The sequence below is a fragment of the Glycine soja genome, chromosome 19 (assembly GCF_004193775.1).
Source record: "Glycine soja cultivar W05 chromosome 19, ASM419377v2, whole genome shotgun sequence".
Taxonomy (NCBI): Eukaryota; Viridiplantae; Streptophyta; class Magnoliopsida; order Fabales; family Fabaceae; genus Glycine; species Glycine soja.
The window spans coordinates 27,343,419-27,415,507 of record NC_041020.1 but is presented as its reverse complement, the minus strand read 5'-3'; the positions used below and the strand labels follow the sequence as shown (position 1 = coordinate 27,415,507).

The window sequence follows — 72,089 nt, the reverse complement described above, 5'->3', positions numbered from 1 at the left end:
AGAAAAATCACATTTCTGTGAAGTGCTTTTGTTCATCTTTTTTGCATTTTTGCTTATTCTTGTTCATAAAAGAAACTCATTTTTCCTTGTGAGAAAATATGATCTTGGCACAACATTACACACAAAAAACATGCAAGTAATCGATTAAAATTACATAGTAATCAATTAAGTTGGCCCTTGTTTTCACCTAAAACCAAAAGTTGATATAAGTAATTGATTAAAATGTAGGTGTAATCGACTAAATATGCCAGAAAAACTCACTCTGAGGCCTTCGTAAGGGAATTGCTTGGGGCACCTAACATTTTTTCTAGTACACCTAGTAGTTTTCCAAAATATCGAAAATGCCCTTATGGATATTTTTGGTTATAAATAGCAGGTTAGGTTTTTCATTTCTGCGACGCCTTTTTTTTGTAAAACCGCACTCCCTTAGTGTAACTTGCTTCCGTTAGCGTCCTTTTCTGAGCGTTTGTTGTCTCTGGTGATGTACGTGCGTTGTTTAGGAATATACGGTAAAGTGCAGTGATTTTTCATCGCCGGAGAAGAAGAGGTGCATAATTTTTTTTCAAAAATCCGTATGGTTCATACAGATTGTCAATTTGTATGAACCATACGGATTGCCAATCTGTGTAATTTATTTACAAAATTTGATAATTAAACAAATTTGATATTTAACTGAATGTTGTATTTACATGTTTATTACAGTCATTAATAGTTAAACAAATTTGGTATTTAATTGAATAATGTATTTAGATGTTTATTACAGTGATTGAAAATTAAACAAATATGATATTGAATTCAATGATGTATTTAGATATTTATTATAGTAAATGATAATTAAACAAATTTGATATTTAATAGAATGATGTATTTATTAGAATTTATATGATATTTATTAGTCATTTGTTTAATTATAATATTATTTTTATATTTTATAATTGAATATATTAATAAAAATATGTAGTGAAAATGTATTCTGTGGCTATATGGTGTATAATACATTTTTTTTTAATTTTTTATAGAGTTATATTTGTGTCGATAACAAATGAAATGATTGTATAATTTTTTTAGTCGTTTTTTGTTTATCATTGAATTTGTTAAATGTTTTATTAAGATGGACGAAGAACATTGGAGGTATGATACTACCATTTTTGAAGAAGTTGATATGAATGTTGAAAATGAGGAAGACACTAGCGTGGAAGTAGAACACGCTGATTGCTCTGATGCCTTTAATACTTCTCAAGTATTTGTCTAATTTGTTGTTGGTACAATAATTATATTAAATAAATGTTCATTGATCTCAGACCTTCTTTGAATTGTGTTATAGTTGTTTGGTACCCGTGATGAAGTTTTACATTGGGCTCGATCGGTGGCTCATGAAATTTGATTTGTTGTCATGATAATGAGGTAAGACACAAATATTGGTGTTAGAGGAAGGGCCTCATTTTTGTTAATAACTTGTGAAAGGAGTGGTGAGTATAGGCCTTAGAAGAAGGATTTGGTTAGAACATGCACTGACATTAGAAAATGTGGATGTCTGTTTAAGTTGTGTGTGAAGCTAATTTTGGGAGGAGAAGGATGGATGATGAAGTTAATTTGTGGGACTAACAATCGTGAGATGGCAAAGTCATTTGTTAGGCATCCATATGCGGGTCGACTGATTAAAGATGAGAAGATTGTTGTTGCTGATATGATGTAATCTATGGTGAAGCCAAGAAATATTCTTTTGACGTTAAAGGAGCACAATGTCAATAGTTATACAACAATCAAAAAAATTTACAATGCCTAAAATGCTTATCGTTCTTCCATAAGAGGGAGTAACATCGACATGCAACAACTCATGATGCTACTTGACCGAGATCAATATATTCATTGGCATAGGATGAATGATGAAAATGTTGTATATGACTTGTTTTGGAGTCATCCTGATGCAATCAAACTAACCAATTCTTGTAATTTGTTTTTTTATTGGCAATACCTACAAAACAAATAGGTAGAAACTGTCGTTGCTTGACATTGTTGGTGTTACACCTACAGGAATGACATTCTCCACTACTTTTGCTTACTTGGAAGCAGAACGTCTTAATAATGTTGTTTGGGCTCTACAACGATTTTGAGGTCTTTTCATGAAACTTGATGCACTCCTTGGGGTTATTGTTATCGATAGAGATTTCACTTTGATGAATGCAGTGAAAAGTGTATTCCCGTATGCTACAAACTTGTTGTGTCGATTTCACATTAACAAGAATGTGAAGACAAAGTGCAAAACCATGGCGGGTCAAAAAAAATGCATGGGATTATGTGATGGAGGCTTGGGGGAGTTTGGTTGATTGTCCATGTGAGAGTTATTTTGATGAGTACCTTAAGAACTTTGAAATGGCTTGCTCTCCGTGACCTATGTTTGTCGACTATGTGTGCCAAATATGGGTGATTCCGAACAAATAAAAATTTGTTAAAGCATGGACTAACAAAGTTATGCATCTAGGAAACATAACTACTAACAGGTATGAATATTAATTTTTATTTGTGTTGATTTGTTTAAGTGTTGACTTAATTGAAAATGTTGCGGTTGTTTATACGTTGTTGTATATTTCATTTGTAGGGTTGAGAGTGCTCATTGATCATTAAAGAGACTTCTACAAAACAGCCTTGGTGACATATGCAGTGTTTGGGAAGAAATGAACAACATGATGACACTTCAATACACCCAAATTAAAGCATCTTTTGAGATAAGTATGCACGTCATTGGGCATGTGTTTGAAGTTACCTTGTAGAAAAAAACTACTTGGCATGGTATCAAGGTATGCTTTAAATGAAATTACTGCTGAGTATGAGGGTGCAGCTTATGCAGGCAAAAACCCTTCACGTTGTGGATGTGTCATGAGAACCACCCACGGTTTTCCACATGCATGTAAGTTGTCCAAATATGTTGTTGGCTCCATACCACTAGAGACAATCCATATTTTTTGGTGTAGACTCAGTTTTTCAAATCAAGGGTTATGTGAGGCTGAGGTGACCATAACTGAGGAGATGAAAACCATATCGAAATGATTTGAGTAGCTTAATGTTTATGGAAAAGTACATTTGAAGATAAAGCTTTGGGAAATTACTTATCCTGATGTGAACTCTATATGTCCTCCTCTAGAAAAGGTGAAGACCAAAGGTGCTCCAAAAAATACCGTTGACCAAACAACAAAAGTCAACAAAACGTGATCCATCTTATTAGGAGTATGATGATGCGTTACACTCTGTGCAAAATAGTAATTCTTCAGTGAAACGTATCTGAGCAACCAATACAGAGACTAAATATTTCAATGTGGGATCAATTTCATACGTGCATCCAGGATTCTATTGAAAATATTATTGATGTCAAAGCGGATGGTAATTGTGGTTATTGTGCAATAGCTGCCTTATTGGGTATGGGTGAAGATTCATGGTCATTGGTGCATAACCATCTACATAAAGAACTCACAAGCTGGTCGGAAGAGTATATTAACCTACTTGGTGCCATAGAGAGATTTGAGGAATTAAAGTGTTCTCTACTTGTTGATGGATTATCTATGGTGCGTAAGTTTATTGTTATGTGACTTTTTCTTAAAATAACATTTAAGTAACTGCTATTTGTTGTCTGTTACATGTAGGTTACCATAGAAAAGTGGATGAATATTACAGATATGTGATATGTCATTGCTTCACGATATAAAGAATGAAATTTTTTTCCTCTTAGAAGTCAACCACCACCAGATTCTTCTATGCATCGCGTAATATGGATTGGTCATGTGTATGAGAATCATTTTGTTCAGGTAATTGCATAATTATTATGTTAGTATAAATGCTGACAATGTTGTTGGTTGTCTTACATTGAATCTGTTTGTGGTTATGTAACATGTTTTTTTATGAGACCATTGTCCTTTACCACCATTGGCATTGTTGTGGAATACACATTGCCATTATCAAGCAAAGTAGTGGGCCACCCCATACATAGGTAGAATGCAGCATTACACAAATTTGTCTAGGCTGAAAACCGAATTTGTTGATTTAGGTGAAGAATAAATATAAAATATGTTATTTCCACTGATGTTTCTGTAAATAATTATTTTGTTGACATTTTGTTACGCTATGCATGTTATTTCCACTAATTGTGTTGCTTTGTTAAGATAACTTTAAAAAGTTAGGACATAAATAAGTACTTTGAAAATAACAAACATACGGTTTTATTAGCTAATGGACACCAATTTAAGCATTACATTAACTTGCGAGATTTGAAACAAACAAAAAATGCATAAAAAACTATAATTAAATAATACTAATTTTGCATTGAATCATATTGCAACCGAGACATGTCATCTTCCATTTTGGTTACCGGTTAACTAAAAACAACTAAAATTTCTGTTGAGCCAAATCGTTTCCAGTAGTTAGACTATACTAAGACCTTCAGCATGTCATCTTCAATTTTTAACTCAATTATTTCAAATTTGATAACTTTTTCTGAATACTCAAAATGACCTGGCTGTCGAAAAAACAATCGTCTTACCGTTTGTGATTCATGAATACCATAAGGGGGAATCCCTTGAGGTGCAACTTGCTTGATCACATCCTTGAGTCCGTCGATGCTACATCCCGAAAGAATGTAAAATCTTTTTGGATTTTTTTTATGTGAACGAGTAACCCACAAAGTCGCCTTGGTGTGACATGTTCCACCTCCCGTTGTAATATAGGAGGGCATCATGAGTAGGAGTCATAGTGGCTTGAAGTAAGTTTAATATACCATCTAGTTTTTTACCAATGGTACATAATAACTCAATCGGACCAACACACGAGTATTGATCATTACACATTAACATTGTGTTAACATCATAATTATTTTTCAATTGCATAGATTGAAAGACAAATTGGTTACCTGCATCTGCGAATGATTGTCAGTAGTAAATTTCATCCAAATATTGATCGTTGGTTAGTTGAAGGGTATTGTGCATTCTGCTCTTTAGTGTTTCAAAACTACAATCATTAGGTACTCACATGGGTATCGGATGAGACTTTGGAAATAAAAAACATATTTGTTGTAAATAATTGATCCATTTGAAAAATAAAAACTAATATAGAGTTGACAATTATCTGACTGCTTGTTTCTCCCAAAAATTTCATACTTTCAAGACTACAATTTGGTTTCTAAAGGTAGATTGGGTGAGAATGTGTCATTGTTGAGAGTGTTTTTGTGGTATTTATAGATGTTGTTCAATTAGATTTAAATAACCGAGTAGGCAATTGAATGTCAGTTTTGTTGGTGTAGTATTTTTTTTTTAAATAGACGTGTGTCGCTTCCTATGTGTTGTCAAGTACAACAATGTTGTTTCGTGCTTTAATGTTGCATCAGACATGCGTTGTTACTATCAGAACTAAAATAACTGAGTAGTCATTTCTATGTTAGTATGTAGGTGTAGTATTGATTTTTTTAAACAGACGCATGCAATTCACAATGTGTTGTCAAGTTTGAAAATGATTAATGATGCTTAAATGTTGCAAAAAACATACATTTGTAATTTGTTAAGGACAAATTAATTTATTCCTCAAATCAACATTAACGGCTAATTAGTGATAAATGGATAACAAAAAATTGTATAAAAATAATTAACCGCATGTCCGTAAGTAACATACCAAATTTATAAATTAACCAAATGTAAATGTCAATAAATAAATGTACCAAATAAAAAAATTATCCAAAAAATAAAAAATAATATATACAAGGAAAAAAAACTTCAATGATCGTCATTATGCTGCCTACGCCTCGATCTGTGACCTCCAGTTGGTTGGCCAATGTAGCTTCTGGCGATGTTGAGACATTCTTCAGCAACAATATAGGCTTTTGTTCCTTCGGTCAAGATCCTCAGGTTCACTAGCCTCTCCAATTTATCAGCAATTGCTACATAACCATCCTAGTAAGTGAAAAAAAAAATAAACAAAAAATTGTTAGTAATAAAATAAAAAAAACAAAACAAACACTAAATATGAAAAAAAAAAAATATTATCACTTCATGTCGACGATGATGCACATCAATGTCTTGTTCATCAGGTGTTGTTGCCGCCACCGATTGCTAAGGCACATCTAGTTCAACAAATGTGTCATATTGCTGAATCGATAGAACTCTAGGAGGATCCTGTAACATCCCATTTTTTTTTCGTATATAAAATTTTAGAGAATAATGATGTTTTATAATTAAATAAATAAAGAAAAATAGTTATAATAAAATAATTGTTTGAGAGAAAATAAGAAGGGTATTTTATTATTCATTTGATGGAGAATAAAATAGAGTTTCTTTTTTTATAAAATAATAAAAATAAATAAATAAAGTAAATAATAGGTCGTGAATACCCCTAGTTATAAATAGCGACATGCTAGGTCAGTTTTCAGACTGACTTCTCAGCCTCCTCTACCTACCAATTTCGTTTTTTCTCTCTTCCTCTCCCAAAACCCTCTCTTTTTCCCGCAGGCCATCAAACCTATCTCAGAAAAATGACGATCTCGGACTCATTCACCGTTGGATCGTTGTGAAATTTAAACAGTATGTTCGCAACCCATTTCCGAGCATTCTCACCGTTGAGAATTTTAATATCACATCTTAGCTAAGAGAAATACCCCTCGCATTGTAGCATTTTTCTTTCCCGCAGAAACCCAGAGCTGTCTTGGTAAAACTACGATCCCGGTTTCGTTAGCCGTTGGATTGTCACAAAATTTGGACATGTTGTTCAAAATTCAGTTGCGCACTTTTTGACCGTTGGGATTTGCGAGATAATGTTCGTGGAGGGAGAAAAAGGGATGACATGAAGATAGTCCAAATGGAGGCTTTAATCCTTTCTCCGTTTTTCTGACATTTGGGAACTCTATCGGAGTAGTTGGAGGAAAAACTGGAGGAATCTTAGGGAACCGTTAGAGATGACGCTATCGCTGTGGGAAGACACGTGAGTCCGCTTAGAGGTAAGGGATAAATTATTCACAGTTGGAGATTAGTGAGAACATGTGTAGGGATCCTTAGAGGATTAAATTGGGGTTTTATTTTGGGATGTTTGTTAAATTGTAATTTTTCCTTTATGATTATAAATAAAATATTGATGTCCTAATGAAAATTGCTTGATAAATTGTGCTCTTGATATTTGTATATTTCGACCTATGATTTTGATATAATTGTGTAATATTATTTGAGGGGTTTTAGTCCTCATGTTGTGATAGTCTTTTATATAAATTGTTATATTGAGGATATAAATGATGATTCAAATTATGAGTATGTAATGAATTGTAGAATAACATGTTGCTTTGAGATTATAATATTGATATTGAGATTGAGTATAAGTGTAAAGTTGAACATGTGTTAATTTGTGTGATACGTGTAAACATGTGATGGTGGATTGTGACACTATGAGATGTGAAATTGTGAATGAGTTCTAGCTGTGGATAAGTGTGTAGTTAACACTTAATGTGAAATTACTTGTGTTGTAAGTTATGAATTGTACAATAACCCGACCAGCATTATCTTGAGAAAAGCGTTGATGCGTAGTGTTAAAGAGAAAATGTAGGTTTCCTATTTAGGAACCAGTATTAAATCGTAGCGCAATTGTGTTGAACGTGTTTAAAACACGAGTGTAAGGTCGTGGGTATTGTATAATTCATGAACAGTGTCTGCATGCAAAAATTATTTTAGGGGTTGGACCTGAATCAGGAGGGAGAGGCCCTGACGGACTCTTCGGAGTGTAGGCCTTGGGGGTCACCGGGTTTGAGTCCTCCTTTAAGCCTATGCTGATCCCATATGGTTGGAGTATTCTCGCAAAACATCGTGACCCTGACTGGTCTCCCTATGATCTTACTTAGTGAGAGTGACCTTACAAACCCATGGTGTGGTGTGTCTTGTTATGTACTCCTAAGCGTCCCAGGGCGATTTTTCACTGACATGGTACCACATTACATATAGGATTGAGTCTTAGCATAACTGTTACATATGCTTGCTAATTGATGTGTTATTATATCTTGATCGAAGTGTGGGATTCTTGTGTAATGTGATTGATGATTGAAAAGTGAATTTTGAATGACGAAGTGGTGAAGTTACGTGAGCTATGTTTAAGCAAGTGGTATCTCATTTATATAATATGTATATTTAATTGTCTTGTTTCTCTATTAGCTAGGAATATGATAACTCACTCCCTGTGTGTTGTTGTGTTTGGATCCTGTGATGATCTTGAACTTGTGTTCGGAGGAGCAGATGAATAGGTGGATGACTATGAAGAACCTCATGTTAGAGGACACGGGAACACAATGCTATGATAGGATGTGACATTAGGATATAGGTTCTATATTAATTGTATGAAGCTTAGACGACCTTGTTTGAGTCGAGAATACTTTATTATTTATTTGGACAAATTTGAATATGATGTAGAAGAAAATGAATGTGAGCCTTTTTCCCCTTTGAAAGACTTGTAAAAAAAATGTTTTAAAAATACTTTTAATTAATATTTGAATTTTTTTCCTTATTAGTATATATGTGAGGGGTAGAGGGTGTCACAGATCCCCTGACTGTGTCGGAGTCATAAACGGATGTGAAATCATGTAGAACCACTCCATGTAATCTGATGAACATTGGCCAGCCACTACACAAATTTTCCCTACATGTGCAATATAGTCACCGAACTGCATCCATCTAGCATCCATTTCTTCAACATAAGCTGAAGGCGCTGCAGGATGTGGCGAAATGGTCTGGATGTACCCAAACTATCATATAACCCTCTTCGGTCAGTGAATGACCGTCAAGGGACCCCATCTGAGATCGCGGAAAACCAAGAGATGACCTCAAATTCTCTAAATGAACAGTGGTCACCATATGGAATCTAGCACACAACATCAGAGGTCAGTCTGTCTAGACGCCTATGATACATCGACACAGATAATGCCTTGCCAGAGGTCTATTGGCATGCACACGGTCTCTGCTGATCATAATCCTTGGTAGCTATGGCGGAACCAACAGATGGGAAATGCTCGTAGATCTAATACTACAAATATTTTGCAAACATATTCATGAAAATAAGCGACAACATATAATAACCAACGCCAATGAAAAAATGTTTTATTAACATGTGAACTAACCTGTAATAGAGTGATCCTGCAAGCTGCCTCGTCATGCTCTTTGACGCCTCATTTAAATTATCATACATATGCACAAGTGCAGCAACGCCCCAAGCGTAAGTCCCACCCTGCGTCAAGTCATGCAGTGCATCCAAGAATACCACGTGCACGTATGTGGCACTCTTGTTAGCAAAGAGTGTGCATCCAAGCAGATGCAACAAATAGGCTTACGCTGCTATGATCTAGTGACATGCCTCGATTTTCGTCTGATACACGTCTCGCAGTCAGGATAGTCGAACATAAGAGTCATGACATTGAATCATTTCAGCTCCTGCCTCTACAGCGCTGAGCTCGAGTAATTCCACCAACATATCGACAACGTTGTCAACATGAAGCTGCTCGAAGCTATGAAATGCCCCTACGATCGACAAATGCAACAACGTGATTTTCAAAATCTCTCAAAACTAATGTGTCATGGGGTTCGCTTGGAAAATCGTTAATATTAATAACATCATCTTCAACAGGTGGTTGTTGTTGCTTTTCGTTTAATTCCATTGCGGCCGTAGAAGGATCCTCAATAGCACGCGCCTTTTGTCGCTGCTTACGAGAATATGTGATAGGCCTTCGCCGCTGGGGCACATCATTATCATCGTCACTAGCCTCTCTACTCCTTAGGGCTTTTCCTATTGCTCGGCCTAAAGTATGTTCGAGACCTTTAGTTCTAACCATTATCTGCATAATATTTTTTTGAAACTAACAATTTAATATCTTTTAAATTTTGGTTTCAATCATTTTTTAAAACTAACAAATGTATTATACAATTAAAATATTTGTTTCAATATTTTTTAAAACTAAAAAATTTAAATTATTTCCAATTTTGGTTTCAACAATTTTTTAAAACAAAATATTTAAATTATTTAAACTTTTTGGTTTCAATATTTTTTAAAACTAAAAAAATTAATCTCTTTTTAATATTAGTTTGAATATTTTTTTAAACTAAAAAATTTAAATTATTTTAAATTTTGGTTTCAATATTTTTTATAACTAACAAATTTAATATCTTTTTAATATTGGTTTGAATATTTTTTTTAAAATAACAAATTTAATATATTTTAAAATTCGATTTCAATCATTTTTTAAAACTAACAATTTTAACATATTTTAAATTTTGGTTTCAACAATTTTTTAAAACTAACTAACAATTTTTAAATGTTTTAAATTTTAGTTTCAATATTTTTTATAACTAACATATTTAAATTATTTTAAATTTTGGTTTCAATATTTTTTATAACTAATAAATTTAATATCTTTTAAATATTTGTTTCTATATTTTTTAAAAGTTAAACAAATTTAATATTAAAGTATTGTTATTTCCAAATTCGTTTATATATATTATAATTTTTTTACCAATCTAATTACTAAATTAATTTTTTATTGCTTTTATACCACTATAAAATAATATCACCAAATCAATACTTATAAAATTGTAACAAAAAAAATTACACTACAAAACAAATTAAAAAATAAATCAGAAAAATAAATTTAGAATTTAAAAAAAAAAGTCATACAGATTGCTAATCCCTGTGACTTTTTTTTCCTCGAAAAATGCCATTTTTACAATAGGAAATGGAAGCAAAACAATGATTCAAACAACCAGCAACCAACAGGGAATGGATTGAAAATAGTGATTCAAACAACCAACAACCAAAACAATGATTCAAACAAAAGAAGGAACGAAGAATAACTTACCTCGAAGGAGAACCTTGCTGAGCGAATGGAAGCAAGGAAGAACAGGGAACGAAGAAGAAGAACCAAGGAAGAAGAAGCAACAATGAGCTAGCACCAACAAAGGAAGAAGAAGCATGAATGAAGGAAGAAGTGACTTGTACAGACGAGTCACTTTTTTTTATAGAGAAAAGGTGAAGGGCATTTTAGCCCTTTCACCTTGATTGTTGGGTGTCCCAGCAAAAATGATGGATGCCCAAAGCAATTGCCCCTTTGTAATTGATTAAAACTTAAGGTAATCCATTAAAACAAAACACAAAGCCAAAATAAGCCATAAACCACAACATGTAATCGATTAAAATGAGGCAGTAATCAATTACAATAGAACACAATGCCAGAATAAGCTTTAAGCCAAACATGTAATTGATTAAAACGAAGTAGTAATCAATTACAACTGAGAACCTTAAACCATAATACCACAAAAGCAAGTATGGTAATTGATTAAATTATGGGGTAATCAGTTAAAATAAAAAGTTTCAAAAACTGATAACCACACAACAACACAGTGTAATCGATTAACACGAGAGAGTAATTGATTAAAACAGTGAACAACACAAAATGATAAAGTAAAACATGTATTTTCAAAAAAATATTCAACCACAAATCAACATATTAACATACTAAGATATTGAAGACATATAACGGACATAGAAAGCATATATAACAAGCTACATCTACTAAAACATAACATCATTCAATACTAGATCCATCCATGATACCTAGTTCATTCCTAATAAGGAAGAACCTATCTCTAGCAAGATGTTTAGTAAATATGTCAGCTAGTTGATGTTCACTATCAACAAACTCAATGCATAGAACTGGAAAATTCCTTACACAGTTTCATTAGTAACACAAAAAAGTATATTATCAACATAAATTTGTGAAATCAACAACTCATTCTTTAATCTCTTAATAAAAAATGTTTTGTCAACTGGACCTCTTACAAAAAGATTGTTCAATTAAGAGATCAATCTTTCATACCAAGATCTAGGTGCTTGTTTCAAACCATACATGGCCTTTTTCAGCTTGTAAACATGATTAGGATGTTCAAAGTCTACAAAACCTGGAGGTTGGTCTACATATATCTCTTCTTCAATGTATCCATTGAGAAAAACACTCTTCACATCCATTTGGTATAACCTAAAATCCATAATACATACAAAAGCAAGCAGCAGCCTAATGGCTTCCAACCTTGCAATAGGTACACAAGTTTCATCATAGTCAATGCCTTCCTCTTGGTTGTATCCTTTTGCAACCAATTTGGCCTTGTTCCTTACTATGATGCCTGATTCATCAAGTTTGTTTCGAAAAATCCATTTGGTTCCTATTGACTTGTGAGAGGTAGGTTTAGGAACTAAATCCCACACTTCATTCCTTTTTAACTGATTTAACTCTTCATGCATACCCAACAACCAATGCTCATCATACAAAGCTTCATTTTTGGTTTTCAAAAACAAAGTTCAAGTGAACCTTGAATAATCATATACAATTACTAAGCCATAGTAGTTGCCACCTAAACTCATAGTTCTTGAAGGTCCAAATAAATCTATATGAAGTAGTTCAAGGAATTTTGAAGTAGAAACAACGTTTTTACTTTGAAAAAAGATTTTAACTTGTTTCCCTTTTTGACATACTTCACACAATTTGTTTTTCTCAAACTTGAGTTTTGGAATACCAATCACTAAGTCCTTTTTAACTAGATGATTGAGATGATGCATGTTCATATGTGCAGCCATATGATGCCATAACCAAGAATCATCAATCTTACTTACCAAGCAACTAAGTTCATGGAATGATGCATGTTCAATATTCAACATGTAGATGTTACCTATTCTTTTACATATGTGAACAACCTCATTAGATATAGCTTCTCAAATGAGACAACAATTCTTGTTGAATTCAACTTTGAAGCCTTTGTCACATAGTTGATTTATGCTTAAGAGATTGTGTTTAAGTCCATTAACATATAGAACATTTTTTATTTGAGTATTGTGCCGATTTACAATGTTTCCTTTTCCCATAATTCTCCCTTTATAGTTGTCTCCAAAGTGACATATCCTCCTTCATTTGACACAAAGTCACTAAGTGTAAACTTGTCACCCGTCATGTGCCTAGAGCAGCCACTATCCAAGTACCATAGTGAGTCTCTTGCTTTTAGGCACACCTAAAAGACAAAATCAACTAGAGAGAGGTGGTACCCAATTGAGGTTGGGTCCAATGGGGTTAATTTCCACAGTTAAATCTTTAGGAATCCAAATACATTTACCTCTAGGAATGTCAAATCTCCTAACATAACATTTATAAGATGTGTGTCCTCTTTTCATGCAATAATGACAAGTCTTTGCTTTAGGCTAAGAATGCACTATGTATTTCTTTTTGTAGACTTTGTTTGGGTTCACCCTTTTGGAGGATGCAAACTTGGTTTTCTTAGAAAAGGTAGTTTTCTTGTTATACCCCAAACCAGCCTTATCAGTAGTATGCTTTTGCACATTGAGCAAGTGACTAAGATCACTTTTTCCTTTGTTCATTTTTCTAAAAAAATATTTAAGATAGGAAAGCTCAGTTTGCAACTTCATACGTTCTTCATAGTGATCCTTTTTGAACTTTTCAAACTCAATTTGCAAAGATTTGTAATCATCCATATTAAAAGAAGTAGAAGCATAAACACAACTAGTGGCTTTATAGCTTGAAACAAGTTTTCGTTTTCTTGTCTCAATTATCCAACTCACTTTATGTTGAAGCCAATTTAGTGATATGCAATTTTAGATCGCTTCTCAGCTTATTGTTCTAAACAACAAGTCTTTGCGCTTCTTCATGCATTTCATTAAATGCTTATAAAACTTCTTCAAATTCAAAATTTACCTCAGTTTCTTCAATGGTTGAGGAGTCATCCATTGAATCTGCCATCAGTCACACTTTTGCAACTTCTTCACCAGAAGAGTCGAAGGATGTGGATGCATTGTCTTCCCAAGCTATGTAGGCCTTTTTCTGTTTTCTATCCTTCTTTCCTTTCTTTTCAACAAGTTGTTTTCTAAGGTAGATAGGACATTCAGATTTGACGTGACCTTGCTTCCAACATTTGAAGCATATGAAGGTGTTGCTGTTACTTTCTATCTTCTTTGAAGGTTTAGAGAATTTTTTGTCTTTGGATCTTTTGAGAAATTTTCCAAACTTCTTCACCATCAAGCTTAAATTCTCATCATCTTTGTCTTCAGTAGAGCTTTCTTTACAATCTTCCTTTGAAGAACTAACTTTGAGTGCAATTCCTTTTCTTTTCTTTATATTTTTTCCTTTTGCATGAGATTGTTGAATCAACTCATGTTCATTTGCAAGCAATTTTTCGAAGAGAGTTTCCATCGACATTAATGCTAAGTCGTTGGATTCCTTGATTTCTGTGATCTTTGGTTCCTAAGTTCTTGTAAGACAATTGAGGATTTTGATGTTTAGTTCATCATCTTCAAAAGTTTTTCCAAGAGCAAGAAGGTGATTCAAAATATAGGTGAATCTTATTTGAAGTTCTGAAATGGTTTGTCCATTCTTCATTCAGAAAGTTTCATATTCGGATACAAAAGTGTGCTTTCATGCTCTTCTTACATCCACAGTGCATTCATGAGTGACTTCAATCATTTTACATATTTCCTTTGCACTCTTGCACCTTGCAGTACGACAAAGGTCATCCGAAGATAAACAAGAAGTTAAAATGTTTTTAACTTTTTGATCATCTTGCACTTTTCTTTTCTCATCATCTTTCATCTCATCTCATTCTTTAGGCAATTCACCATTCACTTCTTTAGTTGGTATAAAAGGTACTTTAACAATAACATTCCATGCATTGGGATCAATTGATTGAATAAAGATTTTCATTCTTTTTTGTCAAAACAAAAAATTTTCTTCTTCAAACAATGGAGGTCAGTTGAGAGATGCACCCCCTTTCAAAGTGATTTGTTAAAAGCCCATTTTAGAAAAATTGTGATCTTGAGAAAATTTCAAGATGTAGCTCTGATACCAATTGAAAAAAGATGGTGGAACTCACAAACCAAGAGGGGGGGGTGAATTGGTTATAAATCAAATCAAACAAAAAAAACAGTTTCAAAAAAATTTATTTTCCAATGATCGTATCACAAACTTTTGTTAAAACCAATATTTAATCAATCACCCTTAACACAAAATCCTTTTGTTAAATTTCTTATTCAAAAAGATATTTTCTTTAACCTTCAACAAATTGATCAAGAATACAATGAGGAAGAAAGATAAGATCAAGAGAAGATGTACACCGATTTTTATACTGGTTCACTCTTTATCTCTAGAGAAGCCACTTCAGTTATCCAATCCAGACCGAATTAGATTTTCACTATGCATATAGAATTCTTACAAGAAATCACAATCAATCTCAATTCCTTCCCCAGAAAAAGAGACTAAGATACCTAATCCTAGGGTCCTTTGTGAACAAGAACCTAAGAGAAACCTACCCTTAGCCCAAACTAGAAAAACCTATTCTAGCATGCCTTCAGAAATTCATTCATATACTAACGACATGTAAAAAATGCAAAAACTTGAGTCAAAGAGAGACACAACCTGATCAATCACACGCAAAAACCTTTGCTTGAGTGAATGAGTCTCTTCTTGATCTCACAAGTAATTCACAACTCACTTTTTACTATGAAAGCTTCAGAAAAAATGAAGTCTAGAAGTTGTGAGTCGCACACTTATTCTAAGCACTTTTTTTTCTCTTTTTCCTTCTTTTAAAAGTGAGAACACAAGGTGGTTATTTATAGAGAAAATAGTTATGACCGTCTGTAATCGATTAAATATCCAATGTAATCGATTATTTTGAAGAAGTAATCGATTATATTATCATTTCAATTGATTAAAGTGTTCTTCCCAACATCTGGAAAACTTTCAAGAATAACGTAATCAATTAGATTCTTGATGCAATTGATTAAAGTGTTATTGATCACTTCTAGGAACACCTTTAAGAACAAAGTAATCGATTATGATCACCTAGTAACCGATTAAAGCAGAGACTCATGAAAAACCAGACACAGTCTAAACTGAACTATCTAATCGATTATGGTTAACTGGTAATTGATTAAACTGAAACTAGAATCTCTCTGCAAGCTACAAACACTTGTGCAATTGATTACTATCAACTTTGCAATCGATTAAAACAAGGAGTTTTATGCATTGAAGAAGTTTCTAACTAGAAACAATCTTTCTGCCTATACATGATGATGCATGATGTACAAATGAAAAGATAGAGACTAAGATGCAACAATCAATACAAATGTCACTCAAAGAGTTGGGCATGTAAAAAGACAACTTCTTCAAGCTCCAAAGCTTAGTCTTCATGTTGCTCCCCCTATCTCTAACAACAACCAAACCTATAAAGGAATTTTTCAGGGACAAAAAATATTCCAAGAGTCAGCTAACAACATATTACAACAAAAGGTAGGAACAACATCAGACCAATGAATCCCAAAAGGAAAATCATAATCCTTTCTAGCTAGAGCATCAACAACTGAATTATCTTCATGAAAAGTATTAGCACGTCAACCCTTAGACAACCAATGTTTAATATACCTTACCATATGAGCATAGTGATTATTATAAATAGAAGGCCCAATAATGAAATTCACATTAATGATACTTTTTTGTCCATAAAAATTAAACACGATATCACGAGAGTTATAATGCTCACACACGTATGACTTTGATTAAGAGATGTAGAGTCCAAAATTTGTCCCCCACTCATTCAACCAAACATACCTTCACATTTTAAAGATCAAGTGCCACTTAATTTAAACCTGGAAGTTTTCCTAAAGTTGTGGCCTTGATGGGTTCTTCATTGATAGAAGGGTCAACAATTTTAAAAAAAAAACCCAGATAAGGCGTGTCTCAATCCTGCTTATGTATAAATTGAATCTTACTCGAATGTTTAAGCAGAGGTTATTTATTTTATTTTCTTGACTAAAAGTAAGGGTTATTTTTTTAATTAACAATTGAAATTTTAATAGAATTATTTATTTAAATTCAAATACAACTTGATTAATCAAGATTATTATTTAACATAATATATTAATTTTAACATTAAATATAATTAAAGTATAGAATTATCTTTTTTACAAAAAAATGTATATTTTATATGTTTTAAGAAAGAAATGCCAATATAAATATAAAATTATGTTATATGAAATATTATTTGTTCAGTTAAAAAATTCATTATTAATATATATAATTATTTAAAAATATTTTTTAAAAAAATATAAAATATTCATTCAGATGGAAACAAATCAAACAATCCAAAGTATAATTCAAACCTGTTTTCAAAATATACTAAATCTAATTTTAAAATCCATATCTATCAAAATTAATTTCAAATTGAGTCAAAGGAACAAAATGAATTGTTGCAAATCATGGAGGTTAGGAGTGAAAATGGGCAGGCTAGGTTCAACCTACCTAAGTTTGATTTGGTCTATTTTATATTTCTATTGTCAAAGATTGATCTTGTTACTCATCACAAGCCTATTGCTTAGGAATGAACCTGACCTTTTGTTATCTCTATTATGTAAAATTGTCTAAGTTATGGAACTTAGATAATTTTGACAGATGTTATTTCAATGGTGAAGAGAGAGTACGTCAAAGGGTGATCAAGACTTGAACTAATTGTCAAGAAGTTAAAATTGTTATCGAAATAATCTATTTAGATGAGAATGATATTGTTGATTAGTATATTAAAACACATGGAGTTTAAGAGCACTCGAAATCAAAATCTTTTTGAATTTCGAAGTAGCAGTTGACGAAAGAGGTGACACGAAGCCATTGACTAGTGTTAGATTTATGTATTAGGAAACTGTTGGACAATGTTGAAATCATATATTCCGATCGTTAGTATTAGCCGTCAATAAACGAAGACCTATGTTAGCCATTTTCATTGGATTGAATCATTATCACTTAATTTCTTAAACACCTATAACATCGCACATCGAAAAATGATTGCTGGTTTAAAGGTCATTGTATATGTATTCATCCCACTTTTGATAAATTTTTGTTTCTTTTATTTTACTGCATCTTTATAAATCATTTACTCTTTCCAATATTTATTTCTTCTCCAAACCTTACTTTTTCCAATCCCCATTTCTTCTCTAAACTTTGTTTATATCCAATCTTTTTTGCTTATCACATGAAATACATTAAATCTATCAAAGCATTATCATAGAAATTATCGAAGTAATTACTTGTATTGAAATAACTATTATTTAAAACACTTAGAAATTATCTTACCAACTGTGGAACAAAATAACTATTATTATCTATGGATGTCATTACTGGAACATAATTTGAAACAAAATCAATTTAAATATGGAAAAGGTACTCTAGGGGGGATTTTTTGTCTTTTCCTAGAGTCCGATTCCTATTCCTTCTTGTTTGTGTCGAAATAGAAATATTACTAAAAATATCAATAAAATAATCTTTTTTAACCTCTTCCTGAAAAATCCTATATCTTAGTTTCTATTTTTTTCCAACTTAGAATATTTCTGCCATATAATATTTTATTGCATATAATACATAGTGAACAAATAAAAAGAGATGGGGTTGGGGAATTTGATTAAACAAATTGAATTTCTTCAATTAACTTGTAAAAAAAAAAAGAATTACTATCACTATCTTTATAAAATGTTAGACAATTATCTTATAAGTTGAAAATTATATATTATTTGTTTTATTAAAAAGAACTTACAATAAAAAATGGATTATGTGTCTCATTCTTAAAGACTTATTTGTTAATAGAATCATTAGTGAAAATGATCATTTTTATAGATAAGAAATATCTTTGAAAACTAATTACAATTTTCACAGTTAACACATTTATATAAGTTTAGTTGGATCCATTAACCTATTCAAAGACATGTTTTATATTAAAAAGTGTATAAAATCTTGATATATATATATATAAAAGTAAAAGTGAGGACAACTATGTCTTAATATAATAATTACTGAAATTATATGTAGGAATCAATTTGATTATACATGCAAATAAACTTAATTTTTTTAACACCACGATCCATATGAAAATAATAATATTTTTAACATTAAATGAGAAATAAAATTTTGATTCCATTTTTATTTAATATATCTTATATGATAAAATTTTAAAAAAATATTAATCAAATTAAAATTTTTCCTCATAAACGTAATTGACAACATTTAAAATCTCAATCAGATTTTTTAAAATAATGACTTTGAATCTAATATTTACTTTTAATATTTTAGATTAATATTAATAATTGAACATATGAAATAAATTTTTATATGGTAATAACTGATTAACATTAAGATGAAGATAGAAAGCAAATATGATTTCACTTTTATTTAATATATCTCATAACAATCGTCAATATAAATATATATATATATATATATATATATATATATATATATATATATATATATATATATATCATAACATTATCAAAATATATTAATCAAAATATATTTTTTTTATCTTAATAGACACTTGGATATTTAAATTTAATGTATACAATTTTTTATATCAAAACATATTTTAATTTGAAAGTATAAAAAATACATGACAGGTATTTATAATAGGACAGGGTGATTTTTTTATATAATTATTGGTTTTTATTTTTATTTTAATAAATTCTTAGATATTTATATTTAAATTTAACTTATATAAATTTTATAAGAAAATATATTAATTATATTTCTTTTATATCAAAGCATTATTCATTTTTTTTTAATTTGAAAGTATACAAAATTATATTTTTTGAACTATTATAATTATATTTATGTTACGTTAAAAAAATTAATTTTGAAATAAGCGTCAAATCTCTTATGAGTTAAAATGGAAAAAAATTGTAATTAGCCTTAACCATTTTTTTTATAAATATACAATTAATATTTATTTCAGAGATATCAAAAAGTATATATTACTACATTTTTTCTTATATATAAGAAATAAATGAAGTATTTTTTTAATTACAAGAAACATATGATCACCTACAAATGTATTGATTTTTAATTTCCCTTAATACTCCTAATTTATTGTAATGTCTATTAAATGAATATCGTCATTTATTATGAAAGTGAATGGATTTTTCAAGGTATTATCAATATAACTTATTCATTAGTTGAAAAAAATTATTTTTTGAATTATGCGTATTGTCATTATATCTAACTACTAATTCAACCAATTATTTCTATGAATATTTTTTGAGTAAGATTTAAATTTTTAACAATATTAATTAAAGTGAGTTGATTTGACTATTTTTATTGGTCTTGGTGAATTGAGTATTTATTTCTTATATATAGGAACAATGGCATATTGATGATAATTTATACATATAATATTTAATTTAATTATTTTAATAATATTATTTATATTAGTTGTCATATTATTGGCAAAAATTATATGTATATTTTTATGATTGGACAAATCACATTAGATACAATAAAAATTTCAAATAAAAATATTCACTCACTTTGTTTACCAAGTGTTGTTATATTAGAGAGATTTTTTTTTTTTAGACAAACTCTTTGGCAAATTATTTTGTCTCTTATTTAGGATTGAAAAAAGTAAGTAGCAATTAGTTGGAAAAAAAAAGTGGAAAGAGAAAGATGATTAATTTTTTAAAAAAAACTTAAGGGTAATTTTGAAAGAATATTATAAATTATTCACAAATTAAATCAATTAATCTTCTTCAAGGATGTTAATTAGTTGAAATTGTTTTATAAAAAATGAATGAGGGAGTGATATTTTCATAGAGAAAATATTACAAATTTTACAACATACATAATATCATGATAAAAAAAATGTAAAATACTTGTATTTTTTTAAAGTATAGAAACTAATTAATTTGATCAATATGAAATTACAAATACTAAAATCAAGTTTGACTTGTACTACAAAGACTTGAAGCATATTTTATTATTTTAATTGTTTGATTTTTTTTCATTATCAATATTGTCAAAATTTAAAAAGATAAATGGTAAAATTAATATCAATTTATTCTCTCTTTTATCTTTTGCAGTTTTTTACATTCTTTTAAAAAAAATTCGTGGGGGCAAAAATAAAATATGTGGAGTATATTCAAGTAAAAAAAATATTGTGGGGCGAATCTCCTCCACACACTTGAACGTGGATCTATCCCTGTATGTTGTGGTTTTGCATATTTCAAACATATTCTTAGGAAATTTTATTTGATTGTTTATCTTCATTAAATAAAAACAATAACATTCAAAATAAAATTATGGTGTTAGTTGGATACAAAAAATAAAGTTCCTGAAAAATTGGTTACACTCTTTTATCAATTGTCTATGTTTATTTTCACACTTGGACAAGTTAAATACGATGCTTGATATATTAATCCTCTTTTAATTTTTCATATTTCAAACATATTCTTAGTAAAAGCTTCTTAATAGTTGATTTTCATTAAATAAAGATAATTATATTTAAGATAAAGTTGTGACATTAATTGAATGCAAAACACAAAATTTAAGTAAAGTTTATCACACTCTTTGTAGTAACATTTATATGTGGCATGGATTTATTTAAGTACGAAAACGTAATTAAAATATATGAAAAATATGTTGAAAAATTAAAATTTTATTTATTTTTCATTATAAATTATTTCACCTATGATGGACTTGGGTTTGAGGTATCTTTGGATTATTAATATTGGGGGTTGCTATTGATCCCAACACATTTTCTATTGGCTCCTATCACCATTATAAAATTCCAAAAACACCCTTTCCCATAATGCACAATAGAATTACAATTTCATTGCAATGCGGGGGTGCAAAAAACATTGTGCAACAGAATTAAGATTATGTTGTAAATTATAAAATGGTACCATAATTCCATTGAACACTTTTTTTGAACCCCTACTAGTGCAACAAAATTGTAATTTCATTATGAAAAAAGTGCACAACAGAACCATGATTTTGTTGTGCAAGTGAGGCCAATTAAGCATATACAATAGAAGCATGATTTTGTTGTACATTGTGCAAAAAAGTCATACTTTCATTGTGCATTTTTTCTATGCTAAACATGTACAACAAAATCTTACTTTCGTTGTACATTTTTATTTTTATTTTTTAAGAGTTTGGCAGATAGGTTTGACAGATGGAAATAACTTATCTATTAAATCAAATTTCATGGAAATGTCTACTACATATTGAGATACACGTCCATAAAATTAATTGGATACACATTCAATATTTTAAATTATTTTAATCCATAGAAATATCTACAACATATTGAGATTCTATAGCTAAATGAAATTGTATTGAGTTGAAAGTTTGCATGTGTTTCATGTAAGATTTTTTCCATGAACGAGCTTTGGGTGTGTAGTATATTCTCCATTGTGGTATAACAGGAGGCATGAGGCAATTATTCTTTAAAAAATTCTACATTATGATACAAAAGACAAAGTTAGTGAATAAAGGAATATTAGCTTACAAAAGTAAATTGTATCTTTAGGGGATAATATATACCTGCACAAAGTGATTTTCATTGACAAATCCAATTGAAATGAGACGGGATGTAGCTGGTGCATGACTCTTAAGTGGAAAGAAGGTCAAACATTGCAGCCTAATGAACCAATACTACATTATACCAACTAGCAATAAAATAAGTCATGTCAGGAATGGTCATTCACTTCATAGTAGGTATTGGGCCATGTTCAACATGTTGAATCCACATCCCTAATTTTAATTATGACAAACCATTAGCAATGAAAATTGAAAGGATGATGAAATTAAGTGAAGAAAAACATTCTGCTTAAGTTTTTCAATGTTTATTACTTTGAGAAGCAAAAATTTCTTTCTTTCTGAGGAACTCAAAATGATGCTAAAAAAGGTTTAGAGAATTGTTGTTAGAGTTGGGAACTCAAAAGAATTCTTGAAGTCCATTAGAATGATGAAGTCTGCTTCACTCTAAGTATTTAGTTCTTAGCAAAATACTGAACAACAAGGCCTTACATAGAAGATTCATCAAAGGCTACATGTAGAGTATCATGGTTTAGAATGAAGTTATGCAGAGTCATCATTAGAATCATCAAGACCAATACTCTAAGTTTCAAAACATCATAATAGTTTAGAAAGACTTAGAATGCATCACTTAAACAAAATAACAAGATTGAAGTCTGAATAGTTCTTTACTTTGCCACAATCAAGGTGGGCCTTCAGAAAGGAAGGTCTAACTGCATCAAAAGATGCACAACTATTGAAAGATAAAGTTGTCTATGAAAAGCACTAATGAGAAACATCATATTGAAGGACTGAAGCAAGCAACTCAGTCTAACCATAGACAATAACACTGACACACCAGTAACTAGCTTTTACAAAAATCTCTATAAATTTGTCTAACTTTAGATTGCATGAAGTTGTAAAGAAGTGTTAAGAAGAGATGAAGTCACACTATATCGGAATGGAACATCAATCTGATCTTCATCAAGAGAATTCAATAAAACTAGGGCTTAGTTTTAGCAAACATTAGAATGACTATTCTAATGATTCTTCAGAAAGGAACCTTACAATGGTTTTGATAGCTATCACATCATGACAAATGGAAAGTGAACCTACTTGCTCCAAAAGTATGCAAACTATGTTTAGCTCACTCCAACAGTTTGCTTAAAATCTTTTTAAGGCACTTTCTGAAGGCTATGAAAAGCCAATTTGAAGCATTCCATTTCTGCAACATCTTGAACAAATTCTCTGTGTGAGAAATTTGTGTCCTAACTTCAACCCTCTTTGCAAGAGTGAACCACTTTTGTATTGTGTCCAATAACTTATAATAATTTTAGTTAGAAGTGTGAAACCATATTCTCGAGTGGAATCCCTCTTGTGAAGAAAATACTTGTTCTCTGTGTAGTAGAATCATAGACCTATTTTCTGTAAAACCCAAAAGTATCTGGTATGAGTGAAATATAGTGGTGTAGTTGATCTAGCAAAGGCTAGGTTTGAAGTCCAGTGGGGAATTGATAAGGTTGTGAAATCCAATGGTTGATGGTCTAGTTGTGTACTGATCATGTTAGTGGAAATCTCATCTTGAAGGGTGTAACTGAACATAGCCCAAGGTTGGGATGAACCAGTGTAAAAAATACATGTGCACTCTTCTTCCCTATCTTTTTTGTTTTGCTCTTGCTTAAATCTAAAATATAGTGTTAATTAAGAACATTAAATATGTTATTTTACATCTTAAACAACATAAAAAAATTGGCTTTGATCAAAAGGTTCTTATTAAATACTCATGTTTGAAACAAAAGTATTTATCTTTAAAAAAAACTATGTTTTTTCCAAAACTATTGCATTTCCATTATGCGCAACTTGAATTTCTATTCTAAGTTCAAAACAGTTTTTTAAGTTGAACTAGTTCCTTCTGAATAATCACTAGAAATATTTTTGTTTTCAAAGGAACATAAACGTTTTCAAAGCCCCAATCCAATCCCCTAAATGGTATTTTTGTCACTTCACAACATACAAAGAGGTTATTAATTCCAACAGTCTTTCTTCTGGGCCAAATAATCGAACATAGAGAAAGTTCCATGTTTGAAGTTCCCAAATCAAATCTTGGCGAATGTGAGAGCAAGACTCTTCACCCTGACCTAGTAAAACTGCAATTTCCCTGTAACCATAATTTTCATTTGGTGTGATATCAACAATCCATTTTTTCTTCTTGTTGTCACGACCAACCTTGCAATCAAGCCACAGTTGGAGTTCCTAAACTATCAACCATCGTGTTCATTTCATCAACATGCTCCCACATCGAAGGTTCATGTTTGGTAGATTTCACAGATTTTGGTGCACCCTTTGTTTTTTATCTTTGTTGGAAGGGGACACATTGAAGTGTTATTCGAAAATAAAAAATTTCATGGACTTTAGTCTTTAATGTGATTTTACCGCACATGTCTAGTTGTGAAAATCTCTTAAACAATGCATCAATCTCATGAGTGAGAGTTAAGTCCCCAAAAGAGTTACCAATATTGTCTGAACTACGAATGGATAACATCTTCCAATGTGTATGAATGGACTTCAAGTAACTTTTAGTGTGCAGCCACAAGCAAAACTACCATTACCTACGGCGTCAACCTGTTGCAACTCATGGAAAATTATGTCTTGTGCTTCTCTTGATACAAAGCTGCATAACTTCTTATACACTAGGGTATTAAACCTGTGCTCAACCACATTTATGTTTTTCTTAAATGAAACCTTAATTGATGTATATTGCAAGACAAACATGTTATTCATTGCATCCCAACAACTACACAAATCTCTTATGCTATTACAAAGCAACCTCTTCAATCTCGCATGTGTGCCTTCAACCCTATTATGTAAAAAAAAGAAATGTAAAAAATACTTTTAATTTAAAAAATGAAATATAAAAAATAACCAATTTCAACGAATTTATGTATCTATTTTTTGTTGTTTCCAAGATGCATGACTCGGTCAGCCTATGCTTGTACAAACTTCTCCTTATAAGGCGTCAACCATGTATTTTGGGCATAGTTAATAAATACTTTATAACGTGTGCAACAATTTGTAAAGCTTTTCAAGCATCCATTATACGATTCTTCATCCAGAGGCTAGAACAATAGTCCCCAAGCATCCAAGACATTTTTCCACTCTTCAGCCTTATCCCATGAGGATTTTGCATTTTGCACTGACATTCTTTGTAATGTAGAACATACATAACAAGTTGGTTGAAGAAGGAAACACAATCTCCAATGCATTCATGAAAACAAGATCGCTATCACTGACAATAACCTAAGGCAACGCATCATCTTTCACAAACAATCCTTTGACCTTACTTAAAACCCATTCAAAATTATTCGTTCTCTCAGAACTTAAATAAGCAAAGGCAATAATGAAAGTTGTGTTTGTTGAAGTGATACAAACAATTTGTAATAGTGGAAGATGATATTTGTTTGTCTTTTAAGTTGTATCACAAATCAACACTGTTGGAAATAAATTCAGGAGTTTGAAGGAATCTGGATGTGCCCATAATATATCTCAAATGATATCTTCATTGTCTAGTTGTCTAAACTAGTAAACATATTTGTTGCATTCTATCAACTTCATCAGATGTTGTATTTCGATCTTGGGCCCCTTTGTTCGTGACAATATTTATGACATTCATTGTATATGATTTTGATTGTATTGACATTTGTCTGATCTTGATCTTTGATTGCCAACAAAATTTGACCAGGCTTCACCATGTTTTTGGTCAATTGGTTAACCAAAGTTTTTTCTTCACTACTTAAATGACTAGCATATGAATGACCAAACAATGTTGTCATCACTTTATGGTTATGAAAACCACATACTACTATAAATCTCCACCCTATGGTTCTCACAAACCTTCCTTTTAATTTAAAAATACACCCACATTTTTTGGTTCCAGCGGTCTTGCACACTAACTTGTCTTTGTACCTTTTGTACTTATTTTCCCCTTTTTTGCTACCCAATACAACATATGTTTTTTTACTTACTTCTGACTTTTGAATCATAAGCACAATCTCGTGCTCCTTTTCCATGCGTTGAGCCTAATTTAAGTCATCGTGTTCTTGAAAAACTTAAAAGAGTAAAAAAAGATATTTAGTGACAAAACACAAGGCTTCATAAATCACAGACATATAAAAGTCATGAAATATACCTCATTAGTCATGAAATAACTAGAAAAGTCGAGATAGTTAGGTTGTTGCATATCAATGTCATCATTATCATTTCCCAAACTAGTATCATTAGGCTATAGTCCATATAAAAGGTTGGGTTGGTAAAAGAAACCATGGCTTCCATCATCCATAGTTCCCCATCTAATTGGCATTGTAACCTCATTAGATATAAAATTTGTTAAGTCTGACTACATCCAAGTCACATTGGATTGTACCAAACAATTAAATCACTATGATTTTGATGTTAACAAAGTATAAATTTTATGTATTAACCTTTCATGCTTAAGCTACAGGTTCATATACATCTATGAGATATAAGAAAAAGAGTATGAACAAAAAAATCTAGATGATAGGCAAAGTATTAGTCATTGGACGATACTACTTTAGTAACCAATCATGAAAAGACAAGTGCTTTAGCACTTGGCTCATAGTAGAAAAGCAATGGAGCAGTTACTCGATCCTCAAGTATGAAAAACAATCACAAGAAAGTAATGTCATAGGCTCAGTGAGAAACTCATGTCATAGTGCACAAAAAGGAAGATTTAAATTGTCTTATTTTGATATTCTTAATTCCTTTTGTCTTATGTTATTAATGTTTCTTTTGAATTGTATGCTGAAAGTCAGTTTTGAGTACTAGGCAACACTGATAGATTGTACTTCTCTGAAGATATCTTGCAAAAAGTGTTTGTGGTTCCCCCTCTCTCTACACAATAGCGGCCTCGTGTCAAACGCCAAAGCTATTAGACAATAACTAGTTGGGATCTCTCGACGGATCAAAGCTTTAAAGTCTATATAAAGCTTGAAGGTATTCATGTAAAGTGAGTCGAACAATAAGAGAATAATCTGAGACAAAACGAATAAGTGTTGTAATGTTGTCAGTTTTACCAGGCGAAGGAAACTTGAGCAGATTGAGTGAATCTTAGTCTTGCTAAGTTAGCGAGTTTCATTGTATTCGAGCCTATTGTATAAACACTCTTTGAGTGATTGGAATACACTTTCTATCAAACATATATTGTTTGTGAAAGCCAGGAGTGGCTTAGTGACAAAGAATACTTGGGTCTTAATCTTAGGGGCAGATAAGGGTAGTACCAGGAGAGGCCTAGAGAGTACTCATTGTAGCCAGAAGTGACATAGAAAATACTTGGTTGTAATCAAAGAATTGATTAGTGGAACCCTTCAAGGTTTGAAGGAGAACTGGACATAGCCCAAGAGTTATGGTGAACTAGTATAAAACCTTTGTGTTTTCTTTATTGTTGTAATATAACTAGTTATTTTCTATAAGGTATCTCTACACGACTGTATCCAAGCTTTCTAAATTGATTTTCTAAACACAACGTGATTTCGAACCCCTTGACGAAACCCATCATCCATTGATATTTGCTTGAGAAAAGCTTTTGAAAGTTTTCGAAAGACTAAGTTTTTATCCATCACACTATTCACCCCCCCCTTCTGGTGTGTTTTAGGTAATTCAAAAGTATTCTAATCCATTGACCTACATCAAGACAAAAAAAATTATTGATAAGAAAAAATGTTTGCTACATAATTTGTAGCACATCAGAATCATGATTCTATTGTGTTACAATTTATGTAACATAACTGAACCATGATTCTATTGTGTTGCATAAATTGTAACATAGGGCAAATTTGCAACACAGCGGAAACGAAATCTCAGAAAATTGAAAAAAAATGAAATCACAATCCATTATACAAAATGCATAACAAAATCTTATGTTTCCAGAAGCAGAAAAAAATAACATGAGAAGGGGGGATATGTGAGGGAAGGAGGGAAGAGAGAGAAAGAACAAAGGAAGGAAGGAAGAGAGTGAAAGAGGAAACAATGAAGGAAAAAGGAAGAAAGGGGTGAGGTGGGTGCCAATATAGGAGAAAAGAGGGAAAAATGATATTTTGGTAGTTGTGCTTGCATGATAGGGACCAATATCAATTCTCTTAATATTTGAGCCATGGTTCGTAATACATTTGAACAAATTGAGCATTTGGTCTTAAACAATGGGAGTTTGAAATTTTTGTGTTTGTATTATAATTTTATCATGAGATATTTAATGATGGCATTGTTTGCTATTATATTAGCATTGTTAAGATATTTGTACCATTTCCTTTTAAAAAATGTTTGGATCATTTATTGGGATTATATATTTGTCTTATTCATGTGTTTTTATTTTTATTTTTATTTATAAAATATGAGTACAATATGTATCTTATCAAATACAATCTTTTGACATATTACTTAGATTATTGATATGTGTTTTGCCAATAACTAATATTTTAAATACAATAATTTCATAGTTTTAATAATTAATTAATGCTTGCATTTCCCGAGCGGATACATACATGAGTTGTTTAACTCTAAGTAACGTTGTTTAACTTTTTTTCCCATTGAAACAAATATCCTGAAGTTGTTTATACAAACATTATTGCTTAACCAAATTTATAAATAAATAATATATTTGAAAACATTGTAGGACCCACAAAATTAAGTTAATCACTCACTTTAACAATCTTAACATTTGAGCAATTTTTTTTTTTGTAAAATACTTAAATCTATGTGGAATTGTAAGATTCACAAATTAAGATAAACAACACACTTAAATAATCAGGCATTGTATAAGTAGGTGCTCTAAGTGGTCATAGATTAACAATAATTAATTATTTATAATATTCTCCTTGAATTATAAATATATCCATTATGAAGATTCTTAATTTAACTATAGCATTTGACTAAATTGAAATATACAACAAATCACACTAGAAAGGGACTCAATATTGTGTTAGTTAAAATATGAGACATTTTTGCAATGGAAGATGTTATAATAACAGACAATGAAATACTTTAATAAGTTAACGAAGAACAATATAAATATTTTGTTTTATACTGGTTCACTCAACCTAAATTCCGTCAAATTCTCTTTTACCAACCAGTAAAGGATTCCACTAATCAGCCTTGATTACAACAAGTATTCTTTCGTGTCACTTCTAGCTTACAAGTATTCTCAAGGCCACTCATAGCACAACACTTAGACTCCTCCTGAATCTAAGAACATCTAAGTATTTCTTTGTCACTAAGTCACCCCTAAATCAAAGATTCTTTACGACACTCAAATAGTGGATTTATAATAAGGTTTATATCAATGACTACACTTTGTATACTACAAATGATGAACTCTCTTAAGTTCAGTGTGTTTCTCAACAAGTTTTTTTCTTTTCTCTCGTTTCTTGTTTCACAACTTTTGTCTTTCTATGTACGTTCATCAATTTTCTTCAATCTTTGATGTTGTATTTATAGGTAGAGATGCTTGTAATCACGGAGAGTATCTTTGAAATTGAATGTTATGACTGTTGTGTAGATTGATCTTGTTTCCTGAATTAAGCGAATACTATGCATTTTTGTCTGATAGGATCAGGACTTTCCATATTTGTCATACATAACTCAATATGACTATTAAATATATAAAAGGAAATAAAAGATAGTTTCATAGATATGTTCCTTTTGAAACAGAATCTTATAAACTAGAATAAATAGATAATGCAAATAAAGTGTTTGTTGCATTTGTTGTTTGAATGGACTGGACGAGTACTTCATGCTTCCAGTAGACGAGATATCCAATAAAGGATAGGTCTCTCCTAGTGTTGTTTCCAGTCATTAAACTTGTTGACTTACATGCAACAAAATGATTAACATAAATTTATATTTTTGTTTTCATTAAAACCGCAAGAAATGTTTGGATCATTGAGTAATGGGTTGTGAAATATCTAACATAAGTAATGGATATTTATTACTAGGTTTTTTATGTGAATAGTCTACGTGGATTACATTGCTCAATTTGCTCTTTACTCATGGCTTGACTAAACTTTTATGTCATTAGATAATTCAGGATACACATTTGTCAAAATTCTAGCTATCAGCAAAGAATAATTCTTTGTCATTCTTCTTTCAACAAAGTTAAATTAAGACCGTGGACATAAATTTAAATTTCTCTTCATGTCCACACATTTTAGAACCTTATGTAAAGAAATTATGTGATGAGACGTTACTATACTATGCATCATTTGCAAAAGCCCAAAATCTATTTTTCAAAAGAAATGTATTTACATATAAACTCTTAAATTGAACACACACACATTGCTCTTTTTTTTTTTTTTTTACATTTGGAGCAAAAGATTGAATCAAACACCACTTAAAATAATAATGAAGCATTACAACCTAGAGAGGGCAAGTTTTAAGTCCTTCCTCAGTATCTTTCCCGCATCATTCTTGGGTATGGAATTAACAAATGCTACACGCCTTATTTTCTTGTAAGGTGAAACCTGCAACCAAGAAAAACATGCCAAATGATAATATTGATGTGTAGTTGCTAGCTCCATTCAACATTCAAACAAGAAGGGGAAATGCATCATTGTGGAGTAAAACTAAAAATCTAAAAGAACAAAAGAAATTAATTACGCACAAGGGAAATTAAAGCACTTGTTTGGCAACAAAATCAATAACCTTTGTTGTGTCAAGGAAACTTTGTGGTTGTCTTACCACAAACGCCATGGGCACCTGGCCTGCTACTTCATCAGGGTATCTGTTAATGACGTGTGAAGGTTATTAATTCTTTCTTAGATAACATATTAGTTAGCTAGTTTTCTTGCTTTCCTTTCGACATATATTAAAAAAAATAGAGTCTCCACAAATTTGATAATTATGGTTCATGCATAATTGGGAGAAAATAAATCATTCTTGGAGAATAATAAATTTGATAATACATGTTCTAATATCACATGTAAATCTTAAGGATTCCCTAGACTAACAATTATAGGAAATCAATAGGATCTTGAAATGTATGATTCTAACAAATAATTGATAAACAGTGCGAACCTTTCTCCACAATGAAACTTTTCTCTGATGTACTTTGATTCCTTTGAAGATGAGAGAAATAAAATTTTTCTTGCTTGACTATTCTTTTTGTCTTTCTATGTTCAATGATGGTTAGTGTTTAGAGATGACACTTTTCTGTCGAGAAGGGAACCTTATTTCATGTTAGTGGATATTGACTCCTTTATATAACCAGTACTCCCATCAAATCACTGTTATCTCTAAAAAAAATTCTATTTAACCTAATTATAATTTAGTTATTATTTATTTATTTATTAATTCTTATATATATATATATATATATATATATATATATATATATATATATATATATATATATATATATATATATATATATATCACATGTGTCTTGCAAGAGACAATAATTCTAACAAGAATGACTTTTTGTTTAAAAAATGAGAGTAGTTTGTGAAGTGGCTTGTAAAACTTACAAAAAGGAAGGCAAAGACGAGAATTAGACGCATTTGTTTTTCTCACTTTAAAAACATTAAAATTTAACATAGTTGACATGTAAAATTTTAATTGATGTGACATAATATAAATTGATGGACAGGAAAAGAGACAAATTTGGGGACAAGTGATTTGAGTCCCGGATTGAATCGCTTCACGATAAGCGTGCTGCCACCTGAAAGTGCCATCATTTGCCTCAAAGCTCTTGATTTTTTAAAACTCTTTAATAGCATGCACAATAATGAGTAAGTTTTTCATATGTTAAAATTAATTTATACATAATTTAATTTATAAAAAAAATCTATAATTTTTTTAAAAGTTAATTTTTAACTTGTTATTTTTTCTCACAAGTACTTATGGAGACTATTTTTTAATATATGTCGAAAGGAAAGCAAGAAAACGAGCAAACTAATATGTCATCTAAGAAAGAATTAATAACCTTCACACGTCATTAACAGATACCCTGATGAAGTAGTAGGCCAGGTGCCCATGGCGTTTGTTGATGATATCTTGTGTGCAACTAATGATCTTGGTCTTCTTCATGAGACTAAGAAGTTTCTCTCTAGCAACTTTGAAATGAAAGATATGGGTGAGGCAAGCTTATGTGATAGGGATAGAAATACTCCAAAATAGATCGCGAGGATTGTTAGGCTTGTCTCAAAAAGCATATATCAATAAAGTACTAGAAAGATTCAGGATGGAAAAGTATTTAGCATCACCCGTTCCAATTCAAAAAGGAGACAAATTAAGTCTTGCACGATGTCTTAGAAATGATCTGGAATGAAAACAAATGGAAGCAATTTCATATGCATCATTTGTTGTTGCATCTACCATGGAAGTTGAATTTGTAGCATGTTTTGAGGCTACAATGCAGGCTAATTGGCTATGGAACTTTATTTCAGGGCTTGAAATTATCGATAGTATTTCTAAGCCGCTGAAAATGTATTGTGATAACTCCACAACAATATTTTTCTCTAAGAATAACAAGTACTCTAAGGGTGCTACACATATGGAATTGAAGTACTTTGCCGTGAAGGAAGAAGTTCAGAAACAAAGAGTGTCAATAGAGCATATTAGCACAAACCTTATGATAGTTGACCATTGACAAAGGGATTACCGCCCAAGACATTTATAGAACATGTTGAAAGTATAAACATTGTTGTTATTGATGATCATTAAGTGTAATTTACCTTATGCATTTTATTAATACTTTGAGTTCATTTATGATATGTTTCTAATTACTTGTTCTCTATGTTTGCATTCATATTTCTATTAGAGTAATGTTAACAGGTTTTCACTTGAATAAAGACATTATGTTGGATCAATTATGTACTCCTAACTAATGGTCATATTAAGAAGACTAATTTGAAGTACATGGAGGGAATTATGTCGATTAAGTGATGTACAACCGTCATGATTCGAATTGGTTCATATTCTTAATCATAAAATTATGTTGTACCAAATGTATAGAATGGTTCAGTCATTATGTTAGTTTAATCTTTTTATTTATTTAGTCCATAATATTAGAAAATGTCACATGAACTAAGTAAGAGAATGTTAAAATTAATGTCTCATGTGAGAGACATGCGACTTATGTAAAGACTAATAAATAAATAAATAATTAAAGACTAAATTATAATTTGGTTAAATAAGAAAAGTTTCTAGAGATAATTCCTACTTGATAGAAATAGTGATTATAAAGGGATCAATACACTCTAACGGGAAACAATGTCTCATTTATGATAGAAAAGTGTTTTCTCTAACCCCTAGTCATCACGAACATAGAAACAAAAAAATAGTTAAGGAAACAAAATCTTATTTTTCTTCTTTTCCAAGAAATCAAAGTACACCGAAAAAAATTCACTATGAAAAACATACGCATTATTTATCTATTATTTATGAAAATCATATATTTCAAGATCTCATTACTTTCCTATAATTATTAATTTAGAGAATCCTTAAAATTTCTTAAGATTTATGATTCTTACTTCCTTTCAACTTCTACAACTCTCTCCTGTTGTGTCAATTGATTTATCTCACACTCATGAGCAATTTCCAAAATCAAAGAATATTGGACAAAGCAACACATCAACGCAAATTTGTTGACCTCAAATGTGAGAAATTGCAGATTGGACTTAAGAATACACGAATCGCACTTGGTGCACGATAAAGGAAGGAGGTGTGACGAGGGATGATGAGGACTTGACCCACTTCCTACATATGATTAGATTAAATTAACTGCCCATTACAAATAATAAGTTTGTTTATGATAGCATATTAATATTCAGCAAACACAGGTTTTTAAAAATAAAAAAACATATTTATGTAAAATATATATTTTAAAAATTGAGCAAATTATATTTATGAAAATTATGTTTATTTTGAATATTTGTTATTTAATTTTGGAAGGAGGAGTTATTTTCCTTTTATGTTTATATGTTTTAAGTATTTTTTTAAAAAAAAAATGTTGAGCAATTATATTTATGAAACTGGATCGTGTTTATTTTGTACATTTATTAATTGAACCTGTGCGTTTTAGCAAAAGATTTTTGTCTTGAACAGCCCGTTTATATAAAATTATTTCTGCATAGCCAAAAAATATTACAAAGAGTTTTGGTTGGTTAGGTGATTAGAATCTTACGGAATAACTGCAGCATCATTTATATCTGGATGAGATAGAAGCAACTCTTCTAGCTCCGCCGGAGCAACCTGAAATGTACAGTAATATTGTTTTCAAGGGGACAAATATAACAAATACCAATTAGGCAATTAATATTTGTAACACAAAATTTAGACATTTCTTTAAGTAAATTAGCTCGGATCGGTAAAAGATAAAACAATTAAAGGTTGATTTTTAAGTTTATCAACATTTATTATTAGTTTTTTAAAGTAAAAAAGGTCATGTTAATTAAAAGACCTCATATATTACTATTTTTTTTTAAGTAGATAAAATTTTTCTCAATTTTCACTTTAGCCTCATTTTATGTTGCATTGAACCCGATAATTCTTCCATCAAAATTGAAGTTTTACTTATGTCACTTACCTTAACATTTACTCTAATTCGGATCTTAAAGCAACATATAAGGAATTTCACCAACATGTTACAAAATTTTAATAATAGTAATAGGTTATTACCAGGTAGCCCTTGTATTTGATCAACTCTTTCAATCTATCTACAACATACAAGAAACCTTCATTATCGAAATAACAAAGGTCACCAGTCCTTAACCACCCATCCACCAAAGTTTCTGAAGTTGCTTTTGGGTCACCAGCATAACCTGATCTAACATCATCATCCATGCATTGTGTGTGACAACAAACAAATCATGTATTAATTCAATTTTACAAAACAAAAAATATAATATAATTGATGGAAAACCCAACAAAGGTCCTGCATTAAACTATCATGTTTAATTAATTAATAATATTGTTAATTACCTTTCATAACATAAGGTCCTTTGATCCATAATTCTCCTTGTTCACCAGGAAACATGGCTTCCCCTGTTTCCGGGTTCACAATTTTGGCTTCTATACTTGGTATCAGTTTACCTGTTGCTCCCACCCGATTAGCCTCCTCCGGAGTGATTCGGGTAACCGCGGACTCAGTTAAACCGTATCCCTACATTATTTACATAATAATAATAATAATAATAATAATAATAATAATAATAATAATAATAATAATAATAATAATAATAATAATAATAATACAATTTTTTCCACTTTAATTTGATATGAGGACTGTTGATACCCGCCCTTACACACACACGGTATATAAGAGTACGTTTAGCAAAAGAATCCACTTTAGATTTTTGAATTGTTTTTTATGTATCCTATGATATTATATAGGATGAAAGAATTTTTATCATTTTTTGTTTTAGTGGTAAAACTCAATTTGAGTTCTTAAATTTTACTTATAAAAAAAAATAAAGTATATTTTTTTCTTCTCAAATAACAATAAAAAATAATATTTTATTTAAAAAATGAGTAATTGGAAATTCTTTCCCTAAAACTTAATCTCCAAGCATGAAGAGTACTCTTGAACAAAAATAGTAATAGATTTGATGGATATAAGTTCTTGAACTCAAGAACCCAACAAAAGAACTCCTATTAAAGATGCTCTAATAGACTTAAAAACACATTTGGTTCTTGTAATTTAATGCTTTTTTCATTTTAGTCCGTGCAAAATTTATTTTTTCGTTTTAGTCCTAGTAAAATATAATTTTTTTATTTTTTGTCCTTAAAATATTTTAGATAATTTTTTTTACCGTTGAAAGCGCTATCTAAAGCACCTTAAGGAAGAAAAACAAAACAAATACATTTTGCAAGGAATAAAACAAAAAAAAAATATTTGCAGAGAAGAAAATGAAAAAAAGAAGTTAAATACATGAACAAAAATATATTTAAGTCTATATAATATACACACACATCATTTGAATAAAAAAGAAGAAAAAACATCATTTGTAAATTTTTTTATTAATTCTATCAATTGTTATCTTCATTCTTCTTTTTTTAGAACCAAATGATTACATGCAAATGATTAATGTGTCGAATTAAGGTTGAATCGTTTGGATAGTATTCGAGTTTGATTCTTGACAAAACTAATGGTCTGACTTTACTTACCTCCCGACCGAATTCTAGATTAGGTAGGTTCCTTCTCCCAATGAATAGGATGGTTTAAGAGCATCTTTAACCACATATCTTGAACAAGGATTTTAAGCTCAAGATTTGGTCTTCAAGAGATCTTCCACTAAAGGGGAAGCCAAGATCTCCAACATGGAGAATGAGATCTTTTACAAGATCTCTAAAGATTTGCACATTTATCAAAATAAAATATTTCTTTTACTCTCTCTCTCCCTAACAACAAATGGTGGGAACCAATAAGAAGGTGATAAGTGCCAAATTTAAGTTATTTTTGGGATTAAATTGTTAGCACTTATCTTTTGATTGTAATAGTTTTCTTATAAACTACCCTTACATCTTGTTGTTTATATATATTGTACATATACTAATGTTGTTGTTTAAATATGAAAGATTCATCCATGATTTTGTAGGTTCTGATGGTTGTTTGTTAAATCCAGAAACAAAGCCAAAAGAAAGGACAAAATGGTCTTTTCACAAAGATTTTTGACCCCAAATTCGCCCAGACTAGCAGCTAGCTCGTCTGGGCTAAATATCCTACTTCATCTCTAAGCAAGCAACTCGCATGGGCGAATTTGTCTGCTCTCCTAGGCTGTTTTCTATAAATAGTCATGCATGTTGAAGGGAGAAAATATCTAGCAGAGTCTTTAGTAGAGAGAAAAACGAGAGAGAGATCCAGGAAAAAGAAGGAGAAAAGGAAAAGTGGAGCCGAGGCACTGTAGAGTGTTGACCGTGGATCACTTCCTTCGTCATTTCTCTTGTTAGTCTTGTGCTCTGTGCAATGATGATTAGTTTTTCTTAAGGATTGGATGTAATTTTTGTACCCTTATGTTTCCCTTATGATATTATACATGTATAAATATTTTCTACCCATTATTGGTAATTTCATTTTACTCGTAATGCTTGATTTTATTTGATCACTAGTGTCATGAAATTGGATTTTAAGTGAGATTGGAAATTAATCTTAGAATTTGAACTAAAAGATTTTACTCTTTACGTTACGTTGTTAGAAATAGAGCATAACGTTTTGATTGGAAAAAGCACGAGAATACAATTGTAATGTTGGAGTATTTACTGTATATGTGAGGGATCGATATTTAGTAAATATTCTTAGGTTCCAAGTATGAGGGATCGACTTGGGATAACTTAATGTGTGCATCAGTAATGTTGAAAAATGATTCTTAGATGTTTATCTTATTAGGATACTAAGGGTATGAACGATGAAATCCAATCCTATATTTTCTTGAATTAATTTTATGTTGTTATTATTATTTTCGTAATTTACGTATTTCCGACGCATTGAATTTAGTTATTTTCGTATTTCTGTTATTTCCGTGATTCCATTATTTTCACTATTCTTTTACTTTAAGTTGTCTTTAGCTAATCAAACCAAAACCAATGACATTTGATTAAATTTATACATAAACTATTTGAACTGATAACCTTTATTCTAATGAATTAAGTAAACTCAAGTCTTTGTGGAGATAAACTCTTTTATAAATGTAAAACCTACAACAATTGATATGCTTGCCAAAAGTCCTAACATAAGGAGAAGAAGAAACAAAACATGAAGAGAAAAGAAAAGGGAAAGAAGAAATAAAACATGTAGGTCGTGGTGGCACTGAGGTAGGAGTGATGGCCCTTACCAGCATTGAGCTGTGTGCGACATCATCAAGGGAAGTGCAGTAGTGGTCCTGAGATGTGCAAAGAAGAGAAAAGAAAATGGGGGCTCGTGGTGGTTGGGGATGGAGGAAGGGGAAGGGGTCGTGGTAGTTAAGGGCGAAGGAAGAGGGGAAGGGAGGGCCAAAGGGGAAGGGGAAGGAACATAGGGGAAAAGAGGAGCAGAGGGAAAGAGGAAAGGGCATTGGTGTTGGGAAAAAAATAAGGGTGAAGGTGAAAAGAAAAAAAATATTTAATTTAATAAATATTTAAATAAAATATTTAAAAGTGAGATTCATGTGTAACCTATTAAAAGTTATCTAAGATTTCAAAATAAGATCTACCACTAAAGGAAAAAATGAGAGAAATTTTAAAAGATCTTTAATCTTACCTGTGATACTATAGGATTCAAAAAAAAAAAAAATAGTCTAAGATCCTAATTTGAGATCTCCCACTAAAAATGCTCTAATGCAAAAAAAATAGTAAGATTTTTTCATACTATTCTCTCTTTTTATTTTTGTTTTTCATCTCATCTCATGAACACCCTTTGTGTGAGAAAACAACTTTTACACATACCTCACTGTAGTTGCTCGATTTCGGAATAATTAAATCGTACTAGAAAAACACTACTTTTTTATTCTTCATATTTATCAATAATTCTATTTTTTTTTGCTATTATGACTTACGTAGTCAAACCTGAATGATCACGATGTTGGGGAAAGTAGCTTTGAAATCTCAAGCAGTTTCCTTTCCCAGAGGAGCCCCACTACATGCTATTCCTACCAACGACCTCAAATCATACCCGTCGATGACGCCGTCTTTTGTTAATCACCACTAGCGTGAGGACCACCGCGAGGTTAGTCACTAGGAACCTCTCCACGACGCTCAGAATCCCCTTCAAACTGAACCTTTCCATAGCCACCACCGTGTCTGACATAACCATAGCCCTCAAAACTAACAAGCACCCGTATACGTGAAAAAACAACAACGTAATGAGAAACACAACCAAACGATCACTTGGAGGTAAAATTTAAATTAATACTCCAAAACAATAAGTTATGACTTCTGAAAGTGATATAACATATGTTACGACTTTTTTTTTTTTTTTTTTTTACATTGAAGTTGTAAAAGTTTTATCAGTTTCATTTTTTATTTTTTTTAGATATGACTTTAAAGTCGTAAGAGTTTTTTTCATATAACTTTAAAGTTATAATTTTTTATTTTTTAATTGAAGTCATAAATTATTTTACGAATTTAATTTTTTATGTAATGTATTTTTTTAAATTATAAATAATTTTTTATTCTGATTATTTTATGAATTAATATATATATATATATATTTATATATATATTTAGTTTTATATAATATTTTTTATATTTTTTTATTAATATTAAACATTATTATTTGTTTTTGTAAATTATGAGTTATTAATACTATTTGATAAATTATAAGTTGATATTATTTGTTAATATTAATAATAAAATATTTTAATATTTTTGCTAAATAAATATGTATTACATTTTAATATTTTTATTTAAATTTAAGTCTTTTATATTATTTTTTAATTTATAAAATAAATAATAATCTTTAGCATTAGTAAAAATATAGAAAATATATTAAATAAAACAATATAAAAAATAAAATAAAATCATATAAAAATATAGAAAAAAATTAAATAAAATTAAAAAAAGAAAAATAAAGCATACATTAATTTATTAAATAATTAAATAAAAAATAGTTTACGATTTTTAAAAAATACGTATAAAAATATTGAAGTAGTAAAATAATTTACGATTTTAATAAAAAAATTAATTTTACAACTTTAAAGTTGTGAAAATAAAACTCCTACGACTTTATAGACATATTTAAAAAATAAATAAAAGATTAAATTCATAAAATTTTTAACGACTTCAATGTAAAATAAAAAATCCTAATAGATGATTTCAAAGTGGTAACATTTGTTATTACTTATGTTTTTCGGAGTATTAATTTAAACTTTTGGCCGAGGAACACCACAGGCTCCTTCCTCTTCGCGCGAACGGCGTTGTAACGCCATTTAGTTACGGTGCGTGAGCATCACACCCTTCACCGTCCCCGTGGTTCCCGAGAAGTAAAGAATCACTGCCACGTCAGACTGATTCACTCCTGCTAGGGAAACGAGTGGACTCGGAGGATGTATCTGAATCTGAGTCTTCGTGAGCGAGTCGAACTCGGGCGAGTCAAGGACCACGATTCTAACATGAAAGTCATGTGTGTTTTCAACGAATGAAGTTACTGCAAAGATGATTGATGGATCGCTTATGTTGAAGAGGTGCGTGAGCTCGAAGCGCGTGGAGAGAGGGTTCGCCAGGGAGAGGATCACGCCGAGAGAAAGGAGTGGGAAGTAGAGGATCAGAATTTGGATTAGGTTTGAGGAGAGAACGCGCACAGTATCGCCTTTGGAGAGTTTAACGACGGTGGTGAGGTTGGTGGCTAGGGTTTCGACGCGGTGGATGATCTCGTTGTAGGAAAGGCAGTGGCCGGTGGTGGCATCGATAATGGCGGTGATCAAGTCCGACTGCAGCGAGTTAAGACGGAGGGAGAGGGCTTAGGTTGCGGCGGAGACAGTGGCGTTCGGAGGAATGGTGGCTTGAGGCTGTGAAAGGTTCTAGAAGCGCGGTTGAAACCGCTTTTTGGGTCTATATGGGGTGAGCAGTGAGCTTATTCTTGTTCTCTTATTCATGTGTAAGCGAGTGCTTAATTTGATTGATGAAAGTATTTCTTGCTATCACTATTATCTTATTAATTGTTGTCTAAGTACCATAAGTATACGAATCAATCTATTCAAGTTGTATAGACTCACTGTAGACACGACGATAAATTTTTTTCTCAGACTGGTTAAGCTAGATTATGATCTTATTAAAATGATTATAAAACTCATAGTAAAAGGATGCAATGAGAAAAGGGTGTATTAAAAAGGAGAAATATTAGAGAGCATTATTGTTCCTGTCCGCGAGTGATAAGGATAGACATTAGAATATTAGACTTGGACATTACCGAAGAATACTAGATGTGGGATGTTTAAAATGTTTAAATATATTTTTTCTTGTAATTTAATGTTTTTATTTTTATTTATGTAAAATAATTTATTTTAATCTTTTGTAAAAATGTGTTTGTTTTGTTTTTTTATTTTAAAAATATTTTAAATAACACTTTGAATAATAAAAAAAATATTTTGAACAGTAAAAAAATATTATCTAAGATATTTTAAAGACTAAAAATAAAATAAACATACTTTAAAGAAACTAAAATAAAAAAAATCAAAAACAAAAATTAAAAAAATATTAAATTAAAAAAACTAAAAATATATTTAAACTTATTTAAAAATGAAAGGTTAGGTAGACAGGTGAAAAGGGAGAAATATTTTGTTGCCATGAAAACTATTTGTAACACTTTAGTTGGTAAGTGTTTGAATCCATACTCATTTGTTTAATGATCTGTTTTGCTCCTGGAATTTGTTGCCTTGAATGTAAGGAATTCCATTTTACGATTTTCCATTATATATCACGGTGTTTTGTTTGGCGACCATTTTAGATTCTGTTTTTATTACAATGGACCACTTGATAGTTCCTCTCATTTGTGATGATTTGTCAGTTTTATACGACAGAGTGATTAACTACTACTGTACTAACTACTTATAAGATACTGTATGTGTAACGCTTATTTTGTTCAGGTTTATCTCGTCTTCAGAAAATTGAATTTTAGACATTACTTTATTTTGACAGGTTCAAGCTCATATTTGGGGTCACGGACTTTATAGGAATAATGATACTCATATCTAAAATATCAAAACAAGAGTACAGTATATATCTCAATGTCTTACGTACAACTCATTTCTACTTATTTTGTCTCCTTAATTAACTTTCGATATAGGTATATGCAATCATTTATAGTTGATCATTTAGGCAAAAGTATGAGAAGGAGGTAATTTTTTTTTTTTTTTTCATTTACCGTTTGGGAATAAATTTCAAATTAATACCCTAATGGAAATAAGTTGTAAAAGATATATGAGTTCTAAATTAAAAGTTAAAACATATGTTACAATTTTAATTTTTTTTAATTACAACTTTAAAGTTATAAAAGTTTTTTTTTTTTTATAATTTTAAAGTCTTAAAGTATAATTTTTTAAAGTTTTTTTATTGAAGCCGTAAATGAATTTATGACTTCAAATTTTTTATGTTAATTTTTTTTAAAAAAATTGTAAATAATTTTTTAATCTAATTATTTGATAAATAAATGTATTTTTTACCTTTTTAGTTTTATTTAATATTTTTTATATGATTTTCTTTAACATTTTTATATTTTTGTATATTGTTTTATTTAATATATTTTCTATATTATTTTAACTAATGTTAAGCATTATTATTTGTTTTGTATATTAAAAAGGTAATGCAAAAGAGTTAAATTTAAATAAAAATATTTAATATTTAATATTTTTGTTAAACAAACATCTAATACATTTTAATATTTTTATTTAAATTTAAGTATTTTGTATTATTTTTTTAATTTATAAAAAAAATAATCTTTAACATTAGTAAAAAATATAAATAAAACAATATAAAAAAATATAGATAATATTAAACAAAGTCATATAAAAAATATAGAAGATATTAAATATAAAAAATATACTAAATAAAATAGTATACCAAAAATTAAGAAAATATTAAATAAAACCAAATGAAGAAATATAAAAAATATTAAATATAGAAAATATATTAAATAAAACTAAAAAAAAGTAAAAATACATTTATTTATTAAATAATTAAATTAAAAATTATTTACAATTTTTTTAAAAAATAAACGCAAAAAAATATTTGAAGTCTAAATTCATTTACAGATTCAATAAAAAAATTAAAAAAAATATATTTTAGAACTTTGAAATCGTAAAAGACAATTCTTACAATTTTAAAGTCATAATTAAAAAAAATTAAAGTCGTCAAATATTTTATTGCCTTCAATAAAAAAAATCATAATAAATAGTATAACTTTATTTGAGAAATTCTTAACATTCATTATGACTTATCCCATCATAATATTAATCTAAAATTTATCCTATAAATTAAAAAAATTACCCCGTTCTAGTACTTTTGCCTATCGTTTAATACTAGACAACCAGTCCCTCTAACATTAATTCATGTGCCTTTGGTACCATAACAGACCTCTGATGTGCAACCCCCAGTATTCAAGATAACAATGCTTACGCTTTGTTGAATTTAATGCTAAGATGTGAATAGTGATATTCGGAGTATTATTTACAATCCCTTTTCAATTTGTTGTACACTTACGTAAACGTCAAGTGTTTGTTTATTTTCTTGTTTTGTTTATATCAAACAAATGTTATATTTAATTGTACTTTTGCCGAGCCTTCTATTTTCTCATGGCCAGCATCAACCACCTACTTTGCTGATCGATTGATATATTTGTGTCCTCTAGCAGATTGACAATTTTTGGAAAATAATTCTTAAACACCCAAAGGTGCAAGACACCGACACCTTGAGAGAATGAGTTTGGTAGAATGAAAAAAAAAAGGAAAGAAAAATAAATAAAAAATATATGTTCGAATTAAAGTAAAGTAGTGAAAGTATGCTATTCATATTAATTTTTTAAAATTTTTCTTCCTTTTCATCTTATTTCTTTTCTATCAAATTCATCCTCGTAATAATAGGAAAAAAAGGAGATATAAGTGATTGATAAAATTAATTATATGATGTAAAAACAAAAATTTAATGTTAGAATGCAAAATGGTCTATCCAAGGAATATGTAAAAGAATGTACCTTGGATGTTTTGAACCATATCATATGATGTTAATGAGGTGAAGGTAAGTAAATGAAGAGATTAGAGATCTAAAGCTAATCAAAATAAGATAAAAGAAATTAAGGAATAAAATTGAAAGTTAAATTATAAGGAGATTAAAATTAAAAAATAATCATTTATAGGGATTAAAATTAAAATATCATTTTTTTTCTGATGAAAAAATGTTTAGAGGAATACAAATAACACTTGATATGTCACAAATTCATGCAACTGTCACATGACATCCAGACATTTGCGCATACAATTGACATAGGTCACATGGACCACACATCACAGAAAGGCATCCATGAGTGCAATATCAACGTGTACCTCCATTAAACACCTCAGCACTTGATGACTTCAATTTATTTTAGGAATTACAATCGTTAAAGACAAATAAATGAGGGACTACAGCTTAGTTTTTTTTTTTTTTTTACTTTTAGCGTTCTCGCGGTTTGCTTAATTGCTTCACTGTTGTGTTCTACAAAATGAAAGAGAGAGACAAAGAAAGGAAGAGGAGGGAGTATTTGAAGTTGGAGGCGTCGGTGCAACAGTCCGATGGACATGAGTTCCAACATCAAGAAAGAGACGAGGATAGAGGCAAAACAAAAGAGTAAAAAAAAAGTTAATTAAATAATTAATAAATTTAAGGGATATAAACTAGTTTTGACACCTAGATCTCAAGCTTATTTATTTTAGTTATACTTACAATATTAAAATTTTATTTTTCTTTTTATTTTCTACTAAATGCATTGATAACTGATTTGTATAAATCACTTTTGAAGTGAATAGACATGAGCTTTTGTTGGTTGAATTTTATCATTAATGCATGAGAATTGTTTATGTTAGGATTCTTTCTTAAATCAATTGATCTTATCAAGAATTATTCAATTTTTAGTACGATCCTCATTGACGAATCCAAGATCCTAAGTCAGTGGGTATAAATCATAAAAAATAAAATCAATAGATTCAATTATATAAATATAAATAAAATAAAATATAAAAATATAAGATTTTATTTACAAATTTGATGAATTTTAAAAAATGAGGGGATGCAAGTGCACACCCTCACAGCCATGTAGGTCCGCCACTGACGATCCTCAAGGTTTATCAAACATCATTGTTTGTGATATCTATCTTATTTTTCCTTTCATATTTTTTATTTTCTTGTTTAATTTTCGTATTGTTAATTCTATAATTATGTTCAAATTTTTTATTTATATATCTCTCTTTATACTTATCCTTTTTCGGTGTTTCTTGTGCCTAAATTATGTTTGAGAACATCTTTTTTTACCTTGTTTTGGAACCATTCCAATCCGAGTTTTATAGGGTAAGATACGTATAAAATTTAACGATACGTTTATGGTTTAATTGATGTGCAAATTCCAATTAACCTAGATCCAACCTAGAATTGGTCCAAATTGAAGCAAGGTCGGAGATTTGCATCACTCAGCTTCCTTAAATAAACAGCTCACACTTTACCCAAATAGATTGGAAGATTAGATCTATTTATCTTCCATTAAAAAAGGAGTTTATCTTTACAAAAACAGATTGGAAAATAGACAGCATTTTTTTTATGGAAGATTAGAGTTAGATAGCTAAAACTTTAGCCTCTTCGGCTTTTTATTTTATGTTAAAAGGCAAAGACTGGACTAAGGAGGTCTCATATCAGTTGACTAATATGATGTGGTCTAATTAAGTTGGTTGAATAAATAAAGATGAGTAAGGGATATATGAGTTGTTGTAAATTTTCTAAGATCTTTAATTCTCATGGATAAACTGCTTGAGCACCACTTTTTATATTATTATTAAAAAATCATCTTAAATGATGATGTAGCCATAGCTCGAAAAAACCTATCTCTAGCTGGATGATATTTTTGGTATAATTTAAAAAGAAAAAATTAATGTTTTGACAAAAGAAAAAGAGAGAATTTGAAATAGTCATTGATGATTCATTTGGATAGTGTAAAATTTAAAGGTCAAAGGATCTAATTTGGAGTATAAAAGAAGTTAGAAGACTAATTCAAAATCTAAATTAAAAATAGAAGATAAAAAATGCTATTTTTCTCCTATTATATTATTTTCTATTTTTTAAAGGACCTATTATGTTATTTTCTTAATTACTACTTTTTATTTCTATTCTCTTTATTTGCACCATGTACACCTCAAGCATATTAAATGTCGATTATTTACATTAAAAAAATTACAATGAAATACAGGTAGTGTGCCTAAAATAAATAATAAATATATTGAACAAGTCATTTTTATTATTATTAACTAATAAAAATTGATGAATAAATTACATTAATCATCCTTTAAAAGTTTCATAAAATTACACAAATCCTCTCTATTTTTTTTAATATTTACACCAATCTTTTTTAGAAGGAAGCATGCATAATGTTTTTCAAACAGTTTAAGGAGAGTTAGTCTAATGTATAAAAGGGATGTGAATAAATATTTTTTCAAGGGTCTTCTTAATCAATGTCATTAGAATATTATTAAGGAATTAAAAAGAAAAAATATTTATTATGTAAATTATAAGAAAATATATAAAAAAAGTTATGAATAATACTCAATATAATTTTTATCACAATAAATTTTTTTCTTGTTAATTTCTTAACCCATACCCAAGAACAATTGGTGTAATTTCACGAAATTTCAATGTTACACAGAATAATTTACTTAAAATTGCTATGGATGACAATTTCTTTGATCTTTTATAATATTTTTTTATTTACTTACGATAAAAAAATTATATATAAAATATATGTATTTTTGACTCAAGACAAACTTAATTAATCATGCCAAGTATAAGACCACCCGAGAAGACCACCCGACAACTTTTAAATTGTCATTAAGTCCACAATTAATATATAATAAAATAATTATTTTATATAATAAATATCTCAAAATTCCTATTTTTATTTATTCTTATTTTTTATGACAGAAATTCATATTAATATTTTTTATTAATTAACCGTTTAAACTTTTTTTTATCTATAAGTGTATGAGTAATAGACTTTTTTTTAAGAAAAATAATTGCCTTAGTTATCCTCATTTCCTTTCACAAACAGCAGGTAATAATGAATGCATTTGCATACTCATAAGATTTAATAGTAAATTTTACCACTTTATTGTTTTACAAATTTTATTATTTAAGTTTTATTTTTACAAATTTTATCATTTAAATTTTATTTTTAATTTTTTTCGCATTTTATCGCTCAAGATTTTAATTTTTCCATATTTTATCATAACGGATAAAAGATAAATGATTTTAATTTTTGACATCAATTATAATTATAACTTATGTAAAAAAATAACCTTATACATAAGTTATAAGCATAATTGATATAAAAGTCTAAAAAATAATTTTTTACATAAATTTAAATAATAAAATTTGATAAATATTAAAAGTTAGATGATGAAATTTAAAAAAAAGAATTAAGTAATAAAATTTATAAAATTATAAAAGTTGAGTGATAAAGGGTATAAAAATAGAATTTAAATGATAAAATTTACAAAATAAAAAATGTTTGACAGTAAAATTTAATTAAGCCTATTCATAATAAATAATTCTTTTAAGAATGTTTTATTATGTGGTTTAGGAAAGTAAACCAACCTGGATGACGAGGACATTGGGCAACACAGCTTTGAAAGCCTCTTGGGTTTCCTTCCTCAGCCGAGACCCACCGCAAATGATCGCTTCCAGCGACGTCAAATCGTACCCATCAGTGACATGGTCTTTCGTGACAGCCACCACCAGCGCCAGCACCACTGTAACGTGTGTCACCCGGAACCTCTCCACAGTGCCCAGCATCGCCTTCAAGCTGAACCTCTCCATGACAACCATTGTTAGGGTCCTGGACGTGGGAAGGGGATGGGGAGAGAGAGACAAGAACATAGTGGCACTCACACCCTTATTCGAGGAAGGGGAAACTCCTTTATTAGTGACTAAAGTGTACTTACATGCCTGTTATTACACATATTTCAGTATTTATAGCCATGCTACGTAACTGCATAACAAATTCTATTAGGCCTAACAAATTCGAGCACGTGTTGAAATGAATGACTCGTGTGTGCCCTAACGGTCCTGGTTGCACTCGAGGCCTTCATGGTGGTCCATGCACGTTATCAACGTGATAGTCTTTCAAGTGTATTGGTGCTGACTTGACTCGAGCTGGTCTGAGTCTGGTGGGTGTGGGTCGTGCCTAGGCTGAGTTACTAACAATACCTCCCTCTCCCAAATTCACCTTGTCCTCAAGGTGGTAAGCCTCGCAAAGGGAAAGCCACGGTTCCCATGAGGTGTCCTCCGGTGGCTCTCCGACCCACTACGTGAGCACCAGCTGGGTTGGGGGATCTATGGAGTCATCCATTTTTGTATCGAGGAAGCATAGTGGTCGTCGTAAGGGTTGCTGAGTAAGAGTTCCCAAGGGCCAAGTATCTGTGGAAAGAGGCTGGGGTCTGTGATGAGCACAAAGAAGAGAACAGTGGAAAACGGGGTGAACCTAAGAGTCAGGTGGAAGACGCAGCCGGTATGCGACGGTACCAATACGTTCTTCGATCTGGAAGGGTTCGAAAAAATGTTTGGAAAGCTTGGGGTGGTGTCGGCCGGGACGTAGCTTTACGTAGACCCATTGTCCCACCGAGAAGGAAACATCATCACGCTTGGAATCAGCATAACGTTTCATGGTGGTCTGAGCTTTCTGTAACTTCTTCTAGAGCCTGGAGTGGAGTGTTTGTCGGGACTCGAGCAGGGACTGGGCAGCTTCATTGTTGGTCGCGTTTGCAAGGTAATCACGTACAACAGGTGGGGGTTTGCCGTAGATTCTCGAATGGTGTCAGCCCAATGCTTGAGTGTAGGGAGGTGTTGTAGCACCACTCCGCGAGGGCCAAGTAACTGAACCATGCCGTAGGTTGGGAGTGAACAAAGCATCAGAGATATTGTTCGAGGACTCTATTCATCACCTCTGTTTGCCCGTCCGACTGGGGGTGATAGGCGGTGCTTAGTCGTAGTTGGGTGCCGGAAAGCCTGAACAATTCACGCCAGAAGCTGCTCAAGAAAATTGGATCATGGTCAGACATGATGCTTCTCGGGAACCCATGTAGTTTGCATATGATATCCAAAAATATGTTCGCTACTTTGAACGCGGTGAAGCCGGTTGGTAATGCCCCTAAGTGTACCCCCTTTGAGTATCTATCGACCACGACAAATATGACTGTGAAGCCATTGGAGGGGGGTAGGTGTGTGATGAAGTCCATAGATAGGTCTTCCCACACCCCCGTTGGTATCGATAATGGCTGGAGAAGGCCCGCCGGACGTTTGGATGAATTCTTATTTTGCTGACATACGGAGCATTCCTTAATGAAGCGTCGAACGTCGTTCTTAAGGCTCATCCAGAAGAAACTGGATTGGATTCGATGGGTAGTTTTGGCTACGCCGAGATGGCCACCCAATGGAGTTGCATGATATTCAGATAACAAGCTAGGGATGCAGGGTTGTCACTGTGCAACCATATTCTTCCCTTAAACAAGATTAAGTTGTTGCAGAGAGTATAACCTGGGTGGTTTGCTGGATTGGATTGGATCGAACGCGTGAGTTGTTGAAACTCCAAAGTAGACTCCAATGACTTTCGTATATTGCTAAGGAAATCCAGCTGAGGGACTGAGAGGATTAGTAGTTGCCCCGTGGGTGGTGGAGCTCGAGAAAGAGCATCGGCCACCACGTTGGTTGCTCCCGCTTTATATTGGATGGAGTAATCATATCCTAATAACTTGGAAAGATAATAATGCTGCTCTGGAGTCTGGATTATTTGTGTCATCAGCTCGCGAATGCTCTTATGGTCAGTGAGGATCGTGAACGGACGACCCAAGAGGTATTGTCTCCATTTCTGCACAGCTGCAACAATGGCGTGGAGTTTGCAAATGTATGTGGATGCTTGGGTTATTCGAGGGCTGAGACCCTTGCTGAAGTATGCTAAAGGGTGCCCATTTTGTGTAAGGACTGTGCCGATAGCCATCGCGGAGGCATCAATTTCGATCACGAATGGTTCGAAGAAGTTGGATAGGGCTAATACAGGGGCGTTTGTCATGGCAGACTTGAGCTGGGTGAAAGCTTCTTGAGATTCAGTTGTCCATGTGAATGCATCCTTGCAGAGTAAGCTCGTGAGGGGAGCTGCAATGGCGGCATACCCTTTTATGAACTTCCTGTAGAATCCAGTGAGTCCTAAGAAGGCGCGTAACTCCCTGACTGTCCTCGGAGTTGGCCATTGCACCATAGCTTGGATTTTCGAGGGTTCCGGGTTGACTCCCTTACTCGAAACGACATGCCCGAGGTATTCGATAGTCTCTTGCGCAAATAGACATTTGGATTTTTTGAGGTAAAACTCACCATTTTGCGGCATTTCAAAGATAGCCTCTAGATGTTGAATATAGGATGACAGGGAGCTGCTATAGACTAGAATGTCATCGAAAAATACTGTGACGAATCTACGTAAAAAAGGTTGCAGGAGGTGGTTCATGGCGGATTGAAAAGTTGATGGGGCATTGCTAAGCCCGAAGGGCATCACTAGATATTCAAAGTGGCCGTTATGCGTCCGAAAAGTGGTTTTCTCCACGTCTGCCTCATGCATCAGAATTTGGTGGAAGCCCTGCTGGAGATCTAGCTTGGAGAACCAGGTGGCCTGTCCTAGTTCATCTAATAGCTCATCAATCGTTGGTATAGGAAAATGATCACGAATGGTGACTGCATTGAGTGCCCTGTAGTCGACACATAGTCTCCATGTGCCATCTTTCTTCTTCACCAGGAGTACCGGCGATGAGTATGGACTGGAGCAGGGTCGTATGAGGCCAGCTGAGAGAAGATCAGAAACTTGTCTCTCGATTTCATTCTTTTGAAAGTGTGGGTACCTGTAAGGTCTGACGTTTATTGGGGTCGTGGAAGGTGGTAGTGTAATACGGTGGACCACTTGGCGTGGTGGAAGTAGTCGTGAAAGGGTCTGGAACAGGTGATGGTATGAGAGAAGAAGATGTTGGATGGAAGGGAATAGGTGTTGGGCCGGGGTGGGTTCGGTTCAGGTTATGGGTTGGACACTTAGCTGGTAAAATGCTGAGGTGGAACCCGTTTGAATGAACCGTTTTAATTGGGCCGGGGAGACTGGTTCGAGCCCACTTGTTGCATCCGCGGTTAACGAAACCTCCTAACCTTGATGAGTGAAGTTCATGATACAAGTTGCATAATCCGTAGTTATTGGGCCTAGCTTCTTCAACCAGTCAATTCCCAGGACAGCATCAACTCCATTGATTTGCAGAAGGTGGAACGAGACGAGAAATGGATGGCCCTGGATGGTGACTTGTGTCTCGGGGCAGACCTGGTTGCAGTCCAAGGTGGAACCATTACCAACTAACACCTGTAAGGGATGAGTTGCTTGGACTGGAAGTTTCAGGAACTGAGCGATGTGCGGTTGAAGGAAGTTATGTGTGCTTCCGCTATCAATCAAAATGGCTAGTTGCGCATTCTTAACGGTGCCATATATTCTGAAGGTTTCCGTTGACGGTGAACCTGATAGCGCATGAAGGCTTATATGTGAGCAGTTTGAATCAGCGGATGGCTCGGTGTTTTTGTCAATGGAGGTAGGTTATGTTTCCTCGAGCTCGGGTGTGCTTACATCAGTGTCAGGTGATTGTTCATCAGCGATGAGGAGCATGACTCATCCTTTACAATGATGATTAGCGTTCCACTTCTCATCGCAATGGTAACATAGCCCTTTTTCTCGTCGGAAAGCTATCTCAACTGGAGTTCGTTGCACATATGACGGTTTAGCTTTCGTAGTAGGGTTGGGAGTGTGAGGTGGAGGAGGTTTAGGTTGGTAAAAGTTGTGTGGGGTTGAAGCAGCTCTATCTCGAAGCTTCTCTTCCTGAAGCTTAGCAAGAGCAGTAGCTTGCAAGAGCGAGATTGGTTGAAGTGCCATTACCTCGCGATGAACGTCTGGACACAACCCATAAATGAAACAACTTAAAAGAAATGGAGGAGGAAGACCTACCACACGATTTGCAAGGCGTTTGAATTCTGTTAGGTAGTCGTTTACGGTTCCTTTCTGCGTTAATTTGAACAAGGCTCCCTTTGGATCATCATAAAATGTTGGGGCGAAGCGCGACTCAAGAGCTTGGAGAAACCCTTCCTAGGAAGTGATGAAGCCATTGCTGAACATCCACTGATACTAGCTCGGCGCTACGCCGTCGAGGTACAGAGAAGCGACCGTGATTCGCTCTTCCTCCGACGTGTTCTGGTATTGAAAAAGCTGAGTGATCTTGAAAATCCAGCCTAGGGGATCACGACCATCAAAGCATGGAATGTCTAGCTTAACAGAGTTTCGTTGATGATTTTGGTGATTCGCGATGTTGGCAGCGTTTCGACCGGAGTCGTGAAGGCGAAGATGATCTAGGATTGAATCGACCTTGCCAGAAAGGTCCGTGTATCCGTCTGTGAGTGAGGCTTGGCTATTGGTGAGACGAGTAATTGCCTCTTCAAGACGGTCGGTGGTGGTTTTTCTGGTTCCGTGGTCGGCCATGGTGATGGCGACGGCGACAGGTCGGACCAGTTGTTAGGGTCCTGGACATGGGAAGGGGATGGGGAGAGAGAGATAAGAACGCAGTGACACTCACACCCTTATTCGAGGAAGGGGAAACTCCTTTATTAGTGACTAAAGTGTACTTACATGCATGTTATTACCATATTTCAGTATTTATAGCCATGCTACGTAACTGCATAACAGATTCTGTTAGGCCTAACGAATTCGAGCACGTGTTGAAATGAATGACTCGTGCGTGCCCTAACGGTCCTGGTTGCACTCGAGGCCTTCATGGTGGTCCATGCACGTTATCAACGTGATAGTCTTTCAAGTGTATTGGTGCTGACTTGACTCGAGCTGGTCTGAGTCTGGTGGGTGTGGGCCGTACCTAGGCTGAGTTACTAACAACCATCGTCTCCGACAGCATTATCGCCCCCTGGCTGAACGAGAACCCGTACACGTGGAAAAACGGCACCGTGAAGAGCACCACCGCTGGCTCCTTCCTCTTCTCCCGAACGGTGTCATATCCCGCGACTATTGCAGTCAAGTTACGGTGCGTGAGCATCACGCCCTTTATCATCCCCGTGGTTCCCGAGGAGTATAGAATCGCTGCCACGTCGGACTGAGTCACTGGCGTGTTTGAAACGTGTTCATTCTCGGAATAAGGCCTAGAGTAAAAATTGGAAGAGAAATTATTTTTCTTTTAAAGAGACGAGTGATAGGTAAGATCAGGTCTTTTTAACTTAAAAAATTATTATATCCAGTCTTAATTGTAATTGAAAGCAATAACAAATGTTGCTAATCTAAAGTTAAGTTTGAGTTGTTTTACCCTTTGGTTAATCCTGTTTTACTCTGAATCTGAGATTTCGTGAGTGAGTCGAACTCGGGCGAGTCAAGGAGCACGGTTTTTACTTGAAACTGCCGTGTTTTTTCAACGACTGAGGTTACTGTGAAAACAATTGTGGGGTTGCTGATGTTGAAGAAGTGTGTGAGCTCAAAGCGCGTGGAGAGAGGGTTCGTGGGGGAGACGACCACGCCGAGAGAAAGAAGCGCGAAGTAGAGGATCGAAACTTGGAGGATTTTTGGGTAGAGAACAAGCGCAGTGTCACCTTTGGTGAGTTTGAGGATTGTGGTGAGGTTTGAGGCTAGGGTTTTGGCGCGGTGGAGGAGCTCGCCGCAAGAGAGACGGTGGCTGGTGGCGGAGTCGATAATGGTAGTGGAGGAGTCCGGGGATAGCGAGTTGCAGCGGAGGGAGAGGGCGAAGGAGGTGACGGAGACGGCAGCGTTGGGAAGAGGGAGGCGGAGCAGGGGCTTGAGGCTGTGGAAGGTTCTGGAATCGCGGTAGAAACCGCTTCTTGGATCTCTAACGACGGGTGAGCATGTACTTGTTCTCTACTCCATGTGAAAGAAGAAGAAAACTTACACTCTCGTGTTCTGCCAACAATGCTACTAAAAATAGAAAAATATGGGAAGGATGAAGTACATATTTATGCCACTAGTCAAAATAAATAAAATATGAGAGTCATAAAATTTTGTATTTTTAATAAAATTTAACTAAGAATAAAAGATTTGTTTAAAAGAAAACGTTATATAGTCTATTTTTAATTATTTTTTTAAAAAAATATAGGTTTACTTTTTAAGTTAAAAATATGTTGAATTTTAGAGAAAAAATACTAAATCCACGAAATTTTTTTATTGTTTAAAGACAAAGAAAAATTCAGTGTAAAAATATAGAAACAATAATTACGTCTAACAAAAATACAATGACTAAAACAAAATTTTCCCTACTTTTTATGATTGCTGTGGAGGTTGGACACACTTTTGTAGGTTTGTTCAAACAGATTTGTCTACCAAAAAATTGTTCTCTTAATTTATTTATTTTTTTACTGCTTTAACATACATATTTACCTTACCTTTTTTCTTTATTTATCTATCTCATTCAAACTTATTATGTATCTTCATTATTTCGTGCACGCTCACATTTACAAAACAATTATGAGTTATATCCATTCCTACTTCTTGCCGAATGAATATACATTCCATTTGTTTGTTAAAAAAAAATATATTCCATTTGGACTACAGATATATTTTATTGGAATCAAGTTTGCTGAAAGTTGAAAATAATTATTATAACAAAACGTCTCTTTTTAAGTATATATCAAACATATCTCTATGTCACACACAAAAAAAATTCTAAAATATCTATATATTTAAATATTTAAACTTAAAATTATTGATTACAAAATGAAATATATGAGGTGAAGTGTAATAAAAATTAATATAAAATATTGGATTCAACATAATTTATTTTTCACGCGATTTTTTTAAAACTAAAATCTATACAAACACACTTTTAACTACTATTGTTGGCTTTCTAGAACATCTTTTCTAGTAAGACATTTTAGAAGATCTGGCTAGCACAAAAATTTAATATTATATTATATTACCCATGCATCCCGCGAGACGTATATTATAGTTTTTCGTCCCACTAGTCATATCTATAATTAGGCATGACAAACAAATCATTGGACTTGGGTATAATCAATGGCGGACTTACATTGTCTCCATGGGGTGGATCTAAGTTGTCTCTAGGGGTGCACTTGCACTCCTTCATTTTTTTAAATTTATTAAATTTGTAAATAAAATTTTATATTTTTGTATTTTATTTTATCTATATTTATATAATTGAACTCATTGATTTTATTTTTTATAATTTGTCCCCACTGACTTAAGGTCTTGGATTCGTCACTAGGTATAGTCCAGATCCCGTTTTCGATTTTGATGGGGAATACTTAAGTTGACTGAGTATAGATTCAAGTTTAGGGATTATCCGATTTTTTAATCGAGATCGGGGTCGGGGACGAGAATATCACTATCCATCCCATATCATTCTCGTATCCTCCCAAATGATAAAATTATTAAAATTTTATTAATTACTAGTTAATTTTTTTTTATAATTTTTACATAATTTAAAATTCTTTTCTCGATGATTTTTATAGAAAAATAAGCTACAAATACAAGTAGTTAAAAATAAATGTGTAACAATCAATTTTTTTTAAATCAGATTTTTAATATAATTTTTTTTATAAAAAACTTTTTTACAAATCTGAACCGAGGACGGGGATACTTGATACCCGACAGATACGAAAATGGATACCAAATTTTAACTTGTTGGGTATCGAGAACGGTATGAGTATATGTTGAGAAATTGGAGTCGAGGACTGGGGAGACAATACTCTTCCCGGCTCCGCTTTATTGCCATGTCTATATATAATAGCTTCTCTTTTACAAATGTAACACCCTGATATATATCTATATATTATTAGTAATTATGTTTGATGTTTGATTATATTCGTTGTGTTATTTTTATTCGTAATTATTTTCAAGGAGGTTAATTTAGTTAATAGAAGGGTGTGGGTAGATAAGGATCTAGCTTCTCAAAGAAGCCTCTTGAGAAAGCTTCTCAAAGAAGTCACGAGGAAGTTTCTTGAGGAAGCCTCTTAATAAAGCTTCCTGAGGAAGCTACATGAGCTGTCTCGGTAAAAATGCTTCCCAGCCTTTGTTAATCGTTGGCTCTTCTCGAAATTTGGTCTGCAGCTTCACAAGACACTTGTCCATGATCTAACCGTTGGGATCTTCGAGAAGATGTCTGGAGTGTGCGCAACATTTCTGTGTCCGAGACCATTTCTCACTTGAACATTTTCAGCCTTTGCTTTCGTGTAGCTTAGAAAAAACACTATTTCTTCTTCTTTCTTTCTTCCAAAGCCATTTCTAACGTCCCAAGCACTTTCTCCGTCACCCACAGCCACCATTAGCCACCACAAACCGCCGTTGTTCTCCGTTGCAACTCCACACTGAGAGGAACCCTTCGACTGAAGCAGAATCTTCCAACTTGGCTCGCGATTTCGGTAGAGAACGAAACCCTAGTCTGACCTTTTGTTTTCCTTGGAGGTAACTATGGTTCTACGCTTGTTTCTTGTTAGTTTCAGCTTGTCTTTGCATCTTTTCTGACTTTGGAACCACCATTGCATGTTTTACGTTTCCTCTAAAAAACCCTAGAGAAAGAGACTTTGTAAACGTTATCTTTTCATGAAATGCATGTTATTTTTGTAACCTACACTAAACCCCGGTCACATTGGCGTGGTCAGAATTTCCAAATGATATCCCTTTGTAAAACCCAAAATGCTCTCAACTCTTTCATGAAGTAACATGGGTGTTTGACCCAGAGCATTGTTGTTAGCTTTGTTTTCTAAGATCCATATTAAGTCTCCTTCGTTTTGGTATGGTAGAGGATTGCATGGAACTGACGAGCGGAAAAGAAAAAGATATCTTCAAGTGACGCGACGAGGAACCTGCGAGGTAGTTCACGATAGGTGAGGGGAGTTTATTATAAAATTTACCGTTTTAACACCATAGTTAGGGTCAGGGAACCTAGCTATGAGGATATCTGCTTATCCCTGTTGCATGCTGATTTTTTTTTCTTTCAAGAAAATTATGTTTTTAACTAATGGGATGCGATAAAATTGCTATTGATATGCATGTTGGTTTTTTCAGGAGAAATTATGTTTTGACGAATGGGATGCGATATATATATATATGTATTGTGATGAATGATATTGTTGTGTTTGTTTGATTTGTGTTGTTTGAAGACCTGTGAGTATGAATCTTAGACATGAAAGAAATATATATATATATATATATATATATATATATATATATATATATATATATATATATATATATATATATATATATATATATATATTATATGCAAAATGTGATTTGTTGTTAATGTCACTATTGAGGATTTTAATTGATATGTGATGAGGATGATAATTATGATGATATTGATTTGAGATGACGCTTTTAATAAAGACCATGTCAATATGAATTTTTGTTACTATTGATGAATATGTGAAAACAAAATGAGGTTGTTGTTGTTGTTGATAACGTCATTGAGACGAGATGATATTTATGTTGAGAATGACATGGAAATGGAATGTTGATTGATGTTGGAAATGCATTGACATGAGCATGTTGTGTATGTTCGTGGGGGGCACTGTGCACTGACCTTCCAGGGTCTTTGGCACTAGCTTTTGACCACGTTCATATGTTGGATTATGTATGTTCATGGGGGGCACTGTGCAATGACCTTCCAGGGTCTTTGGCACTAGCTTTTGGCCACGTTTATACGTCGTATAGAGTGTATGTCATGGGGGGTAGAGTGCACTGACCTTGTCGGATGACCCAGACGTGGGTAACTAGCGTGGTTAGAGAATCTAAGCATTTATGAGGGGATGCTTAGGCGCTTTAATTGGTTCATGGTCTTTGGCACTTACTTTTGGCCGTGATCATAGCTCATACGATACAGGAAATAGAGTAACTGTGGCCAAGTGTACTTTGTACTAGGGGGCTGTCACCTGGTAGGGAACACCTTTGGGCTCCTAGACTGATCACCTATGGAAGGGGGACTGTTACGTGCACAACCGGGTGGTCTCGACACTCAGCACAGTTCCCTAAGTGAGAGTGTCGTGTGAACATGCTTAGGCTATTTCCTGAGGTTTGGTTGTTGTTGGTACGTACCACATTGCATCTGAGTGTTGAGTCAGGTACATGCATCATTCTGTGCAGTCTTGATTGGGTCCATGGATGAATGATGAGTAATTGTTGGATGTGGATGATGAATATTTGTTGGATATGAGTGTTGAATAATGAATGTTGTGTATGCTCATCATGTTTGCCTATGTTCCTTGCTAATTGTGGTTATTTGGAATTGGTATTGGTTCTTTTTATAATGAACTCACCCTTGCAATTTTGTATCGTGTGGTTGATACCTGTGATGATCACGAACATTGTTCATGGGAGCAGAATGACAGCAGCAGGGTGCAAGAAGTGAAATTCTGGTGAAGAGCCGCCGAGCCCACGTGATGATGTTGACATTATTTTGGGAGAGAGTTGTGTTTTGTAATCAACTCCTCCGTAGTTGGTTTTCAAGTTCTATTTTGTTGGGTTAAAGATGTAAAACTTGGATTTTAATTATACTTATGAACAAATTTAATTTTCGTTATGTATATGACGTGTACCGAGTTACTGTTCTATATAATTATGTATATTCACTTAAGTAATGACGTGTTATTGGATGAATGTATGTCGAGACAAAATCACTTCTATTTTTCTAAGCAAAAAATTTAAGGGAGTTCTTTTTATAAAAATTAAAATTAGCGCATATTAGAGTGTGGATATCGCAGTGACGAGGCGGGTCGTTACAACAAACGTATATAAATTAAAATATAAAAATTAAATCCTTAAAATATAACTAACATTTAAAACAATGTAAATATAAATATAAGGTGAAATTATATATAGAAGAATATAAATTATATCTAGATACTAGATTCAGTGAGATATATAGCAGATGAACATATTTGTTTTATTTTAAAAAATTAAAATATAAATATATGTTGAAATTATAGATATAAAAAAATTTAAAAGTAAAATACACAAAAAATCCTTGAAATAGTTATATATATATATATATATATATATATATATAAGTGTTAATGTAATATTTTTCAAATAATTATGAAAAACAAATTGGTGGGAAATTATGGAGGTTTGTGCAACAAAAAAGAAAGATAATGATCAATTATGTTTGGTAAGATTTTTGAGAAATTTATAAGTTTATCATATCAAAATAAGCTTATTTGGTAATAACTTAATTATTTTGATAAAGTAGCTTATGAAAAATAAACTAACTTATAAGTTAATTTTTTTTCTAAATTGTATCTTTATTATTTTATTTAAAGTTATATATTACCCCTTTATTGAATTTAAAATCCTCTTATCTTTTTCGTTGTTTGAATAAGTCTAAAAAATACTCGTATTTGATTTTCTTTGTTATTATGCAACTTCAAATTCTATTTTTTTTAGAACCAATGTCACACTTAATAGATTATGCTACCATGACAATTATATAATGTCATGTTGATATGGTGACTCATGTGGCATGTATGATTTTCTTCATTGGATTTCATAGCTGTAAATTTTTTTAGTTGTTGTTTTTATTTTTTATGATGTAACTAATAAGTTATCCGTGTGTGTAAGGATCACATTCATTGTCATATGCATTTTAAAAAAGGATTTATGTGTATAATTATATTTCTAAAAAAATAAATAATAAATTATATTTAAATTTTGTCCTAGTAATTTTTATTCATTTGGGTTTTGGTCCCTATACTCCCATTCCACAAGGTATAGGTCCATACAATTTCCTATTATTAAAGTTTTGCTCCCTCTGAAAACCAATATAATATTAGAACTAAGTTGATGTATATGAATTTGGAGAGATAATCAACACCCTGGAGATTACAAAACAGAGCTCATCCTATATAATGGTAGTATATTGTCTTCTCAGTGAACTTAGTTATATCTTTTATCAAATAACTAACTGATCTAAGATATTTTTTTTTGTTTTCCACTTAGGAGTTGATCCAAAAGTATATGATGCTCACAAGATATAAAACATTGACATGTTAAATGGATAAGTATGCAAATGATAATTGTTGTGTATAGGTATATTTTAGGAGTAAATCATATAAAAATTGTTAATTTTCTTCTTTTATTTCTTCCTTTTTATGTGAATAATTGAAATTTTAATACCATTTAGTTTGTGAATTTATAGTGTTTAGTGAATTGGTACATGATGGAATGTTCACGGTTAATCCAGATTCCCTACAAAGAAAAATATCTATTTTCTATTTTAGTTCTCCAAATTTAATTTTATCTGGCCCCAAACTTTAGATTGGAGCTCTGGTGTCGTATTAGTTGCAGTATATCTAGATTGTATTGATAAACACAAGACCAAAATGAAACACAACTAATTTTTCAAGAGGAATCTAATAATTTAATCAAATACATCATGAATACCTTTTCATCAGCTTTGATTTAAATAAATTGAAATTAAGTTACAGCCAAGCAACTGAACCAATTTAACATAGCACTAAATTGCGCAGATCAAATGTTGGGTTGCTCAATAGTTTCCACACATTCTCAACATTACGAGGAATGTCAGATATATCTTGAAGAGAAAACCATTTGTTCCCCACTTGAGAAGGAAATGAAAGTATAAAGTCATGTGTAGGAAGAACTTCTAAAATTAAACTAAACAAATGAATACATATAGATGAGACAAACATGAGAAATTTAATAGCCATCAGCCAGACCAAAACAAAAAAGATTAAGCAAGGCTAGAGTAGGTATTAGAAGGAAACATGCTGGAAATTGTTAATGGAAATTGTTATCAAATGGCATCGTCAATTAAATCCAGCCTCACCATCAACATATGACGTAAAGTTTATCACACATGATACATCGACAAAGAATGGATATGGAGACATGCCCAACATCAAAAGAATAATTCCAAAAACAAAGTCATAGAGATGGAAATTTACCAATAAATCATGTTGTCATCTTGCCATAAAAATCAACAAGAACATCATCACAGGTTATACCAGGATTATGGGCTATGGCAGCCAAAGCAGCAAACTACTTAGTCATATTTGTAGCAGTTTTATACTCATGATTAGTGAATTCTTGTTCCTAAAGGCATCCAATATAAGCTATAAAATTCTTATAAAAAAACATGAGCTTGCTACCACCATGCATAATGAATCTTAGTATGCAACAAAGATGTATATACCAAGAGCACCATTCTTCACGCCTGACCAAGCTTGACTGATTAAAGACATATTCTTCTGAGCTCCTATTATTTTCCACCTACAAAAAAGGTGAACATTGAGGAGCTGCCATGTCCATTATTTCTCCCTCGCTATTCAGAGTTATTGCCTTTGCCACAAATTCCTAGATGATAAAAAAACATAAATTACAATAAATGAAATCATATGATAAAACTCATCATCAACAAAATGAATAATCTTGAGGAAAAATTGAAGCATACTTTGTCCAGACTTGGGTCACATAGAATATGTTTGAACCCTTCAACAAAATTGGAATTTAAAATCAATCTCTTGTTATGTTGCAAATCATCCATTAAGTTAAGCATCAATTTTTGTGCCAAAACTTGTCCAGCCTCCAAACCAAGTCATTTAAACAAGGCAGTGAATAAATTCACATTAAACTATCAAATCAAGAAGAATAAATAGCAACTTTGAAGAAGATAAACCGGTTGAATTCACTCGGCTAGTAAGAAAAATAGGTTGCTATTAGTGAGATCAGATTCTAGACGAACAAAAGCATTGTATCCTCTTAACAAAGAAGGAACATGCCTTTCAAATATATTAATTAATACAAACTCTTCCTCTTTCTCTTTCTACAACAGATACAAATAAAATTATCAGTTAGTTGTGGATATGAAAAGGCCAAACCAACATCTTACTTTATTTCAACAAATTTATGTTATGCAATCTTAGGTAGATGGATGAAATATTTACATGTTTTCAAATTTCAGACACCCTTTTTCTTCAAATCAATTATTTGACATGGATGCTCATACTTTGTAATATGAGACATACTTTTATTTTGATAACAAAGAGAAGGGACCTTCTAACATGATTTTAAAATTTCAGACCCCCTTTTTCTTCGACTTAATCGTTTGGCAGGGATGCTCATACTTAGTTATGAGACAAACCATACTTTCATTTTGTAGTATATATGTTATCATTATAACAATATGTTTATAATTTAACTACATACAGTGATGGACCCACAAAACATAAGCAGTGGGAATTAGGAATAATGCATATGATTATAACTTTCCAAACCCTAAAGAAGTACACGATTTAAATTATCAAAGAATTCAAGTCAAATGATACTTCATTTCCCTTGAAGAAGAAGAACAAGAAGAAGGGTGGAAATTACAATCATACATTACCCACCTACTACATAATATATGTCTGTCTGAAGGTATAATTAACTTAAAGAGATCAAATAAAAATACGAGATAGAAATGCATATCAAAGAGAAGTTGTAAACAACCTTGGTCACTCTAAGGACTACAGTGTAGATTGATTGATCATTACTTGAAACAGATTGCAGAGTCTCATAGAATCATAAACAGTTGAAAGAGGAATGTCCTTGCCAGTGGAATCAAGTGGGTTCCTTACCTAATTGCCTTGGAGTTGGTGGTATCTCTTGACTACAAAAAATTCCCCATCAAACATATTAAAGACAACGAAAAAAATTTCAAAAAGAAGAAATGAAAGTTGACAATTGTAACCCTAAAATTTAAAGAAAAAAGTATGCGCTTCTGCATTATAAGACATGTTTACTTTGACAACAGGAGTCCCAGCTTGAGAATACTTGCATAGTAGTTGATAAGTTAATACAAAATGAGTAGAAAAATGTAGGAAATTAGAAGGCAAAAAATACAAACCATAGCAAGAAATTTGCAAAATCTGCATCATTGGCATCTCACATGGCAGCAAAAAAATCTTCACATGTCACAACTTGGCCATCATGTCTCTTAAAATAAAGATCCATGCCCTGAAATTCAAGGAGTTTGTCAGAATTGAATCCTAAATTAATCAGAAATGAAAAAAGTAGGCTTAAGTCTAAAGCATAAATTTATTAAATTGAACCAATGAAACATAATGATAGAGTTTATGCATAAAAAGCATGAAACAAACCAACAATATTGTTCTATTTTCCTAAAATCAGAAGTCATGAGTTCAATACTATAAGTAAAATGTTAAGTCAAATATAGGTAAAACAATATTCTCCTGCACCGGAAACTTCCTTGCTAACTTAGAGTGGAAGCAACCCATTATGGTGGAAATGCAAGTAAGGCAACAAAGCACAATACTGGTGCTTAAACTTACCTAAAATATATATCATCAAAACCATCTTAATCTTTCCAATTCCAACCAAATTGAAACGCCACAATATAAAAATAATAAATAAACAAACCAACCCTCCAATAATGCATGATAGGTTAACTAAAAAAAACAAAAAGTTGTCTTAGAAAAACTAAAAGAAAGATGAGGAAAAAATTAAAATAATGTTTATAGTCCAAAGGATTCCAAGAGAGATGAAAGATCATTATGCAAAATATACAGTAGATTATATCTTCTAGTAAGTGATACCAAACACCTACAATTAACAAATTCAAAAAAACCAAATAAATATGACGTGGAATTATCCTGTAGAAAAAAACAGAAAAAAGAAAGGTGAAGAAGAAGAAACTTACATTCATAGACACAAGCCTTCTGAACATCTCTCATGGCAGCTTGTTCAACAATGTTTCTCACCAGAAACCTCTTTATAGCCTTGTCTTGTTATTATTATTTTCTTTTTTTTACAAATCGAAAAAAACTTTAATTGAATTGCTGTAGAAAAAAATTGAACATTTAAGAAAGTGAAATAAGAACGAACCTTAGGACAACATTTGCCGCAGTTGGAGCATCGAATGAAAAGCTCTTTCACACATTTGGATACCCTTTTTTGAGAAAATAATCGCTTTGTTGTCAATTTTTTTTTTTTCTGGAAGTTGGCAAAAAATAGATTATTTTTCCAAATAAGTGGTGCGAAACACCTACAATTAGGAGAGAACTAACTTGAGAGTGAGTAACCTGAGAGAAGGAGAGAAGCTTCAAGATAATCGTTGGTATTGTTGTCGCCATAAGAGTTGCCAGAGCTGGATCTACGGCGGGAGGAATCACAGGAAATGAGGAAGGATTTATGGTGGCGGGACCAGAGCGGTGAGAGGTGGAGCGACGAGAAGTCAATAAAATGTAGACGCAAAAATTAACTAAGCTTAGAAGGAAATGTAAAAATAATATTTGGTTATGATTTTTTGTTATGTGCAGAAGTTGTCTAGCTCGACGATGTGACCTCATAGGTCTGGATGTGCAGAGCTAGGTATAATAATGAATGGTCTTTCAAATTGAAACTTAAAAAACTTTGGAAATGGGTAGAAAAAAACACAAGTAGAGTTGGAGCCCGGGTTGGATAAGAGAAGGATTATTTTATTGCAAAAAATTTGTGAAGCGGACATATACAATCAAATGCAACTTTTTGAAAGAAAAATTTAAAATCGGCCAAAAATCGTGGAACCAACACTTATGCACTTTGGCAGTTCTTTAATTATAAGGTAGTAGATTATTGGTCTTTTTATTTTGCACGTGTAGCAAAAAAGTGTATTGACAAAGCTGTCCAAGTTGCTAATTACTGTATTGCCCTTTTTCATTAGATCTGTTTGTGCGTAGTTGTAGTGTGGAGTGACCGTTATAATTACATCCTAGTTATAACAGGTAACGTAACCCTACCTTATCACTAAATAGCTCGATTATGTATTTCCCATGACATATGGGTGACCTTGGGGGAATGAGTTGACAATAGCAAAAAAGTGACTTTTTGGTTTCCCGCTTTCGATTTTTTGTTGAACATGGTGGCATTAAATTTTTTTTTAAGGCGATAACTTCTTAAAAGTAATATTTTCTCTAATTTTTAATGTACTTATTAGCAACATCATTGTTTTAGAACGAAGACTAGGGTGTGATAGTCTAACTACTTTTGTACTGTGTGAAAGAATTTTCAGCTGTTGGATACAAGCTTATAAAAATGAAAGGCATGAATCAAATGTGATAAACTGGTCTCAACTAGAGGGGATCCCTTTTATCAAATTCTCAATCATAGTAATAATAGGCGACAATAGTAGCATCTTCCCTTCGATCCGGGGACGACGACATCTCCCTAAAGATCTGGTGATGATGACAACATATCCACAAAGATCCAGTGACAATGACAACTTCTGTGACTTAAGCAACTTTAACAGCACATTGTTTGAGCCGAAGTTTAAGAGTGAAGTTTGTGTCGTCGTAGTCGTGGAGGCGATAGAGGAAGACGAAGTCAAAGTTGTGACTGTCGGAGGAGACTGTGGCCACGAAATACCTTTCCAATACTATTGCTAGAAGTGGCGAGTGACAACATCATGCACATGGGAAGCCTAGATCTAGTTTTTTTTTGTGTGGGATCTGAGTTTTTTTGTCGAAGATATCACAACACCGGTCACCATTTTTTCTCCACAATGCCCCTTTTCGTCCTTCAAAGGCAAATGCTAATGGTGGTTTAGGCATGAAAAGGAAGCTCTGTAAAAAAAATGTTAGTGTAACAGCCTATATGTGCTTGCAAAAGATCTCGCTATACTTAGATTTGCGAGATGAGCGCAGTTTGGGGTTTGGCCACGCTAGACCATAAGTGGTGCCGACAATGCAAGCAAAACATCATAGAAGATGAAAACTAAGAAGGAGGACAATGCATTTTAATTTTTTTATTAATTTATTTATGTATAAACATGTCCACGCTAATCAGAGTTGCGCAGCGGAAGCGTGGTGGGCCCATAACCCACAGGTCCCAGGTTTATCCCAAAGGAGAGTATCAGATGGTAATTATTATATGAGGAAGAGGAGTAAGAGAACATCTTTACAAATGGCAGAAACCGCTGAAAAGCAACCTGTTTTGTTAAACTCTACTCTTTCCCTACCCATAAATATATCCAAAACCCTTTCAGAAAAAATAAAAAATCTTGTGGAATATTCATATATTCCAGAAGACGCCCAGATATCTCAGTCCTTAAATCCCTTGTTAAGTCCTTATAATATATTCAAAAGACATCGTTACTCGTTAAGATCTATCACCAGTTTGATAACTACTAGAAGACCCCAGATGAAAGAATATGTCCAATCTTCAAGAATGTACCAGTGCTCGTTAACTGCTACTTCTGAGGAGCAATATGTCAATATTGAGATCCCCGAACAACTTATCAGAGGATGGCAACAACAGGGATACACCCATCTTCACTATGGAGCCATTAGGTTGGTATTATCCTTACATGGCAGAAGAGGACTTCCCGTGACTGCCAGAGTCTCCCTTCTAGACTCCAGTTATATCCACTATGAAAATGCTGTGATCAGAACCGTTCTAACTACTCCTCATGCTGGAAGCGTGGTTCTCACCATCTTTCCAAATTACAACGTCATTTTGAGAGATCCCACTCTCTCACAAAGAATGAAAGTCCAAATCCAGATCACTGGAGCAGAACAAGTATTCGAAGCTCATTCGGCTACCTTGCATCATCAGATTATATATAGATTGCAGAATCATGCTGTCAATCTATCTCTACCTACTAGCCATGACAGTGCTCTCTTTATTCTAGCTAATAACCAAGAAGAAATTCCATCCATTGTCTAGATTCCCAGAAACATTTCTAGAAAAGAATTGCAGGAGCTGATCCCTCTTCAATGGGTGACAGGTTACGAGAAGCTCAGAGAGAATACTAAGCCTCTTAGTACTTCTCAGGCTACTTTCAGAAGATCAGTAGATGGGCTTGTTACCACAACCTTCAAAAAACTAGATGAAGCCAGTAGTAGCAACTCTTCAGAGGTTTTTCATTCTTTAATGATAAAACCTAGAGTTAAAGAAGACAGCATAATGCCTATATTTGTTGTCAAAGCAGATGGAAGTGTGATATATTCAGATAAAGTAAATGGACACTTTTGGGGAAAGCAATACCATCAACTTTCCAAAGAAATTGCTCGCCTTGAAGAAGAATGGAGAAAGTCCACTTTTGGGGCAGAGTCTGATGCCAAAGAAAGAGAAATAAGGAGGCTTAAAGCTCAAGTCCAGGATCTAGATTAATACATAGAGTCAAAGATGACAGAAAAACAAAAGTTTGTCTTAGATCCGTATTCCTTTTTAACCCCTCCTTCTCCTACTTTCTATTCTCCATTTCCAAACCCTCCAGATTATTTCGTTCCCAAAGCTAGCCAATCTTGGTCTTTGCCCATAGCTTCAGCTTATAAGAAAAAACCAGAACCTCCAAAAGAAACTCAAAAGAATGACCCTCACGACTTTCAAGATTCTCAGGATCCATATTCCCAGTTTTCGATTCAACAAAAGCAAGAAGCCTCAGAAGGATCTGATGAAACTGAAACAGAATCTGAAAGATCTTCGTCAGAAATAGAAAAATCTTACTCTGATGAAGAAGAAGAGATTGGATACATGGACATCTCGAATATTTTGATGGCTTGCTCCACAGAAGAACCATTCTATGATTCTCCTGTAGAAGAAGAACCAGTGATTTCAAAGAGTTCATCCTCTAAGCCAAATGCAGGACTCTGGTTTACCCTTGATGATACTCCCCCAAGGGAATGGAGAAAAAAACTCATCGAGATGGAAGCATGGCTGGACACAAAATTCATGAAAGATGCTGATCCTTACAAAGTGATTGAAGAATTTTGTTGTCGGATGACGGGAACACTGAAGGAAGGGTACCATAATCTAGGAGCTATGCGTCAAAATCAGTTCATGAACTAGGATCTACCGCAACTGTTCTAGGAACTCTCCATCAAGAATTTATCGGAGAAGGGAAAATCATTGAAAGAAAGATGAGGCAAGAATTCTTTGAGATGAGGTGTTGTTCTTTAAAAATAAAAGATTTAGACAGACATTTCCAAAGAATGAACCAGAGATTTTATCTTCTCAATGGTCTCAATGATCCGAGCCTGAAGAATACATATGAGGCATCATTTCCAGAAGAGATACAACCAGAGTTAAACAAGATGGTAGCAGCCGCCCAAATGGATTTTTCTACTATGTCTATGGGACAAATCCACCAATTTACTCTAGAGGTCATGTACAAATTATGCAGGCAACACCAGTATTTCTCTGACATCATGAACAGAAAAACCAAGTATACCAGAGCTTGCAAAAAACCTTACTTGGAGATCAAATGCAGAGAGAAAACTTGTCATTGCTCACCGAAGAAAAAGAAAGCCTTACAAACTCACACAAAGGAGAAAAGAAGGCCATTGAAGTTTTTCAAGAGAAGCCAAAGGAGAGGAAAATCCAGAGGACAAAGATGTTTCATAAGCAATCAAACAGGACATTTTGCAAAAAATTGTCCTAAGAAGTCACAAAAGGCCATCAGACTAATCTCTCATCTCCAAATCGGTGAATATGATGATATAGAATCTCTGTACTCTGAACAGAGTGAGCCAGATGAGGAGACTGAATTTGCCTTGAACCAGACAGATTCTTCTGATGAAGAATCCTCAGCACCTCCAATCCCCATCTTCTCCATACAAGAAGAACAATCTATCAAGCCTGCGATTCCTCAACCATGTGTTGAAATTCAGGTGTTGGCAAAAAAGTTTGAAAAACCAATAAAGGTTATTGCCTTTATAGATACTGGAGCTCAAAGGACGATGATGGATCCAGATATTCTTCCACAAGAATATTGGAAAAATGAAGTAGCCTATTTTGTAGCAGTTGATGGAAAAGTTTTTAGAACTGACTTAGTGACACATGCTCCTATAAGCATCAAGTTTTTCCCTTGATTGTATCATCTGGACCAAGGTGATTGGAAGCAAACTGCCTAATAGAAATCTCCTTATAGGAATGGATATGTATACTGCTACCAATAAACTCAAAATACATTCTACTGGGATCAAATTCAAAAGAGAATTCAAGCCTTTTTCAGAAATCACAAGGCTCTTCTCTTTAGCAGAAGCCTCGCCAGAAGTTGGAGAGTTTAAACAAAAAATTTCCTCCTTTTGTGCAGATAGTCATGAAGAGTTCTACCATCCATATCCTTCATGGAAAAACAGAGAATACTTTGTTGATTTACCATTCAAGCTAAATGAAGATATCAATCCAACAAAAGCAACTCATCCAGGGATGACACCTTCAGATCTTCAAGCAGCCGACAAGAATGCCATGATCTACTAAGGCAAGGATTGATTGAGTCAACTCAGTCAAACTGGGCATGCCAAGCTTTCTATGTAGAAAAGAGAGCTGAAAAATTAAGGGGAAAGAAAAGGTTAGTCATTGACTATAAGCATCTTAATCATTTTCTTAAAGATGATAAGTTCCCTATCCCAAAGGCTTCATCTCTCCCCACCTTGATCAATCAAACTTATTTTCAAAGTTTGATTTAAAATCAGGTTTTTGGCAACTTGGCCTAAAACCAGAAGATCGATACAAAACAGCATTATGTATCTCAAATGCTCAGTATCAGTGGACAGTCTTACCTTTTGGTTTAAAAGTAGCACCCTCTCTCTTCCAGAAAGCCATGACCAAAATCTTTGAACCTATTCTGGAAAACACTCTTGTCTACACAGATGACATTCTCCTTTTTTCAAAAGATATTGCCTCTCATAAAAAATTGTTGAATCAATTCTTTGAAATAGCTGATCAGCATGGGATCATGCTTTCAGAAAAAAAGATCCAGCTTGCTCAATCCCAGATTGATTTCTTAGGGATGCATTTTTCCCAGGGTACCTACCAGCCTCAGCCTCACATAGCTCAAGAGCTGTTAAATTTTCCTGATGAAAATGTCACTGTTAAACAGATCCAACAATTCTTAGGAATTGTAAATTATATCCGAGATTTTATCCCCAGAGCAGCTCAATATATCAGTTCTTTATCCAGACTTTTGAAGAAAAACTCTTCTCCATGGTCAGAAGAACAGACGATAGCTATCAAAGAGCTCAAAAAGATTGCTCAAAATCCCCCAGCCTTGAAGATCCCCGGAACAGGCCGGAGGATATTACAAACTGATGCAAGTGATCATTATTGGGGAGCTATCATGATAGAACAAGAAGGAGAGAAGAATTATTATTGTGGCCATGCCAGTGGACAATCCAAGGAAGCCGAAAAACACTATCACACCACATTCAAAGAAGCCTTGGCGGTAAAAAATGGAATCAAAAAAATTGATTTTCATTTGAGGGGACATCAGTTTCAGGTTCACATGGATAATTCATCATTTCCAAAAATTTTGGAGTTTAAAAACAAGATGCCGCCAGATCCTCAAATCTTAAGGCTCAAGGATTGGTTCTCTAGGTATGATTTTTGTGTGAAACACATCAAAGGGAAGAATAATTTGATTCCTGATTTCCTATCCAGACCAACCCACAAAACTGTTAAGGTAATAACCTCCACTCACTCCTTCCCACTGATATTCATGGTAAAACCATTACATGAGACAGCCAAGACTATTAAGATGTTCCCTCCAGGATTAGTTACCCATACTCCTGCACAAATCCTCGAATATGCTAAGTCCCATTACTTCCATTTTCTACATGAGACCACGAGATTCAAGCACACCCCAACACAAATATTTAACCCTGAGATACCCTTTGGAGGTATATTTGAATTGTTATGTGATGTTGGGTGGGATCTGTGTGAACCAACCATCTGGGCCATCTGGTGTAACACAGTGCAGTATTCAATCCACATCGCCATAAAACCTTTGATGACATACAACATGTTGACAGATCCGTACAAAGATGAATATCTTTTATGGACAATGTTAGAATGATTTTCTCCTTTAGCATGGTGGCGTATGAAGCTGAAACAAAATCTCGACATTGAGAGACAAAGAAGGATTTCAGAAGATCACATAGAGAATTTAGTTTCTATTGTGATTATTCATCGTCCCTATTTCATGGAATGAGGACAACTCTGGTCTAGAAATGAAGCTCAAGTCTGGGGAACCTTTGAAGCATATCCCTTGGAAGAAAGTTATCGTCATCAGCTAGCAAGGCATCTCTGTGAGATCAATAATTACTTATACAAAACTGTAGATCCAAATCTGCCAAGTTCATCTCAGAGGCCAAAGGAAAGTTATCCTACTGATAGGATAATACCCCAGAATACTAATGATGGTAAAATTCGAACAAAGTTTTATGTTCCAGAACCGGTGTTTCAAAAGACAGAAGATTTAGCTGATGATTATTCCTCATTAAACAGAGATTGGGAAGACTATAATGCTCAATTAATGGAGGACTTATTGCACAAGAAGAGATACCGTTATCATCACCTGGTGTATGGAAGTCTCACAAGATCAGAGGTATAAAATTACAACTTGTCATTATCCACTAGATCAGACTACAGGTCAGACTAGTGACTGCTGGAGAACAGTTGTACAGAGGTGTGCTGTAAAGAGAGTAATCTTCAGGATAAGGATAACCATAATCTTATCCTAGTCATTGTGTGCCACGTGTCAGTCGTTTAAAGGTTGCCTTATCTTGTGACTACGCAGCCTTATCTTATCTGTAATAAAGTAGATGCTATGTTATCCGTTGTTGTAATAATCTTATCCTTTCAAGGGTAAGATTTTGGATGTTAGTTTCGAATTCTCTCCTGTATAAAGAGGATGAGTCTGTATGCTAAGACACACTGAATCCAATAATACTCTCTTCTTACTAAAATGACTCTCTTCTAAAAGTTCTTTCTTCTCCGAAACTCTGATCCATATAATGATTATCATTTGAAACTCTCAATAGCTAGTATGCTTTACACTTGCCTCTTAGGAGGATCTTGTGTATCAGAACGCCGAATATTGATATCAATTGGTGGGTTATCTCTTTAGTTTGCAAATATCTTGCATCAAAGTTATCCTATACTGCTTATTGCCTTGGGTATGGCTCAACAGCATAATGAATA

General features: G+C 32.7%; 2 pseudogenes; both read right to left on the bottom strand.

Moving 5' to 3' along the window:
* Positions 1-30,767: 30,767 nt before the first annotated feature.
* On the bottom strand, positions 30,768-47,908 carry LOC114398675 (annotated as a pseudogene).
* Positions 47,909-53,013: 5,105 nt separating this feature from the next.
* LOC114398674 lies at positions 53,014-64,261 on the bottom strand (annotated as a pseudogene).
* Positions 64,262-72,089: the final 7,828 nt, after the last annotated feature.